At 43.8% G+C, this 70,377-nt stretch overlaps 6 protein-coding genes and 1 long non-coding RNA gene across 7 annotated transcripts; 3 read left to right on the top strand and 4 right to left on the bottom strand.

Moving 5' to 3' along the window:
* Window positions 1–6,332: 6,332 nt before the first annotated feature.
* On the bottom strand, window positions 6,333–7,951 carry LOC306748265 (C-type isolectin Sp-CL4-like). Its single transcript, XM_079231414.1, has 6 exons — window positions 7,818–7,951; window positions 7,489–7,600; window positions 7,284–7,408; window positions 7,023–7,154; window positions 6,829–6,937; window positions 6,333–6,542 (listed from the first exon to the last, which is right to left on the bottom strand). Exons 2-6 carry the CDS (start codon window positions 7,559–7,561, stop codon window positions 6,475–6,477), a joined length of 507 nt encoding a protein of 168 aa, XP_079087540.1. The 5' UTR covers window positions 7,562–7,600; window positions 7,818–7,951; the 3' UTR covers window positions 6,333–6,474.
* Window positions 7,952–25,331: 17,380 nt separating this feature from the next.
* Window positions 25,332–26,885, bottom strand: LOC306748202 (C-type isolectin Sp-CL4-like). The gene is made up of 6 exons (XM_079231337.1): window positions 26,816–26,885; window positions 26,488–26,599; window positions 26,283–26,407; window positions 26,022–26,153; window positions 25,828–25,936; window positions 25,332–25,541 (listed from the first exon to the last, which is right to left on the bottom strand). Exons 2-6 carry the CDS (start codon window positions 26,558–26,560, stop codon window positions 25,474–25,476), a joined length of 507 nt encoding a protein of 168 aa, XP_079087463.1. The 5' UTR covers window positions 26,561–26,599; window positions 26,816–26,885; the 3' UTR covers window positions 25,332–25,473.
* Window positions 26,886–30,984: 4,099 nt separating this feature from the next.
* On the top strand, window positions 30,985–65,772 carry LOC306747972. Its single transcript, XR_013771150.1, has 3 exons — window positions 30,985–31,091; window positions 31,172–31,184; window positions 65,682–65,772. It is a non-coding gene; the product is annotated as an uncharacterized lncRNA (long non-coding RNA).
* LOC306747364 (C-type isolectin Sp-CL4-like) lies at window positions 31,208–32,238 on the top strand (the record flags this gene model as incomplete). The annotated part of the gene is made up of 4 exons (XM_079230420.1): window positions 31,208–31,219; window positions 31,423–31,554; window positions 31,640–31,748; window positions 32,035–32,238. The coding sequence occupies 4 exons, from the start codon at window positions 31,208–31,210 to the stop codon at window positions 32,100–32,102; spliced, it is 321 nt and encodes a 106-aa protein (XP_079086546.1). The 3' UTR covers window positions 32,103–32,238.
* On the bottom strand, window positions 44,353–45,924 carry LOC306747968 (C-type isolectin Sp-CL4-like). The gene is made up of 6 exons (XM_079231076.1): window positions 45,837–45,924; window positions 45,509–45,620; window positions 45,304–45,428; window positions 45,043–45,174; window positions 44,849–44,957; window positions 44,353–44,562 (listed from the first exon to the last, which is right to left on the bottom strand). Exons 2-6 carry the CDS (start codon window positions 45,579–45,581, stop codon window positions 44,495–44,497), a joined length of 507 nt encoding a protein of 168 aa, XP_079087202.1. The 5' UTR covers window positions 45,582–45,620; window positions 45,837–45,924; the 3' UTR covers window positions 44,353–44,494.
* LOC306747324 (C-type isolectin Sp-CL4-like) lies at window positions 59,829–61,383 on the bottom strand. Its single transcript, XM_079230365.1, has 6 exons — window positions 61,314–61,383; window positions 60,985–61,096; window positions 60,780–60,904; window positions 60,519–60,650; window positions 60,325–60,433; window positions 59,829–60,038 (listed from the first exon to the last, which is right to left on the bottom strand). Exons 2-6 carry the CDS (start codon window positions 61,055–61,057, stop codon window positions 59,971–59,973), a joined length of 507 nt encoding a protein of 168 aa, XP_079086491.1. The 5' UTR covers window positions 61,058–61,096; window positions 61,314–61,383; the 3' UTR covers window positions 59,829–59,970.
* A 147-nt stretch (window positions 65,773–65,919) lies between the features above and the next one.
* Window positions 65,920–66,743, top strand: LOC306748111 (C-type isolectin Sp-CL4-like). Its single transcript, XM_079231237.1, has 3 exons — window positions 65,920–66,053; window positions 66,139–66,247; window positions 66,534–66,743. Exons 1-3 carry the CDS (start codon window positions 65,958–65,960, stop codon window positions 66,599–66,601), a joined length of 273 nt encoding a protein of 90 aa, XP_079087363.1. The 5' UTR covers window positions 65,920–65,957; the 3' UTR covers window positions 66,602–66,743.
* The last annotated feature ends 3,634 nt before the right edge of the window (window positions 66,744–70,377 follow it).

The following is a 70,377-nucleotide window of genomic DNA, read 5'->3' as shown; positions in this document are numbered from 1 at the left end:
TTTTGAATTGTAAGGATCATCAATTCCTTACAAAATGACAATTTGACTACATTAATGTGGGCAGAATTTTATTCTAATTGTCCTATGTATTTTTTTATCCATTTTTTACAATTTAACGCTAGTCCGAGATATCTACGTTTCGACGTTGTACGAGGAATGGCGGAGGAGATAGGGCACTTTAAAATGTTTTCGCGCGACCCGCCGACAACTGCCATCAATTGTCACTTTTGTTCCCAATTGTCTAACCCATTTGTCACTTTTGTTCCCATTTGTCACAAGACAAATGGGAACAAAAGTGACAATTAAGGCTGGCTACCCCAATTGTCACTTTTGTTGCCAATTGTCACAGCCCATTTGTCACTTTTGTGACTCAATAGTTAGTCTAATTGTCACAGTCAGTGACAATTAGACTAAGTATTCGGCCCATGTTAATGTAGTCGAATTGTCATTTTGTAAGGAATCGATGATCCTTATAATTCAAAAAAATGACAATTCGACTACATTAACATGGGCAAAATAGTTAGTCTAATTGTCACTGACTGACACATGGAGCAACTATTCCGCCCATGTTAATGTTGTCGAAACGTCATCTTTTAAGTAAGGAATTAAGAATCCTTAGAATTCAAAAAATGACAATTTGACTACATTAACATGGGCAGAATAATTAGTAGAATTGTCCCTGTCTGTGACAAATGGGTCATTTCCAGAAAATTGGGGAAAGTGCATTTTTTGAAAAAGGCCTTTCAGAGGCCTTTCTCGAATCGAGTGAGATTTTGCTGGGTGCACTTGAAACACTTTAAAATCACTTTTTTACACAAAACTAGAGTATGGTGGACAACAGAGGATGCTCTACTAGGGCCAGTTGGTTTTAATTAGCTAGCATGCTGTTACCGGAAGTTAGCTTTCCAGAGGGTCTGCAGACTTGTGCTTTTAGTATGTCATTTAAGGCTTCCGGAGCAATGTTCCCACCAAGTTTCAAGTAGTTTGGACCTTTTTCAAAGGGAGTTTTTCACCTTTGAAAGTGTGAATTTGGGTGTTTTTTTTTTTTTAAACCACTCCCACGCAGCGTGGCTAACCCGAATACTTAGTCTAATTGTCACTGACTGTGACAATTAGACTAACTATTGAGCCCATGTTAATGTAGTCGAATTGTCATTTTTTGAATTATAAGGATCACTGACTGTGACAATTAGACTAACTATTGAGCCCATGCTAATGTAATCGAATTGTCATTTTTTGAATTACAATGATCATCGATTCCTTACAAAATGACAATTCGACTACATTAACATGGGCCGAAAACTTAGTCTAATTGTCACTGACTGTGACAATTAGACTAACTATTGAGCCCATGTCTGTTAGAGATTTCCAGTCTGTTAAATAATTAACACACATAGTTATGAACTGATTTAGTCCATGGTTGGAGCTTTATATTATTGTTGAGTTTACATAATAAATTATGTAAAAAGGGGGATTGATAATATAAATCCTTATATTCTGCAGATATTCTCCATTACTCTTCATGCCTATTAAAGTTCAGGTTAGCGAGGTCAGTATAACACAGCTATGCAGCTGGAGTTGGTTGTGTCTATGAAAGGTCCAGTTCTCAAGGGAAGTCAGTCACACGCCTGCGCACTTCAACACTCACACCTGTTTATCAGTATGTTGACATTAGTGAAGCAGACGGGTCGTTGCACGGTCCAGTCTTGTGAGAAAAGATGAGAACACGGGATTCTCCTCCTCTTGACAGGATAGAGCCAATCAGATGTTAGGACGAGGCGAGACGAACCTGTGACGATAACCTGTGTATGAAAGGCCCCACTTCCGTTTGGGGGGCAGTGGTTCTGGACCCAACCTACGTGTTGGCTGTACCACTCACTGCTTTTGCAATTGCAGCGCTGAGTACTTTGCTTGTGATCATTTAGTAAATAAATATAGAGAACGAGAGAAGTTGTTGAACTGAGTTCTTCTGGAGGCTACACCAGGAATCCAATAATTAGCACGCATTAACACATGTTAATGTAGTCGAATTGTCATTTTTTTAATTATAAGGATCATCGATTCCTTGCAAAATGACAAATAGACTACATTAATGTGGGCCAAATTTTATTCTAACTGTCCCATGTATTTTTTTATCCATTTTTAACCATTTAACGCTGGTCCGAGATATCTACGTTTCAACGCTGTACGAGGAACGGCGGAGGAGATACGGCACTTTAAAATGTTTACGCGCGACCCGCCGGCCACTGCCATCAATTATCACGTTTGTGCCCATTTGTCATTCCCATTTGTCACTTTTGTTCCCATTTGTCACAAGACAAATGGGAACAAAAGTGACAATTAGGGGCAGGCTACCTCAATTGTCACTTTTGTTCCCAATTGTCACAGCCCATTTGTCACTTTTGTTCCCATTTGTCTTGTGACAAATGGGAACAAAAGTGACAATTAGGGGCAGGCTACCCCAATTGTCATTTTTGTTGCCAATTGTCAAAGCCCAATTGTCATTTTTGTTCCCAATCGTCTTCGAGCCCTCTCCACCTGGTGGCGGGGTGCGAAATTGCAATTTTTCGACCGAACTTTAAAAAATCGCCACGCGCTCTCCGTCGGTCCGATTTGGCCGGCGTTTGCCCGTCCCAAAGTCGAAGAGTCGAACTGGCCCGCTGCGAAACCCGCTTATTTTTAAAGGGTTCTTTTACGTCCGTTAGGAAGCCCCGAAAAAAACCCTGTTTATCGTTTTTTGCGCCATGTTAGCGTGTGCCAATCGTCATTTGGGGCCTAGGGGAGGGAAAGCAGGGCCTACCCCAGGCTGTTCTTAGCGCGGGGGGGGACTGCTGACCCGGACTGTGGACATCGTCGGGCGGTGGAAAGAGCACTTTGAGGAACTCCTAAACCCGGCCAACATGTCCCCTGGAGAGGGGGCAGTGCCTGAAGTCCTTGGGGTGGATGCACCTATATCCCTGGCAGAGGTCACTAAGGAAGTCAAAAAGCTCCTTGGTGGCAATGCTCCGGGAGTGGATGAGATCCACCCTGAGATGCTGAAAGCGCTGGACACTGTTGGGCTGTCTTGGCTGACACGCCTTTGCAGTGTCGCATGGGGGTCGGGAACAGTGCCCATGGACTGGCAGACCGGGGTGGTGGTTCCCATCTTCAAGAAGGGGGACCGGAGAGTGTGCTCAAACTGTCGTGGTATCACACTGCTCCACGACACACTGCTCAGAAAAGCTTATGCCAGGGTGCTGGAAGGGAGGCTCCGACCGATTGTCGAACCTCAGATTCAAGACGAACAGTGCGGATTCCGTCCCGGCCGTGGAACAGTGGACAAGCTCTTTACCCTCGCAAGACTACTGGAGGGGTCCTGGGAGTTCGCCCAACCAGTCTACATGTGCTTTGTAGACCTGGAGAAAGCTTTCGACCAGGTCCCTCGGGGGGTTTTGTGGGGGGTGCTGCGGGGGTATGGGATGCTGGACCCATTGGCACGGGCCATCCGGTCTCTGTACGCCTGCAGTAGGAGCTGTGTCCGTATCCTCGGTAGTAAGTCAGACACGTTCCCGGTGGGTGTTGGCCTCCGCCAGGGCTGCCCTTTATCACCGGTCCTGTTCGTGACTTTCATGGACAGGATATCTAGGCGCAGCTAGGGGGCGGAGAGGATCCGGTTCGGGAGTCTCGGGATCACCTCTCTGCTGTTCGCGGATGATGTGGTCCTGTTTGCCTCCTCGGACCGTGACCTCCAGCATTCACTGGGGCGTTTTGCAGCCGAGTGTGAAGCGGCAGGGATGAGAGTTAGCACCTCCAAATCTGAGGCCATGGTGCTCTGCCGGAAACCGGTGGATTGCTCCCTCCAGGTGGGGACAAACTGCCTACCCCAAGCGAAGGAGTTCAAGTATCTCGGGGTCTTGTTCACGATTGAGGGTAAGGTGGAGCGGGAGATCAACAGGCGGATCGGTGCGGCTGCAGCCGTAAAACAGGCGCTGTACTGGTCCGTCTTGGTGAAGAGGGAGCTGAGCCGGAAGGCAAAGCTCTCCATTTACTGGTCGGTCTACGTTCCAACCCTCACCTATGGCCACGAACTCTGGGTCGTGACCGAAAGAACAAGATCTCGGATACAAGCGGCCGAAATGAGATTCCTCCGTAGGGTGGCCGGGCTCAGCCGTAGAGGTCGGGTAAGGAGCTCGGACATCAGGAGGGAGCTTGGAGTCGAGCCGCTGCTCCTTTGTGTCGAAAGGAGTCAGCTGAGGTGGTTCGGGCATCTAGTCAGGATGCCTCCTGGACGCCTCCCATTAGAGATTTTCCAGGCACGTCCAACTGGTAGGAGGCCCCGGGGAAGACCGAGGACACGCTGGAGGGATTATATCTCCCGGCTGGCCTTGGAACGCCTCGGGGTCCCCCAGAATGAGCTCGAACATGTTGCGGGTGAGAGAGAAGTCTGGGTCGGCCTGCTGAACCTGCTGCCACCGCGACCCAAACCCGGATAAGCGGTTGAAAATGGATGGATGGATTAATTAAAATTAATTATGATTACAAATCAGGTCACCAGAGTTAAAGTGTTTTAAGTGTTTCTGTCAGTGTTTATGGTTTATTGTCCTTGCTTTTCTTTTTTTTGAACACTTATTTATGGAAATTTTCAGATTAAATTGCATCAAATAAGAGACAAGGAGACAATGACCCATTCCAGTATAGTAGTGTTATTAAGGGCTTGTGTGATTATATGTACAGTACATCAACGGACCGAGTTGGCACAGTATCTGCGCGCGGATTGTGGTGGGTCAGTCTGGACCAAAAAGTCCAGGGCCGAATGTTTGTCCCAGTCCAGGCCTGACCCGTTCTGTTTTACACAAAGTCAATACCAACACAATATAAATACAATGTACGTTTGGGAGACCACGTTTTAGTTTTTTGTGTCCCAAATGCTTTGACCCACGTAGAGCATGTTTTCATTCCTGTGCTGAAGTAAGCAATGAGACGACATGAACCAAAGGAACATTTGAAAAGTTCATTTCAGGACTTGAGTCAGTTGAATATTATGTGCCAACCCCACCCTTCAATTTACCATCTTTGGCAATACTCATTGATGTGAACTGCCTCCTGGCTCAGAAGGAGCGTGGAGTGGAGTCGCTGCTCCTTCGTGTCGGAAGGAGTCAGCTGAGGTGGTTCGGGCATCTAGTCAGGATGGCTTCTGGACGCCTCCCATTAGAGGTTTTCCAGGCACGTCCAACTGGTAGGAGACCCCGGTGAAGACCCAGGACACGCTGGAGGGATTATATCTCCCGGCTGGCCTTGGAACTCCTCGGGATCCCCCAGAATGAGCTGGAAAGTGTTGCGGGTGAGAGGGAAGCCTGGGTCAGACTGCTGAACCTGCTGGACCCGACCCCGGATAAGCGGTTGAAAATGGAAGGATGGATATTTTATTCGTGATACTTTCATTATCTAAATACTTTGCAAATAAGTGCGGCGTCTCTCTGTCAGATGTGTCTATTAAAAGTGTCAGTAGATGCCAAGAAAAGCCTGTCTGCCTCCGAGTTTGGGCTCTCAACACCCGGGCCTGTACACTAGTATAGTCCACATGAAGTTGATACAGTAGCCTGTTAAAAAACAAACATCTGATGCCAAAACAATAACAATAAAAGAACGTCCCCTCCTGAGAGTTAAAGCCACAGTCAGTCACAATATCAGTGATGGAGTTTAGGAAACAAAAGCCCCTTAGATACGTGATAATGGACGTTTCAATCCGAATTCACGTGATCTATTTCCTGCTTTCCAGACAACGTAGTAGCTCACTTTTTAAGTCCTGACTGTGCAGACAATAACTCAAAGGCTTTGCACTCGTTGTGACATAATATCCTCAGCATGAACAGGCTGCACGTTTGGATTCTTCAGTTTCTGCTGCCCTCTTGTGGTTGGTCGGTTACAGTCAGTTAAGAGCTGATCTTCTTTTTCAGGACTTTATTGATTAAAAGAAACATATCAAATATGATGAGCCTTTTACTTTGAAAGGTGCTACAATTAAAATCCGATCTTTTGCTGTGTACAGCTGTGTAAATGAGTGATGTCTACCTGAGCAGAGCATGATCACATTCTCCTCTTATCTCTGTCAGCACTGTTGTCATTGTTTGCACTGTTCATGCTGCTAGCATCGTTAGCATCTAGCCCCTGGTTTAGCTGTCGCCATGTTGAGAGCTGTGTGGAGGCAATCCCTAAATTAATTCTAAACTTGTAATTTAGCACCTTTTAATGAATGTAGAGTTCACACAGCATGGTGTCACCATGGAATATTTTGCAGAACAGAGAAGAATTCATATTGCTGAACGTGAATAAATGAAACAAGACGCTCAAACTTGAATGCTGAAGCATTTATTGCAGTAAAGTTAGGAAGCGTGTGTTTTGCAGGTTATTGGGAAACAGACTGGTCCTCCTGCAGCTCAGCTGTCGATGTCGACGCTGATTGAAAATGTGAAAGCCAACAACAGTAGATGATGATCACACCTCCTTGGAGCACATGAAGGCGTTCTTATCTGCGCAGTTGTCATCGTTCCAGAATTCCCAGTCTGAAAAGAAATGACAGAACACATCACATTCAGTGGCATCAGGAGTTTCAGTGAAAAACATCCTTTCAGTGGTTCATCAAACACATTGTGAGCATTACAACTGAATAATCCTGTTGGTTCACACATTTAGTCACATGTCCTGCTTTGAGCAGGCAGACAAAGGACCCCATGCAGGACACTGTTTGTCTTAAAGTGCTCGTTTCAACTTAATGGAGGTCACCTGTTCAGGAGTAGGTGCACGTTCATGATAAGTGATCATCAGTTGAATCAATCTCTTTTTCCTTACCTTTGTGGTTCATCTCGACGCAGTTCTCTTGTCCATCAAAATTGTCTGGCTGACCAGGGTACCATTTAGCAACCTTGACCTCAGATCCATCGGCGAATTTGAACCCCTCCTGATGAACACAAAGGTGGGGGTCAGTGAAGACATGTGACACATTATCCAATCCGTCTGATCACAGTGAGATGTTCGCTGCTTACCCCGGATCTTTTGACTCCAATCCAAACAGGTTTCAATTCATGGTTGTCACGGCGACTGATACAAACGGAGTTCCACAACTCTTCTTCAGTATGCATTGCCACCAGGTCGCTGTCTAAGCTGTTGCAGTGTTCCTGAAATCAACAGAAATGGGAGTGTGAGTCTTCACCAGCACTTTATCATCACATACAACCGATGAGGATAGATTCATTAGAATAAGTATATGTGTCTAATGTGTGTCATAAAATGTGTGTTTGCTTCACCCGTGCTTCATCGAAGGATTTTGGAGTCTGGAAGAATTTAGCACAGCATTCGTCATCAATGCGGCTCCATCCGTCACCACAAGGAACATCTTTAAATTCAGCACATTTTAACTGAAGTTCTTCAGCTGTGGGAAGACAAGAGCTTTACTCACCAAGTGTCTTGGGTGTTAGTTCAATAACGTGTTGGTGACGGAGTGGTACTTACTGTCCCATATGGCTGTGACAGAGTTCAGGATGCCCACCGACAGCAGGACAGCTGTTACCACAGTTAGATGCATGACTCTCTCCGTCTTAGTGCTGCTCAGCTGGAATATGACCTGCAAATGTGACAGTACTCACTTTGAATATTTGCTAGACTATTTCTTCACCGGGACAGTCACGTCCGGGAGTCACAACAAGACTACATGTTTTATTAGGATTTAGTTATCGTACAGATTAAATAAGATATAACGTGTTGATTAGTTTGAAGTAGTTAATAGAGTAGAATGTAATCATGAGCCTAACAGACTTCAGTGAAGAGAAGGAGAAGCTCACCACAGATGTGTTCTGGTTCCTCGTTGCTCCTCGGTCTGATTGTCAGGCGGCTCCTTCTCTCACTTTTAAACTCACACCTCGTGCCCTGTGGACTGGGCAATGCTCTGCTAATGTCACCAAATGGATCATTAACACATAATTAATTAGAAAGATAAACACAGTGTCAAAGAATCATCAGGCAACTGAGAGACAGACTCTTGTTTAAGGTGTGTGTGGGGAAAACAACTCAGTTCATTTTCATATCAGCCTGGTGCAGCAGTTTGTGATCAGAAACCCCCTGAAGCCACAGTGTAACTCAAACAGTGGTTTAAATAAACGTAGCTGTGACAACACCATTGTTGAAACTCCCTGAAGTCATTGGACTGAATCATCTGAATCAGCACACTTTGTGTAATAGTTTTAAAAAAATGAAGTACTTTTCCATAACCTTATGTATTGTGTTATTCAACTTGCAGTTAGTGCTCACTCCAGTGGGATAACCTTAATAGTTTGTCTGTGTTTCTCGCTTCATGTATTCATGTTGTTATTGTTGACAGTCCAGCTTTAAGGCAGACATCACTGTTCATATGTGCAGTTTATGGCTCATATGGAATAGTGGCTGGTTGTAAAAGTCTGTAATATGATCATTGTATGAGCTTAAAGTGTTTGTCTGTGAAGGACGATGTGTTCACAGATGCTTGTCATTGTTATGAGAACAGAAAATAGTTCCAAGTAAAAATACAGTATGTCAGAAACTTTTACCTGTAGTTCCATGACGTTAAAAGAAGATTTCCTGCCTTTCAAATTAATGCATGTTTTTTTTTACGTGGAAATATGACACCAGTTAAGTCAGAAATAGAAGAAGTCGAAGCTTCAGAACACAATTTCAACAGAGAAGTTGAGATATTCCTTCATGAGAGTTTCAGCTACAGCCAGCATTCAACTATCAGAATAATCATCTCACTCAGGAAAGTAGTGCCTTCATTCAACTTTTTTCTAACTTTTATATTTTTCAAAAATCTTACGCTTTTTACAGATATTTTTTTTACAAAGAAACTCAATAGAGAGAATCTTCAAATCCTCTTAAACCTACTCGACACTGAACTCCATCTCCTTCTGCATACTTTCAGCGAGACTTTGAACTATTAAACTTACCGACAGTTGAGAGTCTTTTACGCTTCACCTGTTCCAGTGGTGGATTGGCCATAGGGAGTACCGGGAGTTTTCCCGGTGGGCCGGTCAGTAATGGGCTGGCAGTGGCTGACCTTTTTCTTTTTTTTTTGTATATAAAGACGCATAAGAGGCCCAGTGGCCCTATGATAGGCCCAGTTGTCCCGCCCACGCATTTTCCAGACCCCCTCGTCCAATCACCTTTAATGATGAGCTAATGACACATCATTAGCAATCTATGAGAGAAGAGAAAGAAAAAATGGAGAAAAAACGAAAAGGCGGTGCAGAAAAACTGAGGGAAAAGAAGAAAAAAAGCTCTCGCAACTGATGCTGCTGAGAGCAGAAATATAATAAACATGTGTGCTGCTGTGGGGACAAGTTACAACATACAGGAGGGGGAGGAGGAGATTGGTGGTGGTGATTGCAGGCAGGCCTGGACTGGGACAAAAATTCGGCCCTGGACTTTTTGGTCCAGACTGGCCCACCACAATCCGTGCACAGATACTGTGCCAACTCGGTCCGTTGATGTACTGTACATATAATCACACAAGCCCTTAATAACACTACTATACTGAATAATATCCCTTGATATTCTGGAGCATTGAATAAAATAAATGATGACTACACAGTATGTTGCTCCCTTGCTCTTAAGAAGGATATTGGAGGAAGGATTTAAGATTCAAGAGTGTTTATTTATACACATACTCATACAAATACAAATCAAACTCCCTGTGAAAGACAGAAACAAAAGATGTTATTAATATCCATTCAAGTTGTCAAGTGTTGACTAAAATAAATGTATAATAGATAGCCAAGAAAAGAGTGTATTGCTCTTACAAGGAGGATGCTGGCTAAAGTACATCAGGACAGTGGCACTGGAAGGCACTCATTAACAACATCAGTTACATATCTCAGAATGACTGAGCATTGCTCCTGTGAGGTTATGTCTTGTGTTGTGTCAATCTGCACAGCTTCCTGAATCTCACTAGAAATGGACTCAAATTGATTGTGGTTTTGGACATGAATGTGACAAGGGACCCTCTGCCTGTTGCCCCAGATTGATGCAATTGCTTGCTCTGCTCAATGCATTTGCTGAGATGCTCTTTCAGCATGACATCATATTTTCCGAGGAGAAGAATAATCTCTAAGAAGTTGCCGTGATCTAGAGTGGTATCTTCAAGAGTGTATGCTGCCTCATTCTCTTGGTGCCTGTAGCTAAGCCCCCTCTTGCCTATTATTTTAACTACGTCCACTATACGCTCCAGAACCTGCCGCCTTTTTCTCACTTGTTCTCTGTGAGCAGACATCTGGTTGCCAGCAAGCAAACCCCTAATGTCAGCTTTGCAAGCCTGTAGCATGTAGGCTTCTGCACAATCCTTGTGTGCCTTACTGCTCTTCTATGCGCTGCCCATAATGCTTCCAATCTGTCATTCCTGTAATGAATTGACTTTTGTCAGTGGACTTGGCAAATGCAATGCATACGAAGCAAAACAGTGCGTGGCGTCCCTGACTGTATGAAAGCCACTTTCGAAGTGTGCCATCTTCACAGCGGAAAACTTTCTGCCATTTGGGGTTACTTGTTGATTGTTGAGGGTGATGGTTAAAAAATAGCTGAAGGTTGTCTGGGTTGGGACGGGTGAAATAATCAATGGGTGGGCTTGGGGTCTCTGGTGAGAGAGATGATGTACTGGGCACAAACCTGGACGTGAAAAGGAGAGAAATAGTACGGAATATGTTTAAACACCCCTAATATGTATGCAGATGTTTAATTGTAACAGTAGTTAATACGTGTTTCATTAGTTTTAACTGTATAATGTGAAATGGGTCATTGTCTCCTTGTCTCTTATTTGATGTAATTTAATCTAAAAATGACCATAAATAAGTGTTAAAAAAAGCAGGTGAGTGTGCTAGCTAACATGTTGTGGATAAACACTCATTCACTAAATGTTCAGAAACGTTGTCTATGAACTTTACTTGACATAATAGATAGCGTGTGGTGTAAATCTAGTTCTATAGTGTTGGAAAATAATATACTATCCTGATTAATTATTTCAAAAAACTCTGATGATTTACGGCCCACGGAATGACGCTACCTCGCCCGGACAAGGGAAACCGGGCCACCCACCCAGCCAATTCCTTCTTGTGGACGTTTTAGAGGGGATTTCACCTCATGGCCTCATTGTGGGCACTGTCCTGAGTGTCTGTGAGAAAAATGGGAGTGTAAATATTAATATTTAGGGAATTATTGCAATTTTTACATTAACAAAATATAAGGGAATTGGGGTCAAATGTCACACTTTGGGCCTGTATTAGGGGGTCTTGCCTTGTAGCGTTTGGCCCCAGATTTCAGGGTTTGCATGTTGAGAAGCCCCTCTTTGAATAGGAAAAGAATGCACATCTCTAAGTTCATGCAAAGTAATTATTCTGAATTAAAAGACTGGTTTCAAGATTTCTCAATGGACAATTGAGCTAAATTTAGTAAGGACTCAAGTATCCTTATAATTAAAAAATGACAATTCGACTACATTAACATGGGCAAAATAGTTAGTCTAATTGTCACTGACTGTGACAAATGGAGCAACTATTCCGCCCATGTTAATGTTGTCGAAATGTCATCTTTTAAGTAAGGGATCGAGAATCCTTATAATTCAAAAAATGACAATTCGACTACATTAACATGGGCAGAATAATTAGTAGAATTGTCCCTGTCTGTGACAAATGGGTCATTTCCAGACAATTGGGGAAAGTGCATTTTTTGAAAAAGGCCTTTCAGAGGCCTTTCTTGACTCGAGTGACATTTTGCTGGGTGCACTTGAAACACTTTAAAATCACTTTTTTACACAAAACTAGAGTATGGTGGACAACAGAGGATGCTCTACTAGGGCCAGTTGGTTTTAATTAGCTAGCATGCTGCTACCTGAAGTTAGCTTTCTAGAGGGTCTGCAGACTTGTGCTTTTAGTATGTCATTTAAGGCTTCCGGAGCAATGTTCCCACCAAGTTTCAAGCAGTTTGGACCTTTGTCAAAGGGAGTTTTTCACCTTTGAAAGTGTGAATTTGGGTGTTTTTGGGTGTTTTTAACCACTCCCACGCAGCGTGGCTAAGGGCTAGCGTGGTATACAGTAAATGGTTGGAACCCATTTGATAGTGGCTACACCTTGAAAAAGAAAGCTAAGCTCTGACATATTTAGAAAAAAATGACCTTCAATCGGAACAATATTAACCCAATGACCTCATTGTAGGAACTGTCCTGAGTGTCTGTGAGAAAAATGGGAGTTTAAATATATTAATATTTAGGAAATTATTGCAATTGTTACACTTGTCAAAAAACATAAGGAATTGGGGTCAAAGGTCAAGAAGGTACACACCCTGTTTTGGAGGCCTTAACTTGTAGCTTTTGGCCCCAGATTTCAGGTTATGTATGTTGAGAATGCCCTCTTAATTTAGGAAAAGAATCCACATCTCTAAGTGGTTTCAAAGTAATTAATTTGAATGAAAAGACTGTTGAATTGTCTTTTTTGAAATATAAGGATCATTCCTTATTCCTTATTAAAGTGACAATTCGACTACATTAACATGGGCCGAATACTTAGTCTAATTGTCACTGACTGTGACAATTAGACTAACTATTGAGCCCATGTTAATGTAGTCGAATTGTCATTTTTTGAATTATAAGGATCACTGACTGTGACAATTAGACTAACTATTGAGCCCATGCTAATGTAATCGAATTGTCATTTTTTGAATTACAATGATCATCGATTCCTTACAAAATGACAATTCGACTACATTAACATGGGCCGAAAACTTAGTCTAATTGTCACTGACTGTGACAATTAGACTAACTATTGAGCCCATGTCTGTTAGAGATTTCCAGTCTGTTAAATAATTAACACACATAGTTATGAACTGATTTAGTCCATGGTTGGAGCTTTATATTATTGTTTAGTTTACATAATAAATTATGTAAAAAGGGGGATTGATAATATAAATCCTTATATTCTGCAGATATTCCATCCATTACTCTTCATGCCTATTAAAGTTCAGGTTAGCGAGGTCAGTATAACACAGCTATGCAGCTGGAGTTGGTTGTGTCTATGAAAGGTCCAGTTCTCAAGGGAAGTCAGTCACACGCCTGCGCACTTCAACACTCACACCTGTTTATCAGTATGTTGACATTAGTGAAGCAGACGGGTCGTTGCACGGTCCAGTCTTGTGAGAAAAGATGAGAACACGGGATTCTCCTCCTCTTGACAGGATAGAGCCAATCAGATGTTAGGACGAGGCGAGACAAACCTGTGACGATAACCTGTGTATGAAAGGCCCCACTTCCGTTTGGGGGGCAGTGGTTCTGGACCCAACCTGCGTGTTGGCTGTACCACTCACTGCTTTTGCAATTGCAGCGCTGAGTACTTTGCTTGTGATCATTTAGTAAATAAATATAGAGAACGAGAGAAGTTGTTGAACTGAGTTCTTCTGGAGGCTACACCAGGAATCCAATAATTAGCACGCATTAACACATGTTAATGTAGTCGAATTGTCATTTTTTGAATTATAAGGATCATCGATTCCTTGTAAAATGACAAATAGACTACATTAATGTGGGCCAAATTTTATTCTAACTGTCCCATGTATTTTTTTATCCATTTTTAACCATTTAACGCTGGTCCGAGATATCTACGTTTCAATGCTGTACGAGGAACGGCGGAGGAGATACGGCACTTTAAAATGTTTACGCGCGACCCGCCGGCCACTGCCATCAATTGTCACGTTTGTGCCCATTTGTCATTCCCATTTGTCACTTTTGTTCCCATTTGTCACAAGACAAATGGGAACAAAAGTGACAATTAGGGGCAGGCTACCTCAATTTTCACTTTTGTTCCCAATTGTCACAGCCCATTTGTCACTTTTGTTCCCATTTGTCTTGTGACAAATGGGAACAAAAGTGACAATTAGGGGCAGGCTACCCCAATTGTCATTTTTGTTGCCAATTGTCAAAGCCCAATTGTCATTTTTGTTCCCAATCGTCTTCGAGCCCTCTCCACCTGGTGGCGGGGTGCGAAATTGCAATTTTTCGACCGAACTTTAAAAAATCGCCACGCGCTCTCCGTCGGTCCGATTTGGCCGGCGTTTGCCCGTCCCGAAGTCGAAGAGTCGAACTGGCCCGCTGCGAAACCCGCTTATTTTTAAAGGGTTCTTTTACGTCCGTTAGGAAGCCCCGAAAAAAACCCTGTTTATCGTTTTTTGCGCCATGTTAGCGTGTGCCAATCGTCATTTGGGGCCTAGGGGAGGGAAAGCAGGGCCTACCCCAGGCTGTTCTTAGCGGGGGGGGGGGGGGGGGGGGGGGGGGAACTGCTGACCCGGACTGTGGACATCGTCGGGCGGTGGAAAGAGCACTTTGAGGAACTCCTAAACCCGGCCAACATGTCCCCTGGAGAGGGGGCAGTGCCTGAAGTCCTTGGGGTGGATGCACCTATATCCCTGGCAGAGGTCACTAAGGAAGTCAAAAAGCTCCTTGGTGGCAATGCTCCGGGGGTGGATGAGATCCACCCTGAGATGCTGAAAGCGCTGGACACTGTTGGGCTGTCTTGGCTGACACGCCTTTGCAGTGTCGCATGGGGGTCGGGAACAGTGCCCATGGACTGGCAGACCGGGGTGGTGGTTCCCATCTTCAAGAAGGGGGACCGGAGAGTGTGCTCAAACTGTCGTGGTATCACACTGCTCAGCCTCCTGGGAAAAGCTTATGCCAGGGTGCTGGAAGGGAGGCTCCGACCGATTGTCGAACCTCAGATTCAAGACGAACAGTGCGGATTCCGTCCCAGCCGTGGAACAGTGGACAAGCTCTTTACCCTCGCAAGACTACTGGAGGGGTCCTGGGAGTTCGCCCAACCAGTCTACATGTGCTTTGTAGACCTGGAGAAAGCTTTCGACCAGGTCCCTCGGGGGGTTTTGTGGGGGGTGCTGCGGGGGTATGGGGTGCCGGACCCATTGGCACGGGCCATCCGGTCTCTGTACGCCTGCAGTAGGAGCTGTGTTCGTATCCTCGGTAATAAGTCAGACACGTTCCCGGTGGGTGTTGGCCTCCGCCAGGGCTGCCCTTTATCACCGGTCCTGTTCGTGACTTTCATGGACAGGATATCTAGGCGCAGCTAGGGGGCGGAGAGGATCCGGTTCGGGAGTCTCGGGATCACCTCTCTGCTGTTCGCGGATGATGTGGTCCTGTTTGCCTCCTCGGACCGTGACCTCCAGCATTCACTGGGGCGTTTTGCAGCCGAGTGTGAAGCGGCAGGGATGAGAGTTAGCACCTCCAAATCTGAGGCCATGGTGCTCTGCCGGAAACCGGTGGATTGCTCCCTCCAGGTGGGGACAAACTGCCTACCCCAAGCGAAGGAGTTCAAGTATCTCGGGGTCTTGTTCACGAGTGAGGGTAAGGTGGAGCGGGAGATCGACAGGCGGATCGGTGCGGCTGCAGCCGTAAAACAGGCGCTGTACCGGTGAAGAGGGAGCTGAGCCGGAAGGCAAAGCTCTCCATTTACTGGTCGGTCTACGTTCCAACCCTCACCTATGGCCACGAACTCTGGGTCGTGACCGAAAGAACGAGATCTCGGATACAAGCGGCCGAAATGAGATTCCTCCGTAGGGTGGCCGGGCTCAGCCGTAGAGGTCGGGTAAGGAGCTCGGACATCAGGAGGGAGCTTTGAGTCGAACCGCTGCTCCTTCGTGTCGAAAGGAGTCAGCTGAGGTGGTTCGGGCATCTAGTCAGGATGCCTCCTGGACGCCTCCCATTAGAGGTTTTCCAGGCACGTCCAACTGGTAGGAGGCCCCGGGGAAGACCGAGGACACGCTGGAGGGATTATATCTCCCGGCTGGCCTTGGAACGCCTCGGGGTCCCCCAGAATGAGCTGGAAAATGTTGCGGGTGAGAGAGAAGTCTGGGTCGGCCTGCTGAACCTGCTGCCACCGCGACCCAAACCCGGATAAGCGGTTCAAAATGGATGGATGGATGGATGGATGGATTAATTAGAATTAATTAGAATTACAAATCAGGTCACCAGAGTTAAAGTGTTTTAAGTGTTTCTGTCAGTGTTTATGGTTTATTGTCCTTGCTTTTCTTTTTTTTGAACACTTATTTATGGAAATTTTCAGATTAAATTGCATCAAATAAGAGACAAGGAGACAATGACCCATTCCAGTATAGTAGTGTTATTAAGGGCTTGTGTGATTATATGTACAGTGCATCAACGGACCGAGTTGGCACAGTATCTGCGCGCGGATTGTGGTGGGTCAGTCTGGACCAAAAAGTCCAGGGCCGAATGTTTGTCCCAGTCCAGGCCTGACCTGTTCCGTTTTACACAAAGTCAATACCAACACAATATAAATACAACGTACGTTTGGGAGACCACGTTTTAGTTTTTTGTGTCCCAAATGCTTTGACCCACGTAGAGCATGTTTTCATTCCTGTGCTGAAGTAAGCAATGAGACGACATGAACCAAAGGAACATTTGAAAAGTTAATTTCAGGACTTGAGTCAGTTGAATATTATGTGCCAAACCCACCCTTCGATTTACCATCTTTGGCAATACTCATTGATGTGAACTGCCTCCTGGCTCAGAAGGAGCGTGGAGTGGAGCCGCTGCTGAGGCTTTGAACATGGTCCACTCGGATTCCATGTCCCCAGCCTCCCTCGGGATTTGTGAGAAGTTCTTCCGGAGGTGGGAGTTGAAGACCTCCCGGACAGGGTCCTCCGCCAGACGTTCCCAGTTCACCCTCACTACACGTTTGGGCTTGCCAGGTCTTTCTAGCCGACTCCCCCGCCATCTGATCCAACTCACCACCAGGTGGTGATCAGTTGACAGCTCTGCTCCTCTCTTCACCCGAGTGTCCAAGACATACGGCCGCAGATCAGATGATACGACTACAAAGTCGATCATTGATCTCCGGCCTAAGGTGTTCTGGTACCAGGTACACTTATGAGCCACCTTATGCTCGAACATGGTGTTCGTTATGGACAAACTGTGGCTAGCACAGAAGTCCAACAACAAAACACCATTCGGGTTCAGATCGGGCAAGCCGTTCCTCCCAATCACGCCCCGCCAGGTTTCTCTGTCATTGCCCACGTGAGCGTTGAAGTCTCCCAGGAGAACTATGAAGTCGGCAGGCGGCGCCCTTTCCAGGACCTCTCCCACCGACTCCAAGAAGGCCGGATACTCCGAACTGCTGTTCGGTGCATAAGCACAAACAACAGTCAGAGCTTTACTCCCTGCAACCCGTAGGCGCAGGGAGGCGACCCTCTCGTTCTCCGGGGAAAACTCCAACATAGCGGCGCTCAGCCGGGGGCTCGTGAGTATCCCCACTCCCGCCCGGCGCCTCTCACCCTGGGCAACTCCAGAAAAGGACAAAGTCCAACCCTTCTCCAGGAGCTTGGTTCCAGAGCCCATGCTGTGCGTGGAGGTGAGCCCAACTAAATCTAGCTGGTACCGCTCCACCTCCTGCACCAGCTCCGGCTCTTTCCCCGCTAGCGAGGTGACGTTCCACGTCCCTAGAGCTAGTCTATGCTGCCGGCGATCGGCTCGCCCAGGTCTCCTGCCTGGCCCGTCGCCCGGTCTGCATAGCACCCGACCCCGATAATTCTCCCCGCGGGTGGTGGGTCCACGGGGTGACTGCTGCTCCATGTTGTTTCTTCGGGCTGAGCCCGACCGGGCCCCGACCGGGTGAAGAGGGAGCTGAGCCGGAAGGCGAAGCTCTCCATTTACTGGTCGGTCTATGTTCCAACCCTCACCTATGGTCACGAACTCTGGGTCGTGACCGAAAGAACGAGATCTCGAATACAAGCGGCCGAAATGAGCTTCCTCCGCAGGGTGGCCGGGCTCACCCTTAGAGATAGGGTAAGGATCTCGGACATCAGGAGGGAGCTTGGAGTCGAGGCGCTGCTCCTTCGTGTCGAAAGGAGTCAGCTGAGGTGGTTCGGGCATCTAGTCAGGATGCCTCCTGGACGCCTCCCATTAGAGGTTTTCCAGGCACTTCCAACTGGTAGGAGACCCCGGGGAAGACCGAGGACACGCTGGAGGGATTATATCTCCCGGCTGGCCCTGGAACGCCTCGGGATCCCCCAGAATGAGCTGGAAAGTGTTGCGGGTGAGAGGGAAGCCTGGGTCGGCCTGCTGAACCTGCTGCCACCGCGACCCGACCCCAGATAAGCGGCTGATAATGGATGGATGGATGGACTACAAGATGTTGCTGCTTCATTACCAAATCACAAGAACAAGAAGTGTTTGTTTGCATGAAACACGTTCACATCTTTGTCTCCCTCTTGGTGTCTTGTGCTGTTTCAGAGCTTCAACCGGCCTCTTGAGGCCCAACAGAGCGTGGTCTTCATCAGGGGATGAGGATGGTCTTCATCAGGGGATGAGGGTGGTCTTCATCAGGGGATGAGGGTGGTCTTCATCAGGGGATGCAACAACAAATATGTTTGCGTTGGAGGTGAAGTGTAGAAACCAAGTTTAGAATCAACAAGAGATCACAAGACTCAGGAGACAAACACACAGCGTCACAGAGCACATGAGTGTGTAGAGGAAGTGATGCTGCATCTCTTTTCATGTCAATCCTCACTGGGAGATACAGACACTACTGTGGCTTGTCAGCAGAGGGCAGCAGAAGCCTGGACTTCACAATAAGTTGTGGTCTTAACAGACAATTTTTTTTAAATTTGTTATATTCACTCTAAAACAAAAAGAGTTAATAAGAGGAAGATATTTACAAGTGATCACTGAGGTTTTGCGAATATTCCAACGTTTTTGCAACATTGTTGCCGTGAACGCAACTTTAACTCCGCCCCCGCTGCGAGACATAAGCGTCGCAAATATATCAGACAAGTTAAATGCGTCAGTGTTGAGAAAATGTATCGGCTAATTTTAAGTGCTTCATCACCCAAATCAATCAGATTATATTTACGAATAAATATATACTTATGAGGATATATGTACTGTATGCACGTATGAATCATGTACTATATATGTGTATATGAGTTTGAATATGTGTATGGGCGGATAAGTATGTATGCATTATTTATAATCAGAAATTCAATCAATTGAAGCAGTGAAAATACATTGTGTGTGATTCTCTGTATTCTTATCACGATCACCTTAATCATGTTCTACAATAATGATATGTATGGTGTACTAATAGCACTGTCGTATAATTATAAGTGCTTTCAACACATCCATAAGTTTATTAAGAGCTAAATAAACTTAAGAACAGCGGCATGCAGCGGGTGAGAGTCTCTATCTGAGACGATCAGCTGCGCCTGTGGTGATCAATGTCCGCGGCTCGAGAAGCTCTCGTAAATAAATGATTTCTTGCCGGCAAAATCTATAGCGCCGCGTACAGGAAGTCATATGGATGTAAAGGATGGATCCTGGCGATCTGAAATAACTCTCTCCCTATAAAACAAATAAAACTAATATCGCTCCTTCATCAATGAGGAAGTGAGCTGCCTTTTTTGTCCGTGGGAGTGTCCAGCTTATCCAGTGAAGTTCAGTAAGCCTGCCCGGGAGCAGGTTTACATTTTTGGATGTGTTGCTATAGTGATTAATCTAAGCTTGCTTCGAGAAGCCGAGAACGCCTGACCTACGTCATCTTATCCTGACAATTAGCCCGCTAACTCAGTAAGCCAGGTACGAGAAATAGGGCCCTGATGTTTAAGTTGTAATGCTGAGCTCAACTCAACTGTTGTGTGTTTAATATTGTGTTTTTTTCATGATTATATATCAATCTATATGTACACAGAGAGAGAGAGAGAGAGAGAGAGAGAGAGAGAGAGAGAGAGAGATCGAGATATGTTGGATCAATGTTCCAAATGTTTAGAAGACAATCAATACATAATCATATCAGTTCTATCATATTCATGTTCCAATGGAGTGTATCTTCATACTGCAGATAAAGCTTCATGGAGTGTGTGCAAATGAAAAATGATCTTCACAACAATTTTTTGGGGGGAAATAAAAATATGTATTATAAAAAAAAAAATATGTACAGAATATATATTGAGAAATATAAAACAGAACAAAAACAAGTCAGACTATTTACAATATACAAGTATGGCTTGCTTTGCTTCAATGGCATATCCTCATGCCATGGCATGAGGATATGGAGCAGGAGGATGTGGAGCAGGAGGATACTTGCTTCGTGTCCATCCACTTCACATAGACGATGGGGCCATCACGGATCCATCTCACGGAGCCTCTCGGTGACTTCTTTGTGGCAGGTACTCCTCTCTGTAAAATAAATGAATACTAGTCAGTTGAAAGAAAGATGACGCAGCGATTGAGCATACTATATGTAAATATTACTCAGATCACGACTGTCGTAGTAATTTGAGCAGAGTGCTCCGCATACTATGTGTAAAAATTACTCAGATCATGACTGGTAGTAACGTGAGCAGCAGTGTGCACCGCGTGGCGTGCTCTCGTGCTCTCGTGCACAGTGTACACATTACTAGTTTGCACCATGCAGTCTTACAGACACGTAACAAAGTTTAGTAACTACACTTACCCATCTTCCTCAGAAGAACTAAAGCCTTCGAGCTCTGATGACGATGCCATGTCGTCCTCCTGGCTGCTCTCCAGAATCATGCGTCTTGCTTCCTCCGTGTTGAATCTCTTTGTCGTCATGATGTCGCTTTTCTCTGACTAAAAACTGTAGCGTGTGTATATGCTCAGGTGGGTAATGCTTTGAGACTTCCTGAGTGTACATTGGTTGTTTAGTTCACGAAATGGCGACGGACATATGATTCAACAAATCACAGAGAAGGATTTTCGTTTTTTTTTTTTACCAGCGTCAGATGACACACTGCTGCCCTTTCGCTTGTACGGAAGCGCATTGCATTCACTGGATACAAAAAAAATAGACCCCTGATCTCGTAATTACGAGATCTTTTCTCGTAATTACGAGATCTTTTCTCGTAATTACGACATCCTGATCGCGTAATTACGACATCCTGATCTCGTAATTACGAGATCCTGACCTGATTACGAAAGGTGCCATACTGGCCACTGTATGGCATGTATGTGTACAGGCGTCTGTATGCATGTATGTGTACAGGCGTCTGTATGCATGTATGTGTACAGGCGTCTGTATGCATGTATGTGTACAGGCGTCTGTATGCATGTATGTGTACAGGCGTCTGTATGCATGTATGTGTACAGGCGTCTGTATGCATGTATGTGTACAGGCGTCTGTATGCATGTATGTGTACAGGCGTCTGTATGCATGTATGTGTACAGGCGTCTGTATGCATCTATGTGTACAGGCGTCTTCTTAGACGGTTCCGTTGCCTTAGCTACTCCTTGGGGATCTAGGATTTTTAACAGGTGCCGCACAGTTCTTTGAGTCACTGTAGCATCCCCGGCAGAATTATAGTCTGGAGTCTTTAAGTGATGGTTCGTAAAGGTTTATTGAACTCACCGTAAGAACTATGAAGAAAAACGGAAATAGCAGTTGGTTAGCTTAAGCTATGACACAGACAAAAAACATAACCATCTAAAACAATATTTTCTCAAAAAATGAACTTGAACAGGTGCAAACCTTGTGCCCATATCAGCCAGGTGCTAAACTAATACATCCGTAACCTTTTTATCACTGTTTTCCGTTGTTATGGCAACTTTTCATTTCTGCCCGTTTCTTACTAACAACTTCCGTTTTTTTCTACCTTCAAAATAAGAGCGCAACCGGAAATGCACCGACTCCAGTAACAAAACGGACTAAAATAAAGGACAAAAAAAAAGGAACAAACTATTACAATACTTTAAACTCTCAGAGGTCCGTTACAGTCACTACCAAACCAGATTAGATGCATTTCAAATGCATGAATTTGTATCCATGAAGCATCCCGTGTTGGTTCAACTGCTCCTGCAGAAACAGAGCGACATCCAGCACGTCCGACTGGGCTTTCCGCCTGAACAATCCTAACGCCTTGAGATGCCTGCGCAGTGTTGACATACTCAATTTAATACCATCCTCATTTTTTAGAAACATCAGTATTTCCCAGTGTCTCAAACCGAGAAGGTAATAATAGCAGATTAACTGCGATAGCGCCATAATTGCCACTGAGAGAGGATTTACAGACGTTTCCTTTTTCTTTTTCTTTTCTCGTAATTACGAGATCAGGATCTCGTAATTACGAGATCAGGGGTCTATTTTTTTTTATCCAGTGAATGCAATGCGCTTCCGTACGCTTGCTTGATGATGTTAAAATTATGCTGGGCTCTGTCTGGGCAGGCAGCCGGAAGCAGGAAGTCTCCTCTTTCCGCCAGACGTAAAATTATATTTCTGCGATGTATAATCGCGGTACTGTGAATATTTTAGAAACTTAGAGAAACGTTTCGAGTGTCACCACGCGAAACCGCGGGCTCAGTGGCCAGACGTTTAAAAGCTGAATCTAAGAAAATTATGTCAAATCGAGAAAATCGACTGAAAATGACCTCCAGTGTTCAGTGTGTTAAAAACCCCTAATATGTATGCAGATGTTTAATTGTAACAGTAGTTAATACGTGTTTCATTAGTTTTAACTGTATAATGTGAAATGGGTCATTGTCTCCTTGTCTCTTATTTGATGTAATTTAATCTGAAAATGTCCATAAATAAGTGTTAAAAAAATGTGTTAAAAATTTTTTTTCATTCCTGTGCTGAAGTAAGCAATGAGACGACATGAACCAAAGGAACATTTGAAAAGTTCATTTCAGGACTTGAGTCAGTTGAATATTATGTGCCAACCCCACCCTTCAATTTACCATCTTTGGCGATACTCATTGATGTGAACTGCCTCCTGGCTCAGAAGGAGCGTGGAGTGGAGTCGCTGCTCCTTCGTGTCGGAAGGAGTCAGCTGAGGTGGTTCGGGCATCTAGTCAGGATGCCTCCTGGACGCCTCCCATTAGAGGTTTTCCAGGCACGTCCAACTGGTAGGAGGCCCCGGGGAAGACCCAGGACACGCTGGAGGGATTATATCTCCCGGCTGGCCTTGGAACTCCTCGGGATCCCCCAGAATGAGCTGGAAAGTGTTGCGGGTGAGAGGGAAGCCTGGGTCAGACTGCTGAACCTGCTGGACCCGACCCCGGATAAGCGGTTGAAAATGGAAGGATGGATATTTTATTCGTGATACTTTCATTATCTAAATACTTTGCAAATAAGTGCGGCGTCTCTCTGTCAGATGTGTCTATAAAAAGTGTCAGTAGATGCCAAGAAAAGCCTGTCTGCCTCCGAGTTTGGGCTCTCAACACCCAGGCCTGTACACTAGTATAGTCCACATGAAGTTGATACAGTAGCCTGTTAAAAAACAAACATCTGATGCCAAAACATTAAGAACGAAAGAACGTCCCCTCCTGAGAGTTAAAGCCACAGTCAGTCACAATATCAGTGATGGAGTTTAGGAAACAAAAGCCCCTTAGATACGTGATAATGGACGTTTCAATCCGAATTCACGTGATCTATTTCCTGCTTTCCAGACAACGCAGTAGCTCACTTTTTAAGTCCTGACTGTGCAGACAATAACTCAAAGGCTTTGCACTCGTTGTGACATAATATCCTCAGCATGAACCGGCTGCACGTTTGGATTCTTCAGTTTCTGCTGCCCTCTTGTGGTTGGTCGGTTACAGTCAGTTAAGAGCTGATCTTTGCACATGCTGAATGGTGTGCAAACATACAGCATATATATGTTTATATATATATATATATATATATATATATATATATATATATATTATATATTATATATATATATATATATATATATATATATATATATATATATATATATATATATATATATATATACCACCAGGAGCAAAGTATTGATACACTGAAGCATCTTGTGATCTTGTGTTACAGCTCACTTTTAAAAGACTTAACTTGCCTTGAAGCCAATAAATAGACACATTTGCAGCATGTTCCTATACCTGTACAGTCTGCATGTTCTTCACATTACCCCCCAAAAAAAGTGTTTTGCTCTTTGCATCTTTGTGACATGATCTGATTTAATAACGGATTCAGGAACGTCTGCTGACCTCAAGCGACAGACGGTGAGCTATAAAAGGTGATTTACGAACATCTTTCGTTTGTAAATGTTCAAGTGGGCTGACAGTGAATGGAGAGCCCCCTAGTGGGCTAATCTCACCACGGTTGTGGTTAATCCTAATCCTCATTTGATCCAATTTATGGAATCAGCCACTAAAGTCCCACGCTAGCACATCCCCGTCCTTACTGGGACTAAGGCAGCGTGGAAGAGACTTGGGGGAGAAGAGGGGAGGTAAGGGTGCAAATGGTTGCCTACTCCACGTTACCAGTATGATACCAGTATGGTCTAATGTAATCCCACACAACAGTTTCTGGTATCTCTGTCAGAGGGACGCTACTGTAACACTCGCTGTGGTCATTTTTAAGGCTGTATTCTTGCTTTGTATATATTATTATATATAGTAAGTAAACATGTCTTGGACTGAGCGATTGTTATATAAAACTGTAAATCATAGCTTGTTTTATGAAGAAGAAAAAAAAGCAATATACATGTGAAATATATGGTTTAGTACATGAAAAAGCATCTGAACAAAATCTCATATGTGTAACTTTTATTATAACACCAAAATGATTCAAATAGCCCAAGTAGTTGCAGAGATACACCCTTTTTAGTTTGGGAATGCAATTTTCGAGGAAAGGGCCTAAAATAGGGAAAATATTTACATTTTTGTTTACTTTGGGTCACTTTAGGAAAAGTCATACAATTTCAGGCTTAAAGAATGACGTTTAGGGAATATTTATTGCTGTCAAATGCCAAAATGGGTCAAATTTGACCCTAAAACGAGTAAACAAACCAGGAATGTCTCTCCAGAGCCAGTGCTTTTGGTCCGTTCTGGGCTACTGTAGGAACATGGAAATTTACATCTTTGTCAGAATCAATTCATTGTTGGAATTGGACTTTTCCGGGACTTTATTGATTAAAAGAAACATATCAAATATGATGAGCCTTTTACTTTGAAAGGTGCTACAATTAAAATCCGATCTTTTGCTGTGTACAGCTGTGTAAATGAGTGATGTCTACCTGAGCAGAGCATGATCACATTCTCCTCTTATCTCTGTCAGCACTGTTGTCATTGTTTGCACTGTTCATGCTGCTAGCATCGTTAGCATCTAGCCCCTGACTTAGCTGTCGCCATGTTGAGAGCTGTGTGGAGGCAATCCCTAAATTCATTCTAAACTTGTAATTTAGCACCTTTTAATGAATGTAGAGTTCACACAGCATGGTATCACCATGGAATATTTTGCAGAACAGAGAAGAATTCATATTGCTGAACGTGAATAAATGAAACAAGACACTGGAACTTGAATGCTGAAGCGTTTATTGCAGTAAAGTTAAGAAGCATGTGTTTTGCAGGTTATCGGGAAACAGACTGGTCCTCCTGCAGCTCAGCTGTCGATGTCGACGCTGATTGAAAATGTGAAAGCCAACAGCAGTAGATGATGATCACACCTTCTTGGCGCACATGAAGGCGTTCTTATCTGCGCAGTTGTCATCGTTCCAGAATTCCCAGTCTGAAAAGAAATGACAGAACACATCACATTCAGTGGCATCAGGAGTTTCAGTGTAAAACATCCTTTCAGTGGTTCATCAAACACATTGTGAGCATTACAACTGAATAATCCTGTTGGTTCACACATTTAGTCACATGTCCTGCTTTGAGCAGGCAGACAAAGGACCCCATGCAGGACACTGTTTGTCTTAAAGTGCTCGTTTCAACTTAATGGAGGTCACCTGTTCAGGAGTAGGTGCACGTTCATGATAAGTGATCATCAGTTGAATCAATCTCTTTTCCCTTACCTTTGTGGTTCATCTCGACGCAGTTCTCTTGTCCATCAAAATTGTCTGGCTGACCAGGGTACCATTTAGCAACCTTGACCTCAGATCCATCGGCGTATTTGAACCCGTCCTGATGAACACAAAGGTGGGGGTCAGTGAAGACATGTGACACATTCTCCAGTCCGTCTGATCACAGTGAGATGTTCGCTGCTTACCCCGGATCTTCTGACTCCAATCCAAACAGATTTCAATCCAGGGTTGTCACGGCGACTGATACAAACGGCGTTCCACAACTGTTCTTCAGTTTTCATTGACACCAGGTCGCTGTCTAAGCTGTTGCAGTGTTCCTGAAATCAACAGAAATGGGAGTGTGAGTCTTCACCAGCACTTTATCATCACATACAACCGATGAGGATAGATTCATTAGAATAAGTATATGTGTCTAATGTGTGTCATAAAATGTGTGTTTGCTTCACCCGTGCTTTTCTGAAGGATTTTGGAGTCTGGAAGAATTTAGCACAGCATTCGTCATCAATGCGGCTCCATCCGTCACCACAAGGAACATCTTTAAATTCAGCACATTTTAACTGAAGTTCTTCAGCTGTGGGAAGACAAGAGCTTTACTCACCAAGTGTCTTGGGTGTTAGTTCAATAACGTGTTGGTGACGGAGTGGTACTTACTGTCCCACATGGCTGTGACAGAGTTCAGGATGCCCACCGACAGCAGGACAGCTGTTACCACAGTTAGATGCATGACTCTCTCCGTCTTAGTGCTGCTCAGCTGGAATATGACCTGCAGATGTGACAGTACTCACTTTGAATATTTGCTGACTATTTCTTCACCGGGACAGTCACGTCCGGGAGTCACAACAAGACTACATGTTTTATTAGGATTTAGTTATCGTACAGATTAAATAAGATATAACGTGTTGATTAGTTTGAAGTAGTTAATAGAGTAGAATGTAATCATGAGCCTAACAGACTTCAGTGAAGAGAAGGAGAAGCTCACCACAGATGTGTTCTGGTTCCTCGTTGCTCCTCGGTCTGATTGTCAGGCGGCTCCTTCTCTCACTTTTAAACTCACTGGACTGGGCAATGCTCTGCTAATGTCACCAAATGGATCATTAACATATGATTCATTATAAAGATAAACACAGCATCAAAGAATCATCAGGCAACTGAGAGACAGACTCTTGTTTAAGGTGTGTGTGGGGAAAACAACTCAGTTCATTTTCATATCAGCCTGGTGCAGCAGTTTGTGATCAGAAACCCCCTGAAGCCACAGTGTAACTCAAACAGTGGTTTAAATAAACGTAGCTGTGACAACACCATTGTTGAAACTCCCTGAAGCCATTGGACTGAATCATCTGGATCAGCACACTTTGTGTAATAGTCTTAAAAAAATGAAGTACTTTTCCATAACCTTATGTATTGTGTTATTCAACTTGCAGTTAGTGCTCACTCCAGTGGGATAACCTTAATAGTTTGTCTGTGTTTCTCGCTTCATGTATTCATGTTGTTATTGTTGACAGTCCAGCTTTAAGGCAGACATCACTGTTCATATGTGCAGTTTATGGCTCATATGGAATAGTGGCTGGTTGTAAAAGTCTGTAATATGATCATTGTATGAGCTTAAAGTGTTTGTCTGTGAAGGACGATGTGTTCACAGATGCTTGTCATTGTTATGAGAACAGAAAATAGTTAGTAAAGTAAAAATACAGTATGTCAGAAACTTTTACCTGTAGTTCCATGACGTTAAAAGAAGATTTCCTGCCTTTCAAATGAATGCATGTTTTTTTTTACGTGGAAATATGACACCAGTTAAGTCAGAAATAGAAGAAGTCGAAGCTTCAGAACACAATTTCAACAGAGAAGTTGAGATATTCCTTCATGAGAGTTTCAGCTACAGCCAGCATTCAACTATCAGAATAATCATCTCACTCAGGAAAGTAGTGCCTTCATTCAACTTTTTTCTAACTTTTATATTTTTCAAAAATCTTACGCTTTTTACAGATATTTTTTTTACAAAGAAACTCAATAGAGAGAATCTTCAAATCCTCTTAAACCTACTCGACACTGAACTCCATCTCCTTCTGCATACTTTCAGCGAGACTTTGAACTATTAAACTTACCGACAGTTGAGAGTCTTTTACGCTTCACCTGTTCCAGTGGTGGATTGGCCATAGGAAGTACCGGGAGTTTTCCCGGTGGGCCGGTCAGTAATGGGCTGGCAGTGGCTGACCTTTTTCTTTTTTTTTTGTATATAAAGACGCATAAGAGGCCCAGTGGCCCTATGATAGGCCCAGTTGTCCCGCCCACGCATTTTCCAGACCCCCCTCGTCCAATCACCTTTAATGATGAGCTAATGACACATCATTAGCAATCTATGAGAGAAGAGAAAGAAAAAATGGAGAAAAAACGAAAAGGCGGTGCAGAAAAACTGAGGGAAAAGAAGAAAAAAAGCTCTCGCAACTGATGCTGCTGAGAGCAGAAATATAATAAACATGTGTGCTGCTGTGGGGACAAGTTACAACATACAGGAGGGGGAGGAGGAGATTGGTGGTGGTGATTGCAGGCAGGCCTGGACTGGGACAAAAATTCGGCCCTGGACTTTTTGGTCCAGACTGGCCCACCACAATCCGTGCACAGATACTGTGCCAACTCGGTCCGTTGATGTACTGTACATATAATCACACAAGCCCTTAATAACACTACTATACTGAATAATATCCCTTGATATTCTGGAGCATTGAATAAAATAAATGATGACTACACAGTATGTTGCTCCCTTGCTCTTAAGAAGGATATTGGAGGAAGGATTTAAGATTCAAGAGTGTTTATTTATACACATACTCATACAAATACAAATCAAACTCCCTGTGAAAGACAGAAACAAAAGATGTTATTAATATCCATTCAAGTTGTCAAGTGTTGACTAAAATAAATGTATAATAGATAGCCAAGAAAAGAGTGTATTGCTCTTACAAGGAGGATGCTGGCTAAAGTACATCAGGACAGTGGCACTGGAAGACACTCATTAACAACATCAGTTACATATCTCAGAATGACTGAGCATTGCTCCTGTGAGGTTATGTCTTGTGTTGTGTCAATCTGCACAGCTTCCTGAATCTCACTAGAAATGGACTCAAATTGATTGTGGTTTTGGACATGAATGTGACAAGGGACCCTCTGCCTGTTGCCCCAGATTGATGCAATTGCTTGCTCTGCTCAATGCATTTGCTGAGATGCTCTTTCAGGATGACATCATATTTTCCGAGGAGAAGAATAATCTCTAAGAAGTTGCCGTGATCTAGAGTGGTATCTTCAAGAGTGTATGCTGCCTCATTCTCTTGGTGCCTGTAGCTAAGCCCCCTCTTGCCTATTATTTTAACTACGTCCACTATACGCTCCAGAACCTGCCGCCTTTTTCTCACTTGTTCTCTGTGAGCAGACATCTGGTTGCCAGCAAGCAAACCCCTAATGTCAGCTTTGCAAGCCTGTAGCATGTAGGCTTCTGCACAATCCTTGTGTGCCTTACTGCTCTTCTATGCGCTGCCCATAATGCTTCCAATCTGTCATTCCTGTAATGAATTGACTTTTGTCAGTGGACTTGGCAAATGCAATGCATACGAAGCAAAACAGTGCGTGGCGTCCCTGACTGTATGAAAGCCACTTTCGAAGTGTGCCATCTTCACAGCGGAAAACTTTCTGCCATTTGGGGTTACTTGTTGATTGTTGAGGGTGATGGTTAAAAAATAGCTGAAGGTTGTCTGGGTTGGGACGGGTGAAATAATCAATGGGTGGGCTTGGGGTCTCTGGTGAGAGAGATGATGTACTGGGCACAAACCTGGACGTGAAAAGGAGAGAAATAGTACGGAATATGTTTAAACACCCCTAATATGTATGCAGATGTTTAATTGTAACAGTAGTTAATACGTGTTTCATTAGTTTAAACTGTATAATGTGAAATGGGTCATTGTCTCCTTGTCTCTTATTTGATGTAATTTAATCTGAAAATGACCATAAATAAGTGTTAAAAAAAGCAGGTGAGTGTGCTAGCTAACATGTTGTGGATAAAGACTCATTCACTAAATGTTCAGAAACGTTGTCTATGAACTTTACTTGACATAATAGATAGCGTGTGGTGTAAATCTAGTTCTATAGTGTTGGAAAATAATATACTATCCTGATTAATTATAATTAATTATAATTACAAATCAGGTAATCAGGTTCTGTCAGTGTTTATGGTTTATTGTCCTTGCTTTTCTTTTTTTTGAACACTTATTTATGGAAATTTTCAGATTAAATTACATCAAATAAGAGACAAGGAGAAAATGACCCATTCCAGTATAGTAGTGTTATTAAGGGCTTGTGTGATTATATGTGTCCCAAATGCTTTGACCCACGTAGAGCATGTTTTCATTCCTGTGCTGAAGTAAGCAATGAGACGACATGAACCAAAGGAACATTTGAAAAGTTCATTTCAGGACTTGAGTCAGTTGAATATTTTGTGCGAACCCCACCCTTCATTTTACCATCTTTGGCGGTTCTCATCGATGTGAACTGCCTCCTGGCTCTAAATGTTCCTCAAACATTTGAACAGCAAGGAGACAATGACCCATTCCAGTATAGTAGTGTTATTAAGGGCTTGTGTGATTATATGTACAGTACATCAACGGACCGAGTTGGCACAGTATCTGCGCGCGGATTGTGGTGGGTCAGTCTGGACCAAAAAGTCCAGGGCCGAATGTTTGTCCCAGTCCAGGACTGACCTGTTCCGTTTTACACAAAGTCAATACCAACACAATATAAATACAACGTACGTTTGGGAGACCACGTTTTAGTTTTTTGTGTCCCAAATGCTTTGACCCACGTAGAGCATGTTTTCATTCCTGTGCTGAAGTAAGCAATGAGACGACATGAACCAAAGGAACATTTGAAAAGTTCATTTCAGGACTTGAGTCAGTTGAATATTATGTGTGAACCCCACCCTTCAATTTACCATCTTTGGCGATACTCTGATGTGAACTGCCTCCTGGCTCTAAATGTTCCTCAAACATTTGAACAGCTTCTACGCCTGAGACAATGTCAAACACCTGAATCATCTGTGACACTTGAAATATTCTAGAAATAGTTCTGCAAATATTCAAAGTGAGTACTGTCACATTTGCAGGTCATATTCCAGCTGAGCAGCACTAAGACGGAGAGAGTCATGCATCTAACTGTGGTAACAGCTGTCCTGCTGTCGGTGGGCATCCTGAACTCTGTCACAGCCTGGTGGGACAGTAAGTACCACTCCGTCACCAACACGTTATTGAACTAACACCCAAGACACTTGGTGAGTAAAGCTCTTGTCTTCCCACAGCTGAAGAACTTCAGTTAAATTGTGGTGAATTGCAAGATGTTACTTGTGGTGACGGATGGAGCCGCATTGATGAATGCTGTGCTAAATTCTTCCAGACTCCAAAAACCTTCAAAGAAGCACATATGAAGCAAACACACATTTTATGACACACATTAGACACATATACTAATTCTAATGAATCTATCCTCATCGGTTGTATGTGATGATAAAGTGCTGGTGAAGACTCACACTCCCATTTCTGTTGATTTCAGGAACACTGCAACAGCTTAGACAGCGACCTGGTGGCAATGCATACTGAAGAAGAGTTGTGGAACTCCGTTTGTATCAGTCGCCGTGACAACCATGAATTGAAATCTGTTTGGATTGGAGTCAGAAGATCCAGGGTAAGCAGCGAACGTCTCACTGTGATCAGACGGACTGGAGAATGTGTCACATGTCTTCACTGACCCCCACCTTTGTGTTCATCAGGACGGGTTCAAATTCGCCGATGGATCTGAGGTCAAGGTTGCTAAATGGTACCCTGGTCAGCCAGACAATTTTGATGGACAAGAGAACTGCGTCGAGATGAACCACAAAGGTAAGGGAAAAGAGATTGATTCAACTGATGATCACTTATCATGAACGTGCACCTACTCCTGAACAGGTGACCTCCATTAAGTTGAAACGAGCACTTTAAGACAAACAGTGTCCTGCATGGGGTCCTTTGTCTGCCTGCTCAAAGCAGGACATGTGACTAAATGTGTGAACCAACAGGATTATTCAGTTGTAATGCTGACAATGTGTTTGATGAACCACTGAAAGGATGTTTTACACTGAAACTCCTGATGCCACTGAATGTGATGTGTTCTGTCATTTCTTTTCAGACTGGGAATTCTGGAACGATGACAACTGCGCAGATAAGAACGCCTTCATGTGCGCCAAGAAGGTGTGATCATCATCTACTGCTGTTGGCTTTCACATTTTCAATCAGCGTCGACATCGACAGCTGAGCTGCAGGAGGACCAGTCTGTTTCCCGATAACCTGCAAAACACACGCTTCTTAACTTTACTGCAATAAACGCTTCAGCATTCAAGTTCCAGTGTCTTGTTTCATTTATTCACGTTCAGCAATATGAATTCTTCTCTGTTCTGCAAAATATTCCATGGTGACACCATGCTGTGTGAACTCTACATTCATTAAAAGGTGCTAAATTACAAGTTTAGAATTAATTTAGGGATTGCCTCCACACAGCTCTCAACATGGCGACAGCTAAGTCAGGGGCTAGATGCTAACGATGCTAGCAGCATGAACAGTGCAAACAATGACAACAGTGCTGACAGAGATAAGAGGAGAACGTGATCATGCTCTGCTCAGGTAGACATCACTCATTTACACAGCTGTACACAGCAAAAGATCGGATTTTAACTGTAGCACCTTTCAAAGTAAAAGGCTCATCATATTTGATATGTTTCTTTTAATCAATAAAGTCCCGGAAAAGTCCAATTCCAACAATGAATTGATTCTGAAAAATATGTACATTTCCATGTTCCTACAGTAGCTCAGAACGGACCAAAAGCACTGGCTCTGGAGAGACATTCCTGGTTTGTTTACTCGTTTTAGGGTCAAATTTGACCCATTTTGGCATTTGACAGCAATAAATATTCCCTAAACGTCATTCTTTAAGCATGAAATTGTATGACTTTTCCTAAAGTGACCCAAAGTAAACAAAAATGTAAATATTTTCCCTATTTTAGGCCCTTTCCTCGAAAATTGCATCCCCAAACTAAAATGGGTGTATCTCTGCAACTACTTGGGCTATTTGAATCATTATGGTGTTATAATAAAAGTTACACATATGATATTTTGTTCAGATGCTTTTTCATGTACCAAACCATATATTTCACATGTATATTGCTTTTTTTTCTTCTTCATAAAACAAGCTATGATTTACAGTTTTATATAACAATCGCTCAGTCCAAGACATGTTTACTTACTATATATAAAATAATATATACAAAGCATAATACAGCCTTAAAAATGACCACAGCGAGTGCTACAGTAGCGTCCCTCTGACAGAGATACCAGAAACTGTTGTGTGGGATTACATTAGACCATACTGGTATCATACTGGTAACGTGGAGTAGGCAACCATTTGCACCCTTACCTCCCCTCTTCTCCCCCAAGTCTCTTCCACGCTGCCTTAGTCCCAGTAAGGACGGGGATGTGCTAGCGTGGGACTTTAGTGGCTGATTCCATAAATTGGATCAAATGAGGATTAGGATTAACCACAACCGTGGTGAGATTAGCCCACTAGGGGGCTCTCCATTCACTGTCAGCCCACTTGAACATTTACAAACGAAAGATGTTCGTAAATCACCTTTTATAGCTCACCGTCTGTCGCTCGAGGTCAGCAGACGTTCCTGAATCTGTTATTAAATCAGATCATGTCACAAAGATGCAAAGAGCAAAACACTTTTTTTGGGGGGTAATGTGAAGAACATGCAGACTGTACAGGTATAGGAACATGCTGCAAATGTGTCTATTTATTGGCTTTAAGGCAAGTTAAGTCTTTTAAAAGTGAGCTGTAACACAAGATCACAAGATGCTTCAGTGTATCAATACTTTGCTCCTGGTGGTATATATATATTATATATATATATATATATATATATATATATATATATATATATATATATATATATATATATATATGAACATATATATGCTGTATGTTTGCACACCATTCAGCATGTGCAAAGATCAGCTCTTAACTGACTGTAACCGACCAACCACAAGAGGGCAGCAGAAACTGAAGAATCCAAACGTGCAGCTGGTTCATGCTGAGGATATTATGTCACAACGAGTGCAAAGCCTTTGAGTTATTGTCTGCACAGTCAGGACTTCAAAAGTGAGCTACTGCGTTGTCTGGAAAGCAGGAAATAGATCACGTGAATTCGGATTGAAACGTCCATTATCACGTATCTAAGGGGCTTTTGTTTCCTAAACTCCATCACTGATATTGTGACTGACTGTGGCTTTAACTCTCAGGAGGGGACGTTCTTTCGTTCTTAATGTTTTGGCATCAGATGTTTGTTTTTTAACAGGCTACTGTATCAACTTCATGTGGACTATACTAGTGTACAGGCCTGGGTGTTGAGAGCCCAAACTCGGAGGCAGACAGGCTTTTCTTGGCATCTACTGACACTTTTTATAGACACATCTGACAGAGAGACGCCGCACTTATTTGCAAAGTATTTAGATAATGAAAGTATCACGAATAAAATATCCATCCTTCCATTTTCAACCGCTTATCCGGGGTCGGGTCCAGCAGGTTCAGCAGTCCGACCCAGGCTTCCCTCTCACCCGCAACACTTTCCAGCTCATTCTGGGGGATCCCGAGGAGTTCCAAGGCCAGCCGGGAGATATAATCCCTCCAGCATGTCCTGGGTCTTCACCAGGGTCTCCTACCAGTTGGACGTGCCTGGAAAACCTCTAATGGGAGGCGTCCAGGAGGCATCCTGACTAGATGCCCGAACCACCTCAGCTGACTCCTTCCGACACGAAGGAGCAGCGGCTCCACTCCACGCTCCTTCTGAGCCAGGAGGCAGTTCACATCAATGAGTATTGCCAAAGATGGTAAATTGAAGGGTGGGGTTGGCACATAATATTCAACTGACTCAAGTCCTGAAATGAACTTTTCAAATGTTCCTTTGGTTCATGTCGTCTCATTGCTTACTTCAGCACAGGAATGAAAACATGCTCTACGTGGGTCAAAGCATTTGGGACACAAAAAACTAAAACGTGGTCTCCCAAACGTACGTTGTATTTATATTGTGTTGGTATTGACTTTGTGTAAAACAGAACGGGTCAGGCCTGGACTGGGACAAACATTCGGCCCTGGACTTTTTGGTCCAGACTGACCCACCACAATCCGCGCGCAGATACTGTGCCAACTCGGTCCGTTGATGTACTGTACATATAATCACACAAGCCCTTAATAACACTACTATACTGGAATGGGTCATTGTCTCCTTGTCTCTTATTTGATGCAATTTAATCTGAAAATTTCCATAAATAAGTGTTCAAAAAAAAGAAAAGCAAGGACAATAAACCATAAACACTGACAGAAACACTTAAAATACTTTAACTCTGGTGACCTGATTTGTAATTATAATTAATTATATTTAATCAGGATAGTATATTATTTTCCAACACTATAGAACTAGATTTACACCACACGCTATCTATTTTGTCAAGTAAAGTTCATAGACAACGTTTCTGAACATTTAGTGAATGAGTCTTTATCCCCAACATGTTAGCTAGCACACTCACCTGCTTTTTTTAACACTTATTTATGGACATTTTCAGATTAAATTACATCAAATAAGAGACAAGGAGACAATGACCCATTTCACATTATACAGTTAAAACTAATGAAACACGTATTAACTACTGTTACAATTAAACATCTGCATACATATTAGGGGTTTTTAACACACTGAACACTGGAGGTCATTTTCAGTCGATTTTCTCGATTTGACATAATTTTCTTAGATTCAGCTTTTAAACGTCTGGCCACTGAGCCCGCGGTTTCGCGTGGTGACACTCGAAAGGTTTCTCTAAGTTTCTAAAATATTCACAGTACCGCGATTATACATCGCAGAAATATAATTTTACGTCTGGCGGAAAGAGGAGACTTCCTGCTTCCGGCTGCCTGCCCAGACAGAGCCCAGCATAATTTTAACATCATCAAGCAAGCGTACGGAAGCGCATTGCATTCACTGGATAAAAAAAAATAGACCCCTGATCTCGTAATTACGAGATCCTGATCTCGTAATTACGAGAAAAGAAAAAGAAAAAGGAAACGTCTGTAAATCCTCTCTCAGTGGCAATTATGGCGCTATCGCAGTTAATCTGCTATTATTACCTTCTCGGTTTGAGACACTGGGAAATACTGATGTTTCTAAAAAATGAGGATGGTATTAAATTGAGTATGTCAACACTGCGCAGGCATCTCAAGGCGTTAGGATTGTTCAGGCGGAAAGCCCAGTCGGACGTGCTGGATGTCGCTCTGTTTCTGCAGGAGCAGTTGAACCAACACGGGATGCTTCATGGATACAAATTCATGCATTTGAAATGCATCTAATCTGGTTTGGTAGTGACTGTAACGGACCTCTGAGAGTTTAAAGTATTGTAATAGTTTGTTCCTTTTTTTTTGTCCTTTATTTTAGTCCGTTTTGTTACTGGAGTCGGTGCATTTCCGGTTGCGCTCTTATTTTGAAGGTAGAAAAAAACGGAAGTTGTTAGTAAGAAACGGGCAGAAATGAAAAGTTGCCATAACAACGGAAAACAGTGATAAAAAGGTTACGGATGTATTAGTTTAGCACCTGGCTGATATGGGCACAAGGTTTGCACCTGTTCAAGTTCATTTTTTGAGAAAATATTGTTTTAGATGGTTATGTTTTTTGTCTGTGTCATAGCTTAAGCTAACCAACTGCTATTTCCGTTTTTCTTCATAGTTCTTACGGTGAGTTCAATAAACCTTTACGAACCATCACTTAAAGACTCCAGACTATAATTCTGCCGGGGATGCTACAGTGACTCAAAGAACTGTGCGGCACCTGTTAAAAATCCTAGATCCCCAAGGAGTAGCTAAGGCAACGGAACCGTCTAAGAAGACGCCTGTACACATACATGCATACAGACGCCTGTACACATACATGCATACAGACGCCTGTACACATACATGCATACAGACGCCTGTACACATACATGCATACAGACGCCTGTACACATACATGCCATACAGTGGCCAGTATGGCACCTTTCGTAATCAGGTCAGGATCTCGTAATTACGAGATCAGGATGTCGTAATTACGCGATCAGGATGTCGTAATTACGAGAAAAGATCTCGTAATTACGAGAAAAGATCTCGTAATTACGAGATCAGGGGTCTATTTTTTTTGTATCCAGTGAATGCAATGCGCTTCCGTACAAGCGAAAGGGCAGCAGTGTGTCATCTGACGCTGGTAAAAAAAAAAACGAAAATCCTTCTCTGTGATTTGTTGAATCATATGTCCGTCGCCATTTCGTGAACTAAACAACCAATGTACACTCAGGAAGTCTCAAAGCATTACCCACCTGAGCATATACACACGCTACAGTTTTTAGTCAGAGAAAAGCGACATCATGACGACAAAGAGATTCAACACGGAGGAAGCAAGACGCATGATTCTGGAGAGCAGCCAGGAGGACGACATGGCATCGTCATCAGAGCTCGAAGGCTTTAGTTCTTCTGAGGAAGATGGTAAGTGTAGTTACTAAACTTTGTTACGTGTCTGTAAGACTGCATGGTGCAAACTAGTAATGTGTACACTGTGCACGAGAGCACGAGAGCACGCCACGCGGTGCACACTGCTGCTCACGTTACTACCAGTCATGATCTGAGTAATTTTTACACATAGTATGCGGAGCACTCTGCTCAAATTACTACGACAGTCGTGATCTGAGTAATATTTACATATAGTATGCTCAATCGCTGCGTCATCTTTCTTTCAACTGACTAGTATTCATTTATTTTACAGAGAGGAGTACCTGCCACAAAGAAGTCACCGAGAGGCTCCGTGAGATGGATCCGTGATGGCCCCATCGTCTATGTGAAGTGGATGGACACGAAGCAAGTATCCTCCTGCTCCACATCCTCCTGCTCCATATCCTCATGCCATGGCATGAGGATATGCCATTGAAGCAAAGCAAGCCATACTTGTATATTGTAAATAGTCTGACTTGTTTTTGTTCTGTTTTATATTTCTCAATATATATTCTGTACATATTTTTTTTTTTATAATACATATTTTTATTTCCCCCCAAAAAATTGTTGTGAAGATCATTTTTCATTTGCACACACTCCATGAAGCTTTATCTGCAGTATGAAGATACACTCCATTGGAACATGAATATGATAGAACTGATATGATTATGTATTGATTGTCTTCTAAACATTTGGAACATTGATCCAACATATCTCGATCTCTCTCTCTCTCTCTCTCTCTCTCTCTCTCTCTCTCTCTCTCTCTCTCTCTCTCTGTGTGTGTACATATAGATTGATATATAATCATGAAAAAAACACAATATTAAACACACAACAGTTGAGTTGAGCTCAGCATTACAACTTAAACATCAGGGCCCTATTTCTCGTACCTGGCTTACTGAGTTAGCGGGCTAATTGTCAGGATAAGATGACGTAGGTCAGGCGTTCTCGGTTTCTCGAAGCAAGCTTAGATTAATCACTATAGCAACACATCCAAAAATGTAAACCTGCTCCCGGGCAGGCTTACTAAACTTCACTGGATAAGCTGGACACTCCCACGGACAAAAAAGGCAGCTCCCTTCCTCATTGATGAAGGAGCGATATTAGTTATATTTGTTTTATAGGGAGAGAGTTATTTCAGATCGCCAGGATCCATCCTTTACATCCTCATGACTTCCTGTACGCGGCGCTATAGATTTTGCCGGCAAGAAATCATTTATTTACGAAAGCTTCTCGAGCCGCGGACACTGATCACCACAGGCGCAGCTGATCGTCTCAGACAGAGACTCTCACCCGCTGCATGCCGCTGTTCTTAAGTTTATTTAGCTCTTAATAAACTTATGGATGTGTTGAAAGCACTTATTATTATACGACAGTGCTATTAGTACACCATACATATCATTATTGTAGAACATGATTAAGGTGATCGTGATGAGAATACAGAGAATCACACACAATGTATTTTCACTGCTTCAATTGATTGAATTTCTGATTATGAATAATGCATACATACTTATCCGCCCATACACATATTCAAACTCATATACACATATATAGTACATGATTCATACGTGCATACAGTACATATATCCTCATAAGTATATATTTATTCGTAAATATAATCTGATTGATTTGGGTGATGAAGCACTTAAAATTAGCCGATGCATTTTCTCAACACTGACGCATTTAACTTGTCTGATATATTTGCGACGCTTATGTCTCGCAGCGGGGGCGGAGTTAAAGTTGCGTTCACGGCAACAATGTTGCAAAAACGTTGGAATATTCGCAACGCGTTTGCTGTGAATGACTACGGTATTGACTTCCTCATATGCCTTGATGATCATCTCCTGCTTCTCATTAGAGAAATAAAAAGAGGTTCCTCTGAGTTTATTTGTCATTGTACTGTTAGAACATCGTGGTGTCAGTGCTCCATTATTATCCCTTCTGAAGAGGAGCGGGCGCGCGCATTTATCAAGATGACTGACGTCTGGCTAGAATTAACGAGACCGTTTCAGCGCGGATCAGCCGTGAAGAAACCCAGATAGCCTGATGTCAATCATCTCGCTAATCTAAGCTGGAGATTAGACATTTGCTTTACTTTGTTTAGCCAGGTACGAAGAATACCCCCCAGGTCTAATAATCTGTGTGTGATTCAGTGTTTGTAACCAGTGGGAAAACATTGTGTTTCACTCACATTGCCGAGGAGCAAAAACCTCAGTGATCACTTGTAAATATCTTCCTCTTATTAACTCTTTTTGTTTTAGAGTGAATATAACAAATTTAAAAAAAATTGTCTGTTAAGACCACAACTTATTGTGAAGTCCAGGCTTCTGCTGCCCTCTGCTGACAAGCCACAGTAGTGTCTGTATCTCCCAGTGAGGATTGACATGAAAAGAGATGCAGCATCACTTCCTCTACACACTCATGTGCTCTGTGACGCTGTGTGTTTGTCTCCTGAGTCTTGTGATCTCTTGTTGATTCTAAACTTGGTTTCTACACTTCACCTCCAACGCAAACATATTTGTTGTTGCATCCCCTGATGAAGACCACCCTCATCCCCTGATGAAGACCACCCTCATCCCCTGATGAAGACCATCCTCATCCCCTGATGAAGACCACGCTCTGTTGGGCCTCAAGAGGCCGGTTGAAGCTCTGAAACAGCACAAGACACCAAGAGGGAGACAAAGATGTGAACGTGTTTCATGCAAACAAACACTTCTTGTTCTTGTGATTTGGTAATGAAGCAGCAACATCTTGTAGTCCATCCATCCATCCATTATCAGCCGCTTATCTGGGGTCGGGTTGCGGTGGCAGCAGGTTCAGCAGGCCGACCCAGGCTTCCCTCTCACCCGCAACACTTTCCAGCTCATTCTGGGGGATCCCGAGGCGTTCCAGGGCCAGCCGGGAGATATAATCCCTCCAGCGTGTCCTCGGTCTTCCCCGGGGTCTCCTACCAGTTGGAAGTGCCTGGAAAACCTCTAATGGGAGGCGTCCAGGAGGCATCCTGACTAGATGCCCGAACCACCTCAGCTGACTCCTTTCGACACGAAGGAGCAGCGCCTCGACTCCAAGCTCCCTCCTGATGTCCGAGATCCTTACCCTATCTCTAAGGGTGAGCCCGGCCACCCTGCGGAGGAAGCTCATTTCGGCCGCTTGTATTCGAGATCTCGTTCTTTCGGTCACGACCCAGAGTTCGTGACCATAGGTGAGGGTTGGAACATAGACCGACCAGTAAATGGAGAGCTTCGCCTTCCGGCTCAGCTCCCTCTTCACCCGGTCGGGGCCCGGTCGGGCTCAGCCCGAAGAAACAACATGGAGCAGCAGTCACCCCGTGGACCCACCACCCGCGGGGAGAATTATCGGGGTCGGGTGCTATGCAGACCGGGCGACGGGCCAGGCAGGAGACCTGGGCGAGCCGATCGCCGGCAGCATAGACTAGCTCTAGGGACGTGGAACGTCACCTCGCTAGCGGGGAAAGAGCCGGAGCTGGTGCAGGAGGTGGAGCGGTACCAGCTAGATTTAGTTGGGCTCACCTCCACGCACAGCATGGGCTCTGGAACCAAGCTCCTGGAGAAGGGTTGGACTTTGTCCTTTTCTGGAGTTGCCCAGGGTGAGAGGCGCCGGGCGGGAGTGGGGATACTCACGAGCCCCCGGCTGAGCGCCGCTATGTTGGAGTTTTCCCCGGAGAACGAGAGGGTCGCCTCCCTGCGCCTACGGGTTGCAGGGAGTAAAGCTCTGACTGTTGTTTGTGCTTATGCACCGAACAGCAGTTCGGAGTATCCGGCCTTCTTGGAGTCGGTGGGAGAGGTCCTGGAAAGGGCGCCGCCTGCCGACTTCATAGTTCTCCTGGGAGACTTCAACGCTCACGTGGGCAATGACAGAGAAACCTGGCGGGGCGTGATTGGGAGGAACGGCTTGCCCGATCTGAACCCGAATGGTGTTTTGTTGTTGGACTTCTGTGCTAGCCACAGTTTGTCCATAACGAACACCATGTTCGAGCATAAGGTGGCTCATAAGTGTACCTGGTACCAGAACACCTTAGGCCGGAGATCAATGATCGACTTTGTAGTCGTATCATCTGATCTGCGGCCGTATGTCTTGGACACTCGGGTGAAGAGAGGAGCAGAGCTGTCAACTGATCACCACCTGGTGGTGAGTTGGATCAGATGGCGGGGGAGTCGGCTAGAAAGACCTGGCAAGCCCAAACGTGTAGTGAGGGTGAACTGGGAACGTCTGGCGGAGGACCCTGTCCGGGAGGTCTTCAACTCCCACCTCCGGAAGAACTTCTCACAAATCCCGAGGGAGGCTGGGGACATGGAACCCGAGTGGACCATGTTCAAAGCCTCTATTGTGGACGCGGCTGCTCGGAGCTGTGGCCAGAAGGTCATCGGTGCCTGTCGTGGCGGCAACCCGAGAACCCGGTGGTGGACACCGGGGGTGAGGGAAGCCGTCAAACTGAAGAAGGAGGCCTTTCGGGCCTGGCTGGCCCAGGGGTCTCCTGAAGCAGCTGACGGGTACCGGCAGGCCAGAAGGGCTGCAGCTGCGATGGTCGCGGATGCTAAAACTCGGGCATGGGAGGAGTTCGGGGAGGCCATGGAGAAGGACTTTCGGTTGGCCTCAAGGAAGTTCTGGCAAACCATCCGACGGCTCAGGAAGGGAAAGCAGGGCCTACCCCAGGCTGTTCTCAGCAAGGGGGGGGAACTGCTGACCCGGACTGGGGACATCGTCGGGCGGTGGAAAGAGCACTTTGAGGAACTCCTAAACCCGGCTAACATGTCCCCCGGAGAGGGGGCAGCGCCGGAAGACTTTGGAGTGGTTTCTCCCATATCCCTGGCAGAGGTCGCTAAGGTAGTCAAAAAGCTCCTTGGTGGCAAGGCGCCAGGGGTGGATGAGATCCGCCCTGAGATGCTGAAAGCGCTGGACATTGTTGGGCTGTCTTGGTTGACACGCCTTTTCAGTGTCGCATGGGGGTCGGGAACAGTGCCCATGGACTGGCAGACCGGGGTGGTGGTTCCCATCTACAAGAAGGGGGACCGGAGAGTGTGCTCAAACTATCGTGGCATCACACTGCTCAGCCTCCCGGGAAAAGCTTATGCCAGGGTGCTGGAAGGGAGGCTCCGACCGCTTGTCGAACCTCAGATTCAAGACGAGCAGTGCGGATTCCGTCCCGGTCGTGGAACAGTGGACCAGCTCTTTACCCTTGCAAGACTACTGGAGGGGTCCTGGGAGTTTGCCCAACCAGTCTACATGTGCTTTGTGGACTTGGAGAAGGCTTTCGACCGGGTCCCTCGGGGGTTTTTGTGGGGGGTGCTGCGGGAGTATGGGGTGCCGGACCCGTTGGCACGGGCTATCCGGTCTTTGTACGCCTGCAGTAGGAGCTGTGTTCGTCTCCTCGGTAGTAAGTCAGACACGTGGGTGTCTGACTTACCACCGAGGTGTCGGAGGTGTTGGCCTCCGCCAGGGCTGCCCTTTATCACCGGTCCTGTTCGTGACTTTCATGGACAGGATATCTAGGCGCAGCCAGGGGGCGGAGAGGATCCGGTTCGGGAGTCTCGGGATCGCCTCTCTGCTGTTCGCGGATGATGTGGTCCTGTTTGCCTCCTCGGATTGTGACCTCCAGCATTCACTGGGGCGTTTTGCAGCCGAGTGTGAAGCGGCAGGGATGAGAGTTAGCGCCTCCAAATCTGAGGCCATGGTGCTCTGCCGGAAACCGGTGGATTGCTCCCTCCAGGTGGGGACAAACTGCCTACCCCAAGCGAAGGAGTTCAAGTATCTCGGGGTCTTGTTCACGAGTGAGGGTAAAGTGGAGCGGGAGATCGACAGACGGATCGGTGCGGCTGCAGCAATAAAACAGGCGCTGTACCGGTCCGTCCTGGTGAAGAGGGACATCTTGTAGTATTGTTGGTAATCTAATAAGCATGTGTGCATAGTGTCTTATTATGTTGAAGACGATCATATGAGAGCATATGTGAACTCTCACATTAAGCTGACTACTCACTGTGTATTACCTGCCGGCTCTTATGTGATTTTTGCAGTTGCACTTTACGCATAATATACAACTAAACACAAGACTTAATATTACGCATAAATATAGACATTTTCCTTCCACGCCACCGACAGCAGGACAGCAGTTACCACAGTTAGATGCATGACTCTCGGTATGGATTAAGTATGCAATACTCAGGTGAAACCATTTCATTGCAATTGTTTCACACTATTTCACATTTTTAAGTAGTTACATCTGTTAAAATATTTACATTTTTGTTTATTTTGGGTCACTTTAGGAAAAGTCATACAATTTCAGGCTTAAAGAATGACGTTTAGGGAATATTTATTGCTGTCAAATGCCAAAATGGGTCAAATTTGACCCTAAAACGAGTAAACAAACCAGGAATGTCTCTCCAGAGCCAGTGCTTTTGGTCCGAGCTACTGTAGGAACATGGAAATTTACATATTTTTCAGAATCAATTCATTGTTGGAATTGGACTTTTCCGGGACTTTATTGATTAAAAGAAACATATCAAATATGATGAGCCTTTTACTTTGAAAGGTGCTACAATTAAAATCCGATCTTTTGCTGTGTACAGCTGTGTAAATGAGTGATGTCTACCTGAGCAGAGCATGATCACATTCTCCTCTTATCTCTGTCAGCACTGTTGTCATTGTTTGCACTGTTCATGCTGCTAGCATCGTTAGCATCTAGCCCCTGACTTAGCTGTCGCCATGTTGAGAGCTGTGTGGAGGCAATCCCTAAATTCATTCTAAACTTGTAATTTAGCACCTTTTAATGAATGTAGAGTTCACACAGCATGGTGTCACCATGGAATATTTTGCAGAACAGAAAAGAATTCATATTGCTGAACGTGAATAAATGAAACAAGACACTGGAACTTGAATGCTGAAGCGTTTATTGCAGTAAAGTTAAGAAGCGTGTGTTTTGCAGGTTATCGGGAAACAGACTGGTCCTCCTGCAGCTCAGCTGTCGATGTCGACGCTGATTGAAAATGTGAAAGCCAACAGCAGTAGATGATGATCACACCTTCTTGGCGCACATGAAGGCGTTCTTATCTGCGCAGTTGTCATCGTTCCAGAATTCCCAGTCTGAAAAGAAATGACAGAACACATCACATTCAGTGGCATCAGGAGTTTCAGTGTAAAACATCCTTTCAGTGGTTCATCAAACACATTGTGAGCATTACAACTGAATAATCCTGTTGGTTCACACATTTAGTCACATGTCCTGCTTTGAGCAGGCAGACAAAGGACCCCATGCAGGACACTGTTTGTCTTAAAGTGCTCGTTTCAACTTAATGGAGGTCACCTGTTCAGGAGTAGGTGCACGTTCATGATAAGTGATCATCAGTTGAATCAATCTCTTTTCCCTTACCTTTGTGGTTCATCTCGACGCAGTTCTCTTGTCCATCAAAATTGTCTGGCTGACCAGGGTACCATTTAGCAACCTTGACCTCAGATCCATCGGCGTATTTGAACCCCTCCTGATGAACACAAAGGTGGGGGTCAGTGAAGACATGTGACACATTCTCCAGTCCGTCTGATCACAGTGAGATGTTCGCTGCTTACCCCGGATCTTTTGACTCCAATCCAAACAGATTTCAATTCAGGGTTGTCACGGCGACTGATACAAACGGCGTTCCACAACTGTTCTTCAGTTTTCATTGACACCAGGTCGCTGTCTAAGCTGTTGCAGTGTTCCTGAAATCAACAGAAATGGGAGTGTGAGTCTTCACCAGCACTTTATCATCACATACAACCGATGAGGATAGATTCATTAGAATAAGTATATGTGTCTAATGTGTGTCATAAAATGTGTGTTTGCTTCACCCGTGCTTTTCTGAAGGATTTTGGAGTCTGGAAGAATTTAGCACAGCATTCGTCATCAATGCGGCTCCATCCGTCACCACAAGGAACATCTTTAAATTCAGCACATTTTAACTGAAGTTCTTCAGCTGTGGGAAGACAAGAGCTTTACTCACCAAGTGTCTTGGGTTTTAGTTCAATAACGTGTTGGTGACGGAGTGGTACTTACTGTCCCACATGGCTGTGACAGAGTTCAGGATGCCCACCGACAGCAGGACAGCTGTTACCACAGTTAGATGCATGACTCTCTCCGTCTTAGTGCTGCTCAGCTGGAATATGACCTGCAGATGTGACAGTACTCACTTTGAATATTTGCTGACTATTTCTTCACCGGGACAGTCACGTCCGGGAGTCACAACAAGACTACATGTTTTATTAGGATTTAGTTATCGTACAGATTAAATAAGATATAACGTGTTGATTAGTTTGAAGTAGTTAATAGAGTAGAATGTAATCATGAGCCTAACAGACTTCAGTGAAGAGAAGGAGAAGCTCACCACAGATGTGTTCTGGTTCCTCGTTGCTCCTCGGTCTGATTGTCAGGCGGCTCCTTCTCTCACTTTTAAACTCACACCTCGTGCCCTGTGGACATGTCAATACTCTGCTAATGTCACGAAATGGATCATTAACATATGATTCATTATAAAGATAAACACAGCGTCAAAGAATCATCAGGCAACTGAGAGACAGACTCATGTTTAAGGTGTGTGTGGGGAAAACAACTCAGTTCATTTTCATATCAGCCTGGTGCAGCAGTTTGTGATCAGAAACCCCCTGAAGCCACAGTGTAACTCAAACAGTGGTTTAAATAAACGTAGCTGTGACAACACCATTGTTAAAACTCCCTAAAGTCATTGGACTGAATCATCTGGATCAGCACACTTTGTGTAATAGTCTTAAAAAAATGAAGTACTTTTCCATAACCTTATGTATTGTGTTATTCAACTTGCAGTTAGTGCTCACTCCAGTGGGATAACCTTAATAGTTTGTCTGTGTTTCTCGCTTCATGTATTCATGTTGTTATTGTTGACAGTCCAGCTTTAAGGCAGACATCACTGTTCATATGTGCAGTTTATGGCTCATATGGAATAGTGGCTGGTTGTAAAAGTCTGTAATATGATCATTGTATGAGCTTAAAGTGTTTGCCTGTGAAGGACGATGTGTTCACAGATGCTTGTCATTGTTATGAGAACAGAAAATAGTTAGTAAAGTAAAAATACAGTATGTCAGAAACTTTTACCTGTAGTTCCATGACGTTAAAAGAAGATTTCCTGCCTTTCAAATTAATGCATGTTTTTTTTTACGTGGAAATATGACACCAGTTAAGGTGTCAGAAATAGAAGAAGTCGAAGCTTCAGAACACAATTTCAACAGAGAAGTTGAGATATTCCTTCATGAGAGTTTCAGCTACAGCCAGCATTCAACTATCAGAATAATCATCTCACTCAGGAAAGTAGTGCCTTCATTCAACTTTTTTCTAACTTTTATATTTTTCAAAAATCTTACGCTTTTTACAGATATTTTTTTTACAAAGAAACTTCAAATCCTCTTAAACCTACTCGACACTGAACTCCATCTCCTTCTGCATACTTTCAGCGAGACTTTGAACTATTAAACTTACCGACAGTTGAGAGTCTTTTACGCTTCACCTGTTCCAGTGGTGGATTGGCCATAGGGAGTACCGGGAGTTTTCCCGGTGGGCCGGTCAGTAATGGGCTGGCAGTGGCTGACCTTTTTCTTTTTTTTTTGTATATAAAGACGCATAAGAGGCCCAGTGGCCCTATGATAGGCCCAGTTGTCCCGCCCACGCATTTTCCAGACCCCCCTCGTCCAATCACCTTTAATGATGAGCTAATGACACATCATTAGCAATCTATGAGAGAAGAGAAAGAAAAAATGGAGAAAAAACGAAAAGGCGGTGCAGAAAAACTGAGGGAAAAGAAGAAAAAAAGCTCTCGCAACTGATGCTGCTGAGAGCAGAAATATAATAAACATGTGTGCTGCTGTGGGGACAAGTTACAACATACAGGAGGGGGAGGAGGAGATTGGTGGTGGTGATTGCAGGCAGGCCTGGACTGGGACAAAAATTCGGCCCTGGACTTTTTGGTCCAGACTGGCCCACCACAATCCGTGCACAGATACTGTGCCAACTCGGTCCGTTGATGTACTGTACATATAATCACACAAGCCCTTAATAACACTACTATACTGAATAATATCCCTTGATATTCTGGATCATTGAATAAAATAAATGATGACTACACAGTATGTTGCTCCCTTGCTCTTAAGAAGGATATTGGAGGAAGGATTTAAGATTCAAGAGTGTTTATTTATACACATACTCATACAAATACAAATCAAACTCCCTGTGAAAGACAGAAACAAAAGATGTTATTAATATCCATTCAAGTTGTCAAGTGTTGACTAAAATAAATGTATAATAGATAGCCAAGAAAAGAGTGTATTGCTCTTACAAGGAGGATGCTGGCTAAAGTACATCAGGACAGTGGCACTGGAAGACACTCATTAACAACATCAGTTACATATCTCAGAATGACTGAGCATTGCTCCTGTGAGGTTATGTCTTGTGTTGTGTCAATCTGCAAAGCTTCCTGAATCTCACTAGAAATGGACTCAAATTGATTGTGGTTTTGGACATGAATGTGACAAGGGACCCTCTGCCTGTTGCCCCAGATTGATGCAATTGCTTGCTCTGCTCAATGCATTTGCTGAGATGCTCTTTCAGGATGACATCATATTTTCCGAGGAGAAGAATAATCTCTAAGAAGTTGCCGTGATCTAGAGTGGTATCTTCAAGAGTGTATGCTGCCTCATTCTCTTGGTGCCTGTAGCTAAGCCCCCTCTTGCCTATTATTTTAACTACGTCCACTATACGCTCCAGAACCTGCCGCCTTTTTCTCACTTGTTCTCTGTGAGCAGACATCTGGTTGCCAGCAAGCAAACCCCTAATGTCAGCTTTGCAAGCCTGTAGCATGTAGGCTTCTGCACAATCCTTGTGTGCCTTACTGCTCTTCTATGCGCTGCCCATAATGCTTCCAATCTGTCATTCCTGTAATGAATTGACTTTTGTCAGTGGACTTGGCAAATGCAATGCATACGAAGCAAAACAGTGCGTGGCGTCCCTGACTGAATGAAAGCCACTTTCGAAGTGTGCCATCTTCACAGCGGAAAACGTTCTGCCATTTGGGGTTACTTGTTGATTGTTGAGGGTGATGGTTAAAAAATAGCTGAAGGGTGTCTGGGTTGGGACGGGTGAAATAATCAATGGGTGGGCTTGGGGTCTCTGGTGAGAGAGATGATGTACTGGGCACAAACCTGGATGTGAAAAGGAGAGAAATAGTACGGAATATGTTTAAACACCCCTAATATGTATGCAGATGTTTAATTGTAACAGTAGTTAATACGTGTTTCATTAGTTTTAACTGTATAATGTGAAATGGGTCATTGTCTCCTTGTCTCTTATTTGATGTAATTTAATCTGAAAATGACCATAAATAAGTGTTAAAAAAAGCAGGTGAGTGTGCTAGCTAACATGTTGTGGATAAACACTCATTCACTAAATGTTCAGAAACGTTGTCTATGAACTTTACTTGACATAATAGATAGCGTGTGGTGTAAATCTAGTTCTATAGTGTTGGAAAATAATATACTATCCTGATTAATTATTTCAAAAAACTCTGATGATTTACGGCCCACGGAATGACGCTACCTCGCCCGGACAAGGGAAACCGGGCCACCCACCCGGAGCCAGACCCGGGAGGGGAGCTTGACGGCGAGCGTCTGGTGGCCGGGCTTTCACCCATGGGGCCCGGTCGGGCTCAGCCCGAAAAAAGATCATGGACCAGCAACCCTGTGGACTCACCACCCGCGGGGGGAAGCATCGGGGTCGGGTCCTATGCAGACCGGGCGGCGGGCCAGGCGGGAGACCTGGGCGAGCCGATCGTCTGCGGCATAGACTAGCTCTAGGGACGTGGAACATCACCTCGCTAGCGGGGAAAGAGCCGGAACTGGTGCGGGAGGTGGAGCGGTACCAGCTAGATCAGGGGTGTCAAACTCATGTTAGTGAAGGGGCCGCATGCTGCCCAATTTGATCTCAAGTGGGCCGGACCAGTAAAATCATGTAAAATCATGGGCCATGTGTTTGACACCCCTGAGCTAGATATAGTTGGGCTCACCTCCACGCACAGCATGGGCTCTGGAACCAAGCTCCTGGAGAAGGGTTGGACTTTTTCCTTTTCTGGAGTTGCCCTGGGTGAGAGGCGCCGGGCGGGAGTGGGGATACTCACGAGCCCCCGGCTGGGCGCCGCTATGTTGGAGTTTTCCCCGGAGAACGAGAGGGTCGCCTCCCTGCACTTACGGGTTGCAGGGAGTAAGGCTCTGACTGTTGTTTGTGCTAATGCACCGAACAGCATTTAGTTTGTCATTTAGGGCATCCAGGGCAATGGTCCCACCAAGTTTCAAGCAGTTTGGAACTTTTTCTCTGGGACCTTTTGACCTTTGAAAGTGTGAATTTGCCTGTTTTTCAGGTTTTTAAACCACTCCCACGCAGCGTTGCTAAGGGCTATCGTGGTAAAAATAACATGGTTGGGCCCCATTTAGGAGTGGGTACAACATGACAAAGAAAGCTAAGCTCTGACATGTTTAGAAAAAAATAACCTTCAAACTGAACAATATTAACCCCATGACCTCATTGTAGGCCCCTCGCAGAGTGTCTGTGCAAAATCTGGAGTCTTTAGCACTAATCTGTGATATATTATGACCATTCTTAAAATTGACTGGTTCTCAGTGCCGTATGGGAGCATTTGTGACGATTCAGCTCACATTGAGTAAGGAATCAAGAATCCTTATAATTCAAAAAAAGACAATTCGACTACATTAACATGGGCAAAGTAGTTAGTCTAATTGTCATTGACTGTGACAAATGGAGCAACTATTCCGCCCATGTTAATGTTGTCAAAACGTCACCTTTTAAGTAAGGGATCGAGAATCCTTATAATTCAAAAAATGACAATTCGACTACATTAACATGGGCAGAATAATTAGTAGAATTGTCCCTGTCTGTGACAATTGGGGAAAGTGCATTTTTTGAAAAAGGCCTTTCAGAGGCCTTTCTCGACTCGAGTGAGATTTTGCTGGGTGCACTTGAAACACTTTAAAATCACTTTTTTTACACAAAACTAGAGTAGTACTTTCTAGAGGGTCTAGAAACTTGTGCTTTTAAAATCCTATTCAGGGCTTCCAGGACAATGGACCCATTTAGTTTCAAGCACTTTCAATCTTTCTCTGAGGAGATATAAACCTTTGAAGGGGTGAAATTGGTGTTTTTGGGGGGTCTTTAAGCCACTCCCACGCAGCGTTGCTAAGGGTTACAGAGCCACATCCAGCATGGTTGGATTCCATTTGGGAGTGGCTACAACCTCAAAAAGAAAGCTAAGCTCTAGCACGTTCAGAACAAAAAAAAGCCCCGATCGGCCCAGACTCTTCAGGTGGTCTCAGGTTCGTTAAGTCTTACACCCTCTGCACATCCTGGATTTCATCCAGCCAATTAAGCCTTTTGGTTGTTTTTAAGGGGATTTCACCCCATGATCTCATTGTAAGCCCTGTCCTGAGTGTCTGTGAGAATAATGGGAGTTTAGATATTAATATTTAGAAGATTATGGCCATTTTTGCACTTGTCAAAAAAGATCAAAGGGCAACGCCCTTAGGGTCGGGTTCGGGCCCTTAACTTGCAGCTTTTGGCCGCAGATTTGAGATTATGTATGTTGAGAAGCCCCTCTTTGAATAGGAAAAGAATACACATCTCTGAGTGGTTTTAAAGTAATTAATTTGAATTAAAAGACTTTTTTCAAGATTTTGCCATTGACAATTGGCATAATTTTGGAAGTTTGGCACCCAGCCAATTCCTTCTTGTGGACGTTTTAGAGGGGATTTCACCTCATGGCCTCATTGTGGGCACTGTCCTGAGTGTCTGTGAGAAAAATGGGAGTTTAAATATTAATATTTAGGGAATTATTGCAATTTTTACATTAACAAAATATAAGGGAATTGGGGTCAAATGTCACACTTTGGGCCTGTATTAGGGGGTCTTGCCTTGTAGCGTTTGGCCCCAGATTTCAGGGTTTGCATGTTGAGAAGCCCCTCTTTGAATAGGAAAAGAATGCACATCTCTAAGTTCATGCAAAGTAATTATTCTGAATTAAAAGACTGGTTTCAAGATTTCTCAATGGACAATTGAGCTAAATTTAGTAAGGACTCAAGTATCCTTATAGTTAAAAAATGACAATTCGACTACATTAACATGGGCAAAATAGTTAGTCTAATTGTCACTGACTGTGACAAATGGAGCAACTATTCCGCCCATGTTAATGTTGTCGAAATGTCATCTTTTAAGTAAGGGATCGAGAATCCTTATAATTCAAAAAATGACAATTCGACTACATTAACATGGGCAGAATAATTAGTAGAATTGTCCCTGTCTGTGACAAATGGGTCATTTCCAGACAATTGGGGAAAGTGCATTTTTTGAAAAAGGCCTTTCAGAGGCCTTTCTCGACTCGAGTGACATTCTGCTGGGTGCACTTGAAACACTTTAAAATCACTTTTTTACACAAAACTAGAGTATGGTGGACAACAGAGGATGCTCTACTAGGGCCAGTTGGTTTTAATTAGCTAGCATGCTGCTACCGGAAGTTAGCTTTCTAGAGGGTCTGCAGACTTGTGCTTTTAGTATGTCATTTAAGGCTTCCGGAGCAATGGTCCCACCAAGTTTCAAGCAGTTTGGACCTTTGTCAAAGGGAGTTTTTCACCTTTGAAAGTGTGAATTTGGGTGTTTTTGGGGGGTTTTAACCACTCCCACGCAGCGTGGCTAAGGGCTAGCGTGGTATACAGTAAATGGTTGGAACCCATTTGATAGTGGCTACACCTTGAAAAAGAAAGCTAAGCTCTGACATATTTAGAAAAAAATGACCTTCAATCGGAACAATATTAACCCAATGACCTCATTGTAGGAACTGTCCTGAGTGTCTGTGAGAAAAATGGGAGTTTAAATATTAATATTTAGGAAATTATTGCAATTGTTACACTTGTCAAAAAACATAAGGAATTGGGGTCAAAGGTCAAGAAGTACCTTCTTGACCTTTGACCCCAATGTCAGTGACACCCTGTTTTGGAGGCCTTAACTTGTAGCTTTTGGCCCCAGATTTCAGGTTATGTATGTTGAGAATGCCCTCTTAATTTAGGAAAAGAATCCACATCTCTAAGTGGTTTCAAAGTAATTAATTTGAATGAAAAGACTGTTGAATTGTCTTTTTTGAAATATAAGGATCATTCCTTATTCCTTATTAAAGTGACAATTCGACTACATTAACATGGGCCGAATACTTAGTCTAATTGTCACTGACTGTGACAATTAGACTAACTATTGAGCCCATGTTAATCTAGTCGAATTGTCATTTTTTGAATTGTAAGGATCATCAATTCCTTACAAAATGACAATTCGACTACATTAATGTGGGCCGAATTTTATTCTAATTGTCCTATGTATTTTTTATCCATTTTTTACAATTTAACGCTGGTCCGAGATATCTACGTTTCGACGCTGTACAAGGAATGGCGGAGGAGATACGGCACTTTAAAATGTTTTCGCGCGACCCGCCGACAACTGCCATCAATTCAAGTCACTTTTGTTCCCAATTGTCTACCCCATTTGTCACTTTTGTTCCCATTTGTCACAAGACAAATGGGAACAAAAGTGACAATTAAGGCTGGCTACCCCAATTGTCACTTTTGTTGCCAATTGTCACAGCCCATTTGTCACTTTTGTGACTCAATAGTTAGTCTAATTGTCACAGTGAGTGACAATTAGACTAAGTATTCGGCCCATGTTAATGTAGTCGAATTGTCATTTTGTAAGGAATCGATGATCCTTATAATTAAAAAAAATGACAATTCGACTACATTAACATGGGCAAAATAGTTAGTCTAATTGTCACTGACTGACACATGGAGCAACTATTCCGCCCATGTTAATGTTGTCGAAACGTCATCTTTTAAGTAAGGAATTAAGAATCCTTAGAATTCAAAAAATTACAATTTGACTACATTAACATGGGCAGAATAATTAGTAGAATTGTCCCTGTCTGTGACAAATGGGTCATTTCCAGAAAATTGGGGAAAGTGCATTTTTTGAAAAAGGCCTTTCAGAGGCGTTTCTCGAATCGAGTGAGATTTTGCTGGGTGCACTTGAAACACTTTAAAATCACTTTTTTTGTACAAAACTAGAGTATGGTGGACAACAGAGGATGCTCTACTAGGGCCAGTTGGTTTTAATTAGCTAGCATGCTGTTACCGGAAGTTAGCTTTCCAGAGGGTCTGCAGACTTGTGCTTTTAGTATGTCATTTAAGGCTTCCGGAGCAATGTTCCCACCAAGTTTCAAGTAGTTTGGGAGTTTTTCACCTTTGAAAGTGTGAATTTGGGTGTTTTTTTTTTTTTTTAAACCACTCCCACGCAGCGTGGCTAACCCGAATACTTAGTCTAATTGTCACTGACTGTGACAATTAGACTAACTATTGAGCCCATGTTAATGTAGTCGAATTGTCATTTTTTGAATTATAAGGATCACTGACTGTGACAATTAGACTAACTATTAAGCCCATGCTAATGTAATCGAATTGTCATTTTTTGAATTACAATGATCATCGATTCCTTACAAAATGACAATTCGACTACATTAACATGGGCCGAAAACTTAGTCTAATTGTCACTGACTGTGACAATTAGACTAACTATTGAGCCCATGTCTGTTAGAGATTTCCAGTCTGTTAAATAATTAACACACATAGTTATGAACTGATTTAGTCCATGGTTGGAGCTTTATATTATTGTTTAGTTTACATAATAAATTATGTAAAAAGGGGGATTGATAATATAAATCCTTATATTCTGCAGATGTTCTCCATTACTCTTCATGCCTATTAAAGTTCAGGTTAGCGAGGTCAGTATAACACAGCTATGCAGCTGGAGTTGGTTGTGTCTATGAAAGGTCCAGTTCTCAAGGGAAGTCAGTCACACGCCTGCGCACTTCAACACTCACACCTGTTTATCAGTATGTTGACATTAGTGAAGCAGACGGGTCGTTGCACGGTCCAGTCTTGTGAGAAAAGATGAGAACACGGGATTCTCCTCCTCTTGACAGGATAGAGCCAATCAGATGTTAGGACGAGGCGAGACGAACCTGTGACGATAACCTGTGTATGAAAGGCCCCACTTCCGTTTGGGGGGCAGTGGTTCTGGACCCAACCTGCGTGTTGGCTGTACCACTCACTGCTTTTGCAATTGCAGCGCTGAGTACTTTGCTTGTGATCATTTAGTAAATAAATATAGAGAACGAGAGAAGTTGTTGAACTGAGTTCTTCTGGAGGCTACACCAGGAATCCAATAATTAGCACGCATTAACACATGTTAATGTAGTCGAATTGTCATTTTTTGAATTATAAGGATCATCGATTCCTTGCAAAATGACGAATAGACTACATTAATGTGGGCCAAATTTTATTCTAACTGTCCCATGTAATTTTGTATCCATTTTTAACCATTTAACGCTGGTCCGAGATATCTACGTTTCAATGCTGTACGAGGAACGGCGGAGGAGATACGGCACTTTAAAATGTTTACGCGCGACCCGCCGGCCACTGCCATCAATTGTCACGTTTGTGCCCATTTGTCATTCCCATTTGTCACTTTTGTTCCCATTTGTCACAAGACAAATGGGAACAAAAGTGACAATTAGGGGCAGGCTACCTCAATTTTCACTTTTGTTCCCAATTGTCACAGCCCATTTGTCACTTTTGTTCCCATTTGTCATGTGACAAATGGGAACAAAAGTGACAATTAGGGGCAGGCTACCCCAATTGTCATTTTTGTTGCCAATTGTCAAAGCCCAATTGTCATTTTTTTTCCCAATCGTCTTCGAGCCCTCTCCACCTGGTGGCGGGGTGCGAAATTGAAATTTTTCGACCGAACTTTAAAAAATCGCCACGCGCTCTCCGTCGGTCCGATTTGGCCGGCGTTTGCCCGTCCCGAAGTCGAAGAGTCGAACTGGCGAAAACCCGCTTATTTTTAAAGGGTTCTTTTACGTCCGTTAGGAAGCCCCGAAAAAAACCCTGTTTATCGTTTTTTGCGCCATGTTAGCGTGTGCCAATCGTCATTTGGGGCCTAGGGGAGGGAAAGCAGGGCCTACCCCAGGCTGTTCTTAGCGGGGGTGGGGGGGAACTGCTGACCCGGACTGTGGACATCGTCGGGCGGTGGAAAGAGCACTTTGAGGAACTCCTAAACCCGGCCAACATGTCCCCTGGAGAGGGGGCAGTGCCTGAAGTCCTTGGGGTGGATGCACCTATATCCCTGGCAGAGGTCACTAAGGAAGTCAAAAAGCTCCTTGGTGGCAATGCTCCGGGGGTGGATGAGATCCACCCTGAGATGCTGAAAGCGCTGGACACTGTTGGGCTGTCTTGGCTGACACGCCTTTGCAGTGTCGCATGGGGGTCGGGAACAGTGCCCATGGACTGGCAGACCGGGGTGGTGGTTCCCATCTTCAAGAAGGGGGACCGGAGAGTGTGCTCAAACTGTCGTGGTATCACACTGCTCAGCCTCCCGGGAAAAGCTTATGCCAGGGTGCTGGAAGGGAGGCTCCGACCGATTGTCGAACCTCAGATTCAAGACGAACAGTGCGGATTCCGTCCCAGCCGTGGAACAGTGGACAAGCTCTTTACCCTCGCAAGACTACTGGAGGGGTCCTGGGAGTTCGCCCAACCAGTCTACATGTGCTTTGTAGACCTGGAGAAAGCTTTCGACCAGGTCCCTCGGGGGGTTTTGTGGGAGGTGCTGCGGGGGTATGGGGTGCCGGACCCATTGGCACGGGCCATCCGGTCTCTGTACGCCTGCAGTAGGAGCTGTGTTCGTATCCTCGGTAATAAGTCAGACACGTTCCCGGTGGGTGTTGGCCTCCGCCAGGGCTGCCCTTTATCACCGGTCCTGTTCGTGACTTTCATGGACAGGATATCTAGGCGCAGCTAGGGGGCGGAGAGGATCCGGTTCGGGAGTCTCGGGATCACCTCTCTGCTGTTCGCGGATGATGTGGTTCTGTTTGCCTCCTCGGACCGTGACCTCCAGCATTCACTGGGGCGTTTTGCAGCCGAGTGTGAAGCGGCAGGGATGAGAGTTAGCACCTCCAAATCTGAGGCCATGGTGCTCTGCCGGAAACCGGTGGATTGCTCCCTCCAGGTGGGGACAAACTGCCTACCCCAAGCGAAGGAGTTCAAGTATCTCGGGGTCTTGTTCACGAGTGAGGGTAAGGTGGAGCGGGAGATCGACAGGCGGATCGGTGCGGCTGCAGCCGTAAAACAGGCGCTGTACTGGTCCGTCTTGGTGAAGAGGGAGCTGAGCCGGAAGGCAAAGCTCTCCATTTACTGGTCGGTCTACGTTCCAACCCTCACCTATGGCCACGAACTCTGGGTCGTGACCGAAAGAACGAGATCTCGGATACAAGCGGCCGAAATGAGATTCCTCCGTAGGGTGGCCGGGCTCAGCCGTAGAGGTCGGGTAAGGAGCTCGGACATCAGGAGGGAGCTTGGAGTCGAACCGCTGCTCCTTCGTGTCGAAAGGAGTCAGCTGAGGTGGTTCGGGCATCTAGTCAGGATGCCTCCTGGACGCCTCCCATTAGAGGTTTTCCAGGCACGTCCAACTGGTAGGAGGCCCCGGGGAAGACCGAGGACACGCTGGAGGGATTATATCTCCCGGCTGGCCTTGGAACGCCTCGGGGTCCCCCAGAATGAGCTGGAAAATGTTGCGGGTGAGAGAGAAGTCTGGGTCGGCCTGCTGAACCTGCTGCCACCGCGACCCAAACCCGGATAAGCGGTTCAAAATGGATGGATGGATGGATGGATGGATTAATTATAATTAATTATAATTACAAATCAGGTCACCAGAGTTAAAGTGTTTTAAGTGTTTCTGTCAGTGTTTATGGTTTATTGTCCTTGCTTTTCTTTTTTTTTAACACTTATTTATGGAAATTTTCAGATTAAATTGCATCAAATAAGAGACAAGGAGACAATGACCCATTCCAGTATAGTAGTGTTATTAAGGGCTTGTGTGATTATATGTACAGTGCATCAACGGACCGAGTTGGCACAGTATCTGCGCGCGGATTGTGGTGGGTCAGTCTGGACCAAAAAGTCCAGGGCCGAATGTTTGTCCCAGTCCAGGCCTGACCCGTTCTGTTTTACACAAAGTCAATACCAACGCAATATAAATACAACGTACGTTTGGGAGACCACGTTTTAGTTTTTTGTGTCCCAAATGCTTTGACCCACGTAGAGCATGTTTTCATTCCTGTGCTGAAGTAAGCAATGAGACGACATGAACCAAAGGAACATTTGAAAAGTTCATTTCAGGACTTGAGTCAGTTGAATATTTTGTGCCAACCCCACCCTTCAATTTACCATCTTTGGCGATACTCTGATGTGAACTGCCTCCTGGCTCTAAATGTTCCTCAAACATTTGAACAGCTTCTACGCCTGAGACAATGTGCCAAACCCACCCTTCGATTTACCATCTTTGGCAATACTCATTGATGTGAACTGCCTCCTGGCTCAGAAGGAGCGTGGAGTCGAACCGCTGCTCCTTCGTGTCGGAAGGAGTCAGCTGAGGTGGTTCGGGCATCTAGTCAGGATGCCTTCTGGACGCCTCCCATTAGAGGTTTTCCAGGCACGTCCAACTGGTAGGAGACCCCGGTGAAGACCCAGGACATGCTGGAGGGATTATATCTCCCGGCTGGCCTTGGAACCCCTCGGGATCCCCCAGAATGAGCTGGAAAGTGTTGCGGGTGAGAGGGAAGCCTGGGTCGGACTGCTGAACCTGCTGGACCCGACCCCGGATAAGCGGTTGAAAATGGAAGGATGGATATTTTATTCGTATATATATATATATATATATATATATATATATATATATATATATATATATATATATATATACCACCAGGAGCAAAGTATTGATACACTGAAGCATCTTGTGATCTTGTGTTACAGCTCACTTTTAAAAGACTTAACTTGCCTTAAAGCCAATAAATAGACACATTTGCAGCATGTTCCTATACCTGTACAGTCTGCATGTTCTTCACATTACCCCCCAAAAAAGTGTTTTGCTCTTTGCTTCTTTGTGACATGATCTGATTTAATAACGGATTCAGGAACGTCTGCTGACCTCGAGCGACAGACGGTGAGCTATAAAAGGTGATTTACGAACATCTTTTCTGATGTAAATGTTCAGGTGGGCTGACAGTGAATGGAGAGCCCCCTAGTGGGCTAATCTCACCACGGTTGTGGTTAATCCTAATCCTCATTTGATCCAATTTATGGAATCAGCCACTAAAGTCCCACGCTAGCACATCCCCGTCCTTACTGGGACTAAGGCAGAGTTGGGGGAGAAGAGGGGAGGTAAGGGTGCAAATGGTTACCTACTCCACGTTACCAGTATGATACCAGTATGGTCTAATGTAATCCCACACAACAGGCTCTGGTATCTCTGTCAGAGGGACGCTACTGTAGCACTCGCTGTGGTCATTTTTAAGGCTGTATTATGCTTTGTATATATTATTTTATATATAGTAAGCAAACATGTCTTGGACTGAGCGATTGTTATATAAAACTGTAAATCATAGCTTGTTTTATGAAGAAGAAAAAAAAGCAATATACATGTGAAATATATGGTTTGGTACATGAAAAAGCATCTGAACAAAATCTCACGGGTGTAACTTTTATTATAACACCATAATGATTCAAATAGCCCTAGTAGTTGCAGAGATACACCCTTTTTAGTTTGGGTATGCAATTTTCGAGGAAAGGGCCTAAAATAGGGAAAATATTTACATTTTTGTTTACTTTGGGTCACTTTAGAAAAAGTCATACAATTTCAGGCTTAAAGAATGACGTTTAGGGAATATTTATTGCTGTCAAATGCCAAAATGGGTCAAATTTGACCCTAAAACGAGTAAACAAACCAGGAATGTCTCTCCAGAGCCAGTGCTTTTGGTCCGTTCTGCGCTACTGTAGGAACATGGAAATTTACATTTATTCAGAATCAATTCATTGTTGGAATTGGACTTTTCCGGGACTTTATTGATTAAAAGAAACATATCAAATATGATGAGCCTTTTACTTTGAAAGGTGCTACAATTAAAATCGGATCTTTTGCTGTGTACAGCTGTGTAAATGAGTGATGTCTACCTAAGCAGAGCATGATCACATTCTCCTCTTATCTCTGTCAGCAATCCCTAAATTCATTCTAAACTTGTAATTTAGCACCTTTTAATGAATGTAGAGTTCACACAGCATGGTATCACCATGGAATATTTTGCAGAACAGAAAAGAATTCATATTGCTGAACGTGAATAAATGAAACAAGACACTCAAACTTGAATGCTGAAGCGTTTATTGCAGTAAAGTTAAGAAGCGTGTGTTTTGCAGGTTATTGGGAAACAGACTGGTCCTCCTGCAGCTCAGCTGTCGATGTCGACGCTGATTGAAAATGTGAAAGCCAACAGCAGTAGATGATGATCACACCTTCTTGGAGCACATGAAGGCGTTCTTATCTGCGCAGTTGTCATCGTTCCAGAATTCCCAGTCTGAAAAGAAATGACAGAACACATCACATTCAGTGGCATCAGGAGTTTCAGTGTAAAACATCCTTTCAGTGGTTCATCAAACACATTGTGAGCATTACAACTGAATAATCCTGTTGGTTCACACATTTAGTCACATGTCCTGCTTTGAGCAGGCAGACAAAGGACCCCATGCAGGACACTGTTTGTCTTAAAGTGCTCGTTTCAACTTAATGGAGGTCACCTGTTCAGGAGTAGGTGCACGTTCATGATAAGTGATCATCAGTTGAATCAATCTCTATTTCCTTACCTTTGTGGTTCATCTCGACGCAGTTCTCTTGTCCATCAAAATTGTCTGGCTGACCAGGGTACCATTTAGCAACCTTGACCTCAGATCCATCGGCGAATTTGAACCCGTTCTGATGAACACAAAGGTGGGGGTCAGTGAAGACATGTGACACATTCTCCAGTCCGTCTGAGCACAGTGAGACGTTTGCTGCTTACCCCGGATCTTCTGACTCCAATCCAAACAGATTTAAATTCACGGTTGTCACGGCGACTGATACAAACGGAGTTCCACAACTCTTCTTTAGTATGCATTGCCAACAGGTCGCTGTCTAAGCTGTTGCAGTGTTCCTGAAATCAACAGAAATGGGAGTGTGAGTCTTCAACAGCACTTTATCATCACATACAACCGATGAGGATAGATTCATTAGAATAAGTATATGTGTCTAATGTGTGTCATAAAATGTGTGTTTGCTTCACCCGTGCTTTTCTGAAGGATTTTGGAGTCTGGAAGAATTTAGCACAGCTATCGTCATCAATGCGGCTCCATCCGTCACCACAAGGAACATCTTTAAATTCAGCACATTTTAACTGAAGTTCTTCAGCTGTGGGAAGACAAGAGCTTTACTCACCAAGTGTCTTGGGTTTTAGTTCAATAACGTGTTGGTGACGGAGTGGTACTTACTGTCCCAATAGGCTGTGACAGAGTTCAGGATGCCCACCGACAGCAGGACAGCTGTTACCACAGTTAGATGCATGACTCTCTCCGTCTTAGTGCTGCTCAGCTGGAATATGACCTGCAGATGTGACAGTACTCACTTTGAATATTTGCTGGACTATTTCTTCACCGGGACAGTCACGTCCGGGAGTCACAACAAGACTACATGTTTTATTAGGATTTAGTTATCGTACAGATTAAATAAGATATAACGTGTTGATTAGTTTGAAGTAGTTAATAGAGTAGAATGTAATCATGAGCCTAACAGACTTCAGTGAAGAGAAGGAGAAGCTCACCACAGATGTGTTCTGGTTCCTCGTTGCTCCTCGGTCTGATTGTCAGGCGGCTCCTTCTCTCACTTTTAAACTCACTGGACTGGGCAATGCTCTGCTAATGTCACCAAATGGATCATTAACATATGATTCATTATAAAGATAAACACAGCATCAAAGAATCCTCAGGCAACTGAGAGACAGACTCATGTTTAAGGTGTGTGTGGGGAAAACAACTCAGTTCATTTTCATATCAGCCTGGTGCAGCAGTTTGTGATCAGAAACCCCCTGAAGCCACAGTGTAACTCAAACAGTGGTTTAAATAAACGTAGCTGTGACAACACCATTGTTGAAACTCCCTGAAGCCATTGGACTGAATCATCTGGATCAGCACACTTTGTGTAATAGTCTTAAAAAAATGAAGTACTTTTCCATAACCTTATGTATTGTGTTATTCAACTTGCAGTTAGTGCTCACTCCAGTGGGATAACCTTAATAGTTTGTCTGTGTTACTCGCTTCATGTATTCATGTTGTTATTGTTGACAGTCCAGCTTTAAGGCAGACATCACTGTTCATATGTGCAGTTTATGGCTCATATGGAATAGTGGCTGGTTGTAAAAGTCTGTAATATGATCATTGTATGAGCTTAAAGTGTTTGTCTGTGAAGGACGATGTGTTCACAGATGCTTGTCATTGTTATGAGAACAGAAAATAGTTAGTAAAGTAAAAATACAGTATGTCAGAAACTTTTACCTGTAGTTCCATGACGTTAAAAGAAGATTTCCTGCCTTTCAAATTAATGCATTTTTTTTTACGTGGAAATATGACACCAGTTAAGTCAGAAATAGAAGAAGTCGAAGCTTCAGAACACAATTTCAACAGAGAAGTTGAGATATTCCTTCATGAGAGTTTCAGCTACAGCCAGCATTCAACTATCAGAATAATCATCTCACTCAGGAAAGTAGTGCCTTCATTCAACTTTTTTCTAACTTCTATATTTTTCAAAAATCTTACGCTTTTTACAGATATTTTTTTTACAAAGAAACTCAATAGAGAGAATCTTCAAATCCTCTTAAACCTACTCGACACTGAACTCCATCTCCTTCTGCATACTTTCAGCGAGACTTTGAACTATTAAACTTACCGACAGTTGAGAGTCTTTTACGCTTCACCTGTTCCAGTGGTGGATTGGCCATAGGGAGTACCGGGAGTTTTCCCGGTGGGCCGGTCAGTAATGGGCTGGCAGTGGCTGACCTTTTTCTTTTTTTTTTGTATATAAAGACGCATAAGAGGCCCAGTGGCCCTATGATAGGCCCAGTTGTCCCGCCCACGCATTTTCCAGACCCCCCTCGTCCAATCACCTTTAATGATGAGCTAATGACACATCATTAGCAATCTATGAGAGAAGAGAAAGAAAAAATGGAGAAAAAACGAAAAGGCGGTGCAGAAAAACTGAGGGAAAAGAAGAAAAAAAGCTCTCGCAACTGATGCTGTTGAGAGCAGAAATATAATAAACATGTGTGCTGCTGTGGGGACAAGTTACAACATACAGGAGGGGGAGGAGGAGATTGGTGGTGGTGATTGCAGGCAGGCCTGGACTGGGACAAAAATTCGGCCCTGGACTTTTTGGTCCAGACTGGCCCACCACAATCCGTGCACAGATACTGTGCCAACTCGGTCCGTTGATGTACTGTACATATAATCACACAAGCCCTTAATAACACTACTATACTGAATAATATCCCTTGATATTCTGGAGCATTGAATAAAATAAATGATGACTACACAGTATGTTGCTCCCTTGCTCTTAAGAAGGATATTGGAGGAAGGATTTAAGATTCAAGAGTGTTTATTTATACACATACTCATACAAATACAAATCAAACTCCCTGTGAAAGACAGAAACAAAAGATGTTATTAATATCCATTCAAGTTGTCAAGTGTTGACTAAAATAAATGTATAATAGATAGCCAAGAAAAGAGTGTATTGCTCTTACAAGGAGGATGCTGGCTAAAGTACATCAGGACAGTGGCACTGGAAGACACTCATTAACAACATCAGTTACATATCTCAGAATGACTGAGCATTGCTCCTGTGAGGTTATGTCTTGTGTTGTGTCAATCTGCAAAGCTTCCTGAATCTCACTAGAAATGGACTCAAATTGATTGTGGTTTTGGACATGAATGTGACAAGGGACCCTCTGCCTGTTGCCCCAGATTGATGCAATTGCTTGCTCTGCTCAATGCATTTGCTGAGATGCTCTTTCAGGATGACATCATATTTTCCGAGGAGAAGAATAATCTCTAAGAAGTTGCCGTGATCTAGAGTGGTATCTTCAAGAGTGTATGCTGCCTCATTCTCTTGGTGCCTGTAGCTAAGCCCCCTCTTGCCTATTATTTTAACTACGTCCACTATACGCTCCAGAACCTGCCGCCTTTTTCTCACTTGTTCTCTGTGAGCAGACATCTGGTTGCCAGCAAGCAAACCCCTAATGTCAGCTTTGCAAGCCTGTAGCATGTAGGCTTCTGCACAATCCTTGTGTGCCTTACTGCTCTTCTATGCGCTGCCCATAATGCTTCCAATCTGTCATTCCTGTAATGAATTGACTTTTGTCAGTGGACTTGGCAAATGCAATGCATACGAAGCAAAACAGTGCGTGGCGTCCCTGACTGAATGAAAGCCACTTTCGAAGTGTGCCATCTTCACAGCGGAAAACTTTCTGCCATTTGGGGTTACTTGTTGATTGTTGAGGGTGATGGTTAAAAAATAGCTGAAGGTTGTCTGGGTTGGGACGGGTGAAATAATCAATGGGTGGGCTTGGGGTCTCTGGTGAGAGAGATGATGTACTGGGCACAAACCTGGATGTGAAAAGGAGAGAAATAGTACGGAATATGTTTAAACACCCCTAATATGTATGCAGATGTTTAATTGTAACAGTAGTTAATACGTGTTTCATTAGTTTTAACTGTATAATGTGAAATGGGTCATTGTCTCCTTGTCTCTTATTTGATGTAATTTAATCTGAAAATGACCATAAATAAGTGTTAAAAAAAGCAGGTGAGTGTGCTAGCTAACATGTTGTGGATAAACACTCATTCACTAAATGTTCAGAAACGTTGTCTATGAACTTTACTTGACATAATAGATAGCGTGTGGTGTAAATCTAGTTCTATAGTGTTGGAAAATAATATACTATCCTGATTAATTATAATTAATTATAATTACAAATCAGGTAATCAGGTTCTGTCAGTGTTTATGGTTTATTGTCCTTGCTTTTCTTTTTTTTGAACACTTATTTATGGAAATTTTCAGATTAAATTACATCAAATAAGAGACAAGGAGAAAATGACCCATTCCAGTATAGTAGTGTTATTAAGGGCTTGTGTGATTATATGTGTCCCAAATGCTTTGACCCACGTAGAGCATGTTTTCATTCCTGTGCTGAAGTAAGCAATGAGACGACATGAACCAGAGGAACATTTGAAAAGTTCATTTCAGGACTTGAGTCAGTTGAATATTTTGTGCGAACCCCACCCTTCATTTTACCATCTTTGGCGGTTCTCATCGATGTGAACTGCCTCCTGGCTCTAAATGTTCCTCAAACATTTGAACAGCAAGGAGACAATGACCCATTCCAGTATAGTAGTGTTATTAAGGGCTTGTGTGATTATATGTACAGTACATCAACGGACCGAGTTGGCACAGTATCTGCGCGCGGATTGTGGTGGGTCAGTCTGGACCAAAAAGTCCAGGGCCGAATGTTTGTCCCAGTCCAGGCCTGACCTGTTCCGTTTTACACAAAGTCAATACCAACACAATATAAATACAACGTACGTTTGGGAGACCACGTTTTAGTTTTTTGTGTCCCAAATGCTTTGACCCACGTAGAGCATGTTTTCATTCCTGTGCTGAAGTAAGCAATGAGACGACATGAACCAAAGGAACATTTGAAAAGTTCATTTCAGGACTTGAGTCAGTTGAATATTATGTGTGAACCCCACCCTTCAATTTACCATCTTTGGCGATACTCTGATGTGAACTGCCTCCTGGCTCTAAATGTTCCTCAAACATTTGAACAGCTTCTACGCCTGAGACAATGTCAAACACCTGAATCATCTGTGACACTTGAAATATTCTAGAAATAGTTCTGCAAATATTCAAAGTGAGTACTGTCACATCTGCAGGTCATATTCCAGCTGAGCAGCACTAAGACGGAGAGAGTCATGCATCTAACTGTGGTAACAGCTGTCCTGCTGTCGGTGGGCATCCTGAACTCTGTCACAGCCATATGGGACAGTAAGTACCACTCCGTCACCAACACGTTATTGAACTAACACCCAAGACACTTGGTGAGTAAAGCTCTTGTCTTCCCACAGCTGAACAACTTCAGTTAAATTGTGGTGAATTTGAAGATGTTACTTGTGGTGACGGATGGAGCCGCATTGATGACGAATGCTGTGCTAAATTCTTCCAGACTCCAAAATCCTTCAAAGAAGCACATATGAAGCAAACACACATTTTATGACACACATTAGACACATATACTTATTCTAATGAATCTATCCTCATCGGTTGTATGTGATGATAAAGTGCTGGTGAAGACTCACACTCCCATTTCTGTTGATTTCAGGAACACTGCAACAGCTTAGACAGCGACCTGGTGGCAATGCATACTGAAGAAGAGTTGTGGAACTCCGTTTGTATCAGTCGCCGTGACAACCATGAATTGAAACCTGTTTGGATTGGAGTCAGAAGATCCGGGGTAAGCAGTGAACGTCTCACTGTGATCAGACGGACTGGATAATGTGTCACATGTCTTCACTGACCCCCACCTTTGTGTTCATCAGGAGGGGTTCAAATACGCCGATGGATCTGAGGTCAAGGTTGCTAAATGGTACCCTGGTCAGCCAGACAATTTTGATGGACAAGAGAACTGCGTCGAGATGAACCACAAAGGTAAGGGAAAAGAGATTGATTCAACTGATGATCACTTATCATGAACGTGCACCTACTCCTGAACAGGTGACCTCCATTAAGTTGAAACGAGCACTTTAAGACAAACAGTGTCCTGCATGGGGTCCTTTGTCTGCCTGCTCAAAGCAGGACATGTGACTAAATGTGTGAACCAACAGGATTATTCAGTTGTAATGCTCACAATGTGTTTGATGAACCACTGAAAGGATGTTTTACACTGAAACTCCTGATGCCACTGAATGTGATGTGTTCTGTCATTTCTTTTCAGACTGGGAATTCTGGAACGATGACAACTGCGCAGATAAGAACGCCTTCATGTGCTCCAAGAAGGTGTGATCATCATCTACTGTTGTTGGCTTTCACATTTTCAATCAGCGTCGACATCGACAGCTGAGCTGCAGGAGGACCAGTCTGTTTCCCGATAACCTGCAAAACACACGCTTCTTAACTTTACTGCAATAAACGCTTCAGCATTCAAGTTCCAGTGTCTTGTTTCATTTATTCACGTTCAGCAATATGAATTCTTCTCTGTTCTGCAAAATATTCCATGGTGACACCATGCTGTGTGAACTCTACATTCATTAAAAGGTGCTAAATTACAAGTTTAGAATGAATTTAGGGATTGCCTCCACACAGCTCTCAACATGGCGACAGCTAAGTCAGGGGCTAGATGCTAACGATGCTAGCAGCATGAACAGTGCAAACAATGACAACAGTGCTGACAGAGATAAGAGGAGAACGTGATCATGCTCTGCTCAGGTAGACATCACTCATTTACACAGCTGTACACAGCAAAAGATCGGATTTTAATTGTAGCACCTTTCAAAGTAAAAGGATCATCATATTTGATATGTTTCTTTTAATCAATAAAGTCCCGGAAAAGTCCAATTCCAACAATGAATTGATTCTGACAAAGATGTAAATTTCCATGTTCCTACAGTAGCCCAGAACGGACCAAAAGCACTGGCTCTGGAGAGACATTCCTGGTTTGTTTACTCGTTTTAGCGTCAAATTTTAACCGTTTTGACATTTGACAGCAATAAATATTCCCTAAACGTCATTCTTTAAGCCTGAAATTGTATGACTTTTCCTAAAGTGACCCAAAATAAACAAAAATGTAAACATTTTAACAGATGTAACTACTTAAAAATGTGAAATGGTGTGAAACAATTGCAATGAAATGGTTTCACCTGAGTATTGCATACTTAATCCATACCGAGAGTCATGCATCTAACTGTGGTAACTGCTGTCCTGCTGTCGGTGGCGTGGAAGGAAAATGTCTATATTCATGCGTAATATTAAGTCTTGTGTTTAGTTGTATATTATGCGCAAAGTGCAACTGCAAAAATCACATAAGAGATCATCTTTGTCTCCCTCTTGGTGTCTTGTGCTGTTTCAGAGCTTCAACCGGCCTCTTGAGGCCCAACAGAGCGTGGTCTTCATCAGGGGATGAAGGTGGTCTTCATCAGGGGATGAGGGTGGTCTTCATCAGGGGATGCGAGAACAAATATGTTTGCGTAGGAGGTGAAGTGTAGAAACCAAGTGTAGAATCAACAAGAGATCACAAGACTCAGCAGGAGACAAACACACAGCGTCACAGAGCACATGAGTGTGTAGAGCAGGGGTGGGCAAACTTTTTGGCTCAGGGGCCACATTGAATTAAAAAATTTGACAGACGGGCCGGGCCAGTATCAGATGGATGGAGAGTGTTTGTGTGAACCTGTCACGGGAGGACAATGTTGCGGACCCAAATGCAGACCACATGAGAGTATGAGTATCTGGTAAAACAGATTATTGGAGCCAAAGAGAAGGTGGGGAACCTGTGGTCCGCCACAGGGGGTGCTGGGCGGTCGGAGACCCGTGGCTCTACACTGGACGACGGCGAGGCCGGCAGGGGGCGGTGTGAGAATATAACGTAAATGACTCAGCTTTTTTGTTATAAACTTAATTTTTCAAATTTGTTTTTGCTCTCTGGACATAAGAGACCTTCTGTTTCTACCATACATTCTTTCAAAAACTCTCCTTCAGAGAAAGGCTTGCTGGCTTTTGCTAATTTGAATACTAGCAAAAAACTTGCCTTGGTGCTTGATTCTCGTATAGCAGTTTGGCGGAGAAAAATATTTTGCTGACTCTTTAAATTGGCTGCCGACCTCTTAGCAGTAGCCGCCCGTTCTGTCGTTGACTGTTGGCTAGCATAGTTAGCATGCTTGGCGGAAAAGTGGCGGCTAATATTGTATTCTTTGAATACTGCAATGGTTTCTTGGCAAATAAGACATACTGCCTCTGATCGTACTTCGGTGAAAAAATACTTAGCAGTCCGCTCATTAAAGACTCTGCACTCACTGTGGACTTGTCTTTTCTTGGGTCCACTCATTGTGACAGAAGGGATCAATGCAGGAGGCTGGCAGACAGAACCCTGTATGTCACGTGACATGAGCGCACAGGGTCGAATGTGGTTAGTTATGTTAGTTATACTGAGGAAAAATACTCTGCATGCAGCTGTCAGTTAATTTTACAACTCTAAAACTGTTGTAGTACAAACCCTGTCTCCGGCGACAGAAAGTGATTCATATTACCGTAATTCTTCTAAAGTTAACGCTTTACGACATAATTAAAAAGGATTCTGACCGCTAAGAAGTGGAGCTTTTCAGTGTTTTGCGGTATATTACGGTAATAAAAAAATAAAAACGTGTCGCCCTTGTCTGTGGGATCAGTGGGGGAGGGGTGGAATGGACCAGCGCAGCACAGCAAGTGTTGTGTGTGGCTCTAGTCCAGCAGAACACGGCAGGCAGCGGTCCGCACGGCGCGTACAAACCGCTGTAACGCCTCTCTGGTCCCGACTTGATTTTCCCAAAGCACGATGACCACAACAGACCAGCGTTGATGTTTCTTCATGCTTATTTATTGCACAGCGCTCTTTTAGGCTTTTCGTGTGTGTGTTCTTCTGCAGCAGAGCCGTGTGCGCAGCAGAAGGCATTACAGCGGTCTTTCTGCTGCAGAAGAACACACGGAAAGCCTAAAAGAGTGAACTTGGGAACGGAGAAGCGCTACAGCGGTCTTTACTATAACTTTTTTATTTTATTATTTATTTATTTTTTTTATGTGATAATAATTATAATACTCGGCGGGCCGGTGTTACGGTTTAACAGGCGACCATGTTAACTGGCGACTTTCGGCCGAAAGCGTCTCCTGTTGTCGTTACAGCAGATGTTGAGAATACAAGAGAACACGGAGCTGTCCTCGTGAAGGCCGCATTGTTTAATTCTGCAGTTCAATGTCTAACCTTCTCGTCTAAAGTCTCTGGTCAAAACATACCGGACTAGACGTGGTTGAGTCTTTTCAGGGAAATAATCCACGCGAGTGGAAACGTCGCTTGTTTATGTGTTGAAACAGGAAGTCAGCAAATTGCCTTTCCATAATGACTGTGGAGTCTGTTTTGTGCAAATATCTGTCACGTAAATGAACTCTATAGTACACGGTAAAAGAAGAGACAAAGGATATACGTTTAATTAACGGGATTCGAACTCATATCATTGGGTGGAAAAAGATCAGAGGTCAGTGGCATTACCACTACACCAGGATAGACATAGTAGAGTTTCTTGTGGATTTACCATCAAATCATCTACAACACAGTCAGCAGTCACATTTAAACGGCAGAGATCCACCAGATCAACTTGCGACCAACTGCGACTCCATGGATCATGTTGACGTGACCTGCGGAGCGCTTTACAATATCGCTGCTTTCTCAAACTAATAGACAGCTGTTTAATATCAGACCATTCAAAACGTCTTTGTAGAACTACAAATTAATGAGGCAGATCTTTGTGGTGTTGTTATGAGGTGAAAATACACAATGTGGACAATAACGCAAAGGAGGGAACAAGAAAAGCAGAGCCATAAAATTAAGAATTCAACCAGCCAAGAACACAGATGTGAAACAGTTGAGTTCACTTGAATTTAATAAGGGAAATACATTATCACAACACAATATGTAAACATGGTGCACACTCAAGGTGAACGAATAATATTTGATACAAAGAGTTAATTTTTTGTTCATTCTTGTTAGTTGTAAGGCTGTGATTCATACCACTTAATATGTGAATATGACAAAC

Source organism: Taurulus bubalis (genome assembly GCF_910589615.1).
Source record: "Taurulus bubalis genome assembly, chromosome: 15".
NCBI lineage: Eukaryota > Metazoa > Chordata > Actinopteri > Perciformes > Cottidae > Taurulus > Taurulus bubalis.
Note: the sequence above shows the minus strand (reverse complement) of the source record. Positions and strands in the feature narration are given on the sequence as shown.

Bases quoted from the DNA above. Each gene is read 5' to 3' on its own strand.
- LOC306748202 (XM_079231337.1), bottom strand. From the start codon at position 26,560: ATGCATCTAACTGTGGTAACAGCTGTCCTGCTGTCGGTGGGCATCCTG. The intron at 26,154-26,282 runs GTGAAGCAAACA...TGTTGATTTCAG, and splicing joins AATCCTTCAGAAAAGCACGG to GAACACTGCAACAGCTTAGA. The intron at 25,542-25,827 runs GTAAGGGAAAAG...ATTTCTTTTCAG, and splicing joins CGTCGAGATGAACCACAAAG to ACTGGGAATTCTGGAACGAT.
- LOC306747324 (XM_079230365.1), bottom strand. From the start codon at position 61,057: ATGCATCTAACTGTGGTAACAGCTGTCCTGCTGTCGGTGGGCATCCTG. The intron at 60,651-60,779 runs GTGAAGCAAACA...TGTTGATTTCAG, and splicing joins AATCCTTCAGAAAAGCACGG to GAACACTGCAACAGCTTAGA. The intron at 60,039-60,324 runs GTAAGGAAATAG...ATTTCTTTTCAG, and splicing joins CGTCGAGATGAACCACAAAG to ACTGGGAATTCTGGAACGAT.
- LOC306748265 (XM_079231414.1), bottom strand. From the start codon at position 7,561: ATGCATCTAACTGTGGTAACAGCTGTCCTGCTGTCGGTGGGCATCCTG. The intron at 6,938-7,022 runs GTAAGCAGCGAA...TGTGTTCATCAG, and splicing joins TTGGAGTCAAAAGATCCGGG to GAGGGGTTCAAATTCGCCGA. The intron at 6,543-6,828 runs GTAAGGAAAAAG...ATTTCTTTTCAG, and splicing joins CGTCGAGATGAACCACAAAG to ACTGGGAATTCTGGAACGAT.
- LOC306747968 (XM_079231076.1), bottom strand. From the start codon at position 45,581: ATGCATCTAACTGTGGTAACAGCTGTCCTGCTGTCGGTGGGCATCCTG. The intron at 45,429-45,508 runs GTAAGTACCACT...GTCTTCCCACAG, and splicing joins TGTCACAGCCATGTGGGACA to CTGAAGAACTTCAGTTAAAA. The intron at 44,958-45,042 runs GTAAGCAGCGAA...TGTGTTCATCAG, and splicing joins TTGGAGTCAAAAGATCCGGG to GAGGGGTTCAAATACGCCGA.
- LOC306748111 (XM_079231237.1), top strand. From the start codon at position 65,958: ATGCATACTGAAGAAGAGTTGTGGAACTCCGTTTGTATCAGTCGCCGT. The intron at 66,054-66,138 runs GTAAGCAGTGAA...TGTGTTCATCAG, and splicing joins TTGGAGTCAGAAGATCCGGG to GAGGGGTTCAAATACGCCGA. The intron at 66,248-66,533 runs GTAAGGGAAAAG...ATTTCTTTTCAG, and splicing joins CGTCGAGATGAACCACAAAG to ACTGGGAATTCTGGAACGAT.